General features: G+C 30.2%; 8 protein-coding genes, 1 long non-coding RNA gene and 1 pseudogene across 9 annotated transcripts; 7 read left to right on the top strand and 3 right to left on the bottom strand.

Moving 5' to 3' along the window:
* Window positions 1-3,870: 3,870 nt before the first annotated feature.
* Window positions 3,871-4,981, bottom strand: LOC114399650. The gene has a single exon (XM_028361858.1). The coding sequence runs from the start codon at window positions 4,905-4,907 to the stop codon at window positions 4,335-4,337; it is 573 nt and encodes a 190-aa protein (XP_028217659.1). The 5' UTR covers window positions 4,908-4,981; the 3' UTR covers window positions 3,871-4,334.
* An 18,390-nt stretch (window positions 4,982-23,371) lies between these two features.
* LOC114399397 (3,9-dihydroxypterocarpan 6A-monooxygenase-like) lies at window positions 23,372-25,767 on the top strand. Its single transcript, XM_028361581.1, has 3 exons — window positions 23,372-24,155; window positions 24,286-24,460; window positions 24,833-25,767. The coding sequence occupies exons 1-3, from the start codon at window positions 23,428-23,430 to the stop codon at window positions 25,457-25,459; spliced, it is 1,530 nt and encodes a 509-aa protein (XP_028217382.1). The 5' UTR covers window positions 23,372-23,427; the 3' UTR covers window positions 25,460-25,767.
* LOC114399398 lies at window positions 25,301-27,798 on the bottom strand. Its single transcript, XR_003663714.1, has 3 exons — window positions 27,255-27,798; window positions 26,190-26,781; window positions 25,301-25,424 (listed from the first exon to the last, which is right to left on the bottom strand). It is a non-coding gene; the product is annotated as an uncharacterized LOC114399398 (long non-coding RNA).
* Window positions 27,799-30,155: 2,357 nt separating this feature from the next.
* Window positions 30,156-38,217, bottom strand: LOC114398837 (annotated as a pseudogene).
* On the top strand, window positions 37,027-41,293 carry LOC114398374. The gene is made up of 6 exons (XM_028360561.1): window positions 37,027-38,943; window positions 39,070-39,283; window positions 39,373-39,489; window positions 40,011-40,065; window positions 40,209-40,278; window positions 40,868-41,293. The coding sequence occupies exons 1-6, from the start codon at window positions 38,332-38,334 to the stop codon at window positions 41,003-41,005; spliced, it is 1,206 nt and encodes a 401-aa protein (XP_028216362.1). The 5' UTR covers window positions 37,027-38,331; the 3' UTR covers window positions 41,006-41,293.
* Window positions 41,294-47,603: 6,310 nt separating this feature from the next.
* Window positions 47,604-48,271, top strand: LOC114398836. Its single transcript, XM_028360957.1, has one exon. The coding sequence runs from the start codon at window positions 47,621-47,623 to the stop codon at window positions 48,269-48,271; it is 651 nt and encodes a 216-aa protein (XP_028216758.1). The 5' UTR covers window positions 47,604-47,620.
* An 842-nt stretch (window positions 48,272-49,113) lies between these two features.
* Window positions 49,114-50,580, top strand: LOC114398462 (myb family transcription factor PHL5-like). Its single transcript, XM_028360663.1, has 5 exons — window positions 49,114-49,282; window positions 49,376-49,415; window positions 49,835-49,889; window positions 50,030-50,099; window positions 50,222-50,580. Exons 1-5 carry the CDS (start codon window positions 49,232-49,234, stop codon window positions 50,351-50,353), a joined length of 348 nt encoding a protein of 115 aa, XP_028216464.1. The 5' UTR covers window positions 49,114-49,231; the 3' UTR covers window positions 50,354-50,580.
* Window positions 50,581-51,776: 1,196 nt separating this feature from the next.
* Window positions 51,777-55,887, top strand: LOC114400789 (UBP1-associated protein 2C-like). Its single transcript, XM_028363424.1, has 6 exons — window positions 51,777-51,947; window positions 53,125-53,245; window positions 53,467-53,610; window positions 53,880-54,076; window positions 54,622-54,697; window positions 55,293-55,887. The coding sequence occupies exons 1-6, from the start codon at window positions 51,817-51,819 to the stop codon at window positions 55,632-55,634; spliced, it is 1,011 nt and encodes a 336-aa protein (XP_028219225.1). The 5' UTR covers window positions 51,777-51,816; the 3' UTR covers window positions 55,635-55,887.
* Window positions 55,888-56,749: 862 nt separating this feature from the next.
* On the top strand, window positions 56,750-59,338 carry LOC114398961 (transcription termination factor MTEF18, mitochondrial-like). Its single transcript, XM_028361051.1, has one exon. It carries the CDS (start codon window positions 56,918-56,920, stop codon window positions 58,646-58,648), a length of 1,731 nt encoding a protein of 576 aa, XP_028216852.1. The 5' UTR covers window positions 56,750-56,917; the 3' UTR covers window positions 58,649-59,338.
* Window positions 59,339-62,144: 2,806 nt separating this feature from the next.
* LOC114398314 lies at window positions 62,145-64,397 on the top strand. Its single transcript, XM_028360502.1, has 2 exons — window positions 62,145-62,505; window positions 63,654-64,397. The coding sequence occupies exon 2, from the start codon at window positions 63,704-63,706 to the stop codon at window positions 64,112-64,114; it is 411 nt and encodes a 136-aa protein (XP_028216303.1). The 5' UTR covers window positions 62,145-62,505; window positions 63,654-63,703; the 3' UTR covers window positions 64,115-64,397.
* Window positions 64,398-72,089: the final 7,692 nt, after the last annotated feature.

Raw genomic sequence — 72,089 nt, 5'->3', positions numbered from 1 at the left:
CACATATAAAACCAGAGGCATACTCATTAGTATGTAAGTAATAAATTCTCTGTCAAGTTAAATTTAAGATAAAATCTATTAAGAAGTTTGTCGTATTATTGGTGTGTAAGTGTGAGCTGAGTAAGAAATATCATGTTGAATAGAGATAAGTATGTCAAGCAACACACACACACATTACAAATTTCATAATTCATTTTCTAAATTATTGCCCACACTAATCTCTAAAGTCTAAAATGCACCCTTTCACTTTAAAGAAGCCAAATCTTAAGAGACAACCTATTAGGGACCTTAGAAAAAATAAAAGTAGGTTTTCATCCAACATGATTTTGAAACTTTCACAAAGAAAAAACACATATTAATTATACTCGCTACTGCATTAAATTAGCTAACAAATTATTTTAAAATAATTGGCATTTTAACTTTTCAATGTAATATTAATTACTTGTTTTTTACTTATATTCCTTATGATATTAATGATATGAACTAGTAAAACAAAAAATGAATTAATGATAATAAGATTAATTTTATAAAATTACTATTATTTTTTATTTATTTATTTATTTATTGGTTTTTCTTTATCTATGTAACATAATTTAGGATGACAATGATAATGTGAGAGAGGAAGTAATATAAAAAAAAATTGAGGACCTAACAAATGGCTTGAACTATGCTATCTTTTGGCCAACCCACAACATATATAAGTGACAATGATCTATATACCAAATATGCCTTATGCTTTTGAGTGAGATTTGATATTAAATTCACTTGTGTAGCTTGTTGTTCATTAATAGAGATATCCTTGTGTGTCATTTTTGTTGTATTCCTTAACAAGTGATTTGATGGTTAACTTTTTGGTAAAATCTTAAGATATTCTCATAAGTTTCGATAACTTGAACTGATTATGATACTAATCATTTATATTTATAACCTTTATATATTGATATAGATAATATAAAAATTAGATTATATAAATCAAATGATATGAGAACATTTTAAAAGAATTTAGTCTGACCGAAAATGCGAGTATAATATTTGAGAAAAAAAACTAGATCATCCATAATAACTTTAGCTGACTTTAAATACAATTGTATTTGATAACAATATTTGTGATCTGTATACAAATACACAATTACAATACAGACCCACAATGTTGATTACTAGCTGGGCTATGCCGTACAGTGGTCCAAGTGAGGAATTAGAGGCAGACCGAAGCAGCTCCCCCACCTCACTCATTTGATACTGTCCTTGAGAATAAAATCCCAAGTTGTTCCACCCTTTCACTTTTATGTGTAAAAGCAGTTTCTATGGTAACAAGGAGACCAAAGGCACCAAATTTGTATCTACTAAAGCTTCCAATCCATACATATCCTCAATAAAGCAGCTAAAGAAGTTTCGGAATAAAGCATAACTCAGTAGAATAAAAGGCATCAGTATTGATGCCATTGCTACCTTCTTTTACCGTCCTATTAACCCTGTAATTGCAAAAGGCTATTGACTGGTCTTAATTTCTGTACTTCTGTACTTACGCAGACCAGATTAGTAGCTAGATATAGAGAGAAATATGTGAAAATTAATTCTGTGGAAAAAAATAGTATTACTATTGAGAAATGAGAACGTAATAAATGGCCTGATATATACGACATGAAGATGTGCTAGCTTCCTATTAATTATGTTCCTTTCACCGCAAATAGTTGAGATTCCTCAACCATTACATAAGATAGTCTAATCATGCACAAGGTTGATGTGAGACTTAGCATATTTCGTTATCCAAATTTTTTATTTAATCATATTTGGGATCGTCCTAAGACAGTGGAGCTATATCATGGCAGAACTAGACAAATATTTGTATACTTAAAAATTGATTAAATAAACTTTTAGTCCTCTACCCTTGCAATTAGCTACTATAAATTAGCCTATCTCTGACTTTCAGGAACCCACTTGAGGATAAATAATTCTTTTACCATCTATTTTGATTGCTCGGTTTATTTTTGCTCAATTATTGAGATACTCAAACTATTGAGTAAATGATGCTGGCATATATGTGATTCATGATCAAGGTATCAAAAAAACTTCTAAATACTGTATACTCGTAATTTGTAAGCAAAGGCAGGATATGCCGCCCTTTGGCTGACCTGGTAGAGTAACCAAAGCCAATTGATGTCCTAATTACGGTAAAAGAATGCAACTTTTCTTTGTTTAAGATCAAGTGCATCAGCACATAACATCAATGACCTGTGCTCTTGTCATGAACATGTGCTCTTCCTTTAAGGCTCTACAAGATTTCCATTTTTCTCTTTTTTCTTACATGTTATTCTAGTCAAGTAAGACAGAACACAATCAGTGGGTGGGATAAAAAGGATAACCATCTAAGTTAGTACATTAGAAGATTGCAGAAATAGATGACAAAGTCATTCAATTAGTTTATATTACTTGTGAACATGATTTGGGTTTGAAAAGTACTAGATGTTGGATCTATCACCGTAACTATATATGTTGCCTGTTTCAAACCTGTCTAGCTGTCCGGTAGTGAGTGAGAGTGCGTGCATATTGATCCATGCACTTACCTACCTAATGGGGACCATCATTTTAATATATATTATTACTGTCTAAATCATGTTAAGGTTAATTAAGATTCTCTGCCATGAATCCAAGAACTAGTCTTTTCTGTTAGTGTATCTTCCACCTAGTGTGTTACAGAAAGCATATTTTTTACCTTCCTAATGATTTATCCCTTATCTTAATTTCTGAAATTTCTTCAAATGTTTGCAAATTAAATTTTAAAGAGACTCAATGGGTATTGCTTAGGTAACAACACACGTTGAGTTTATAAGAAAGGATTGAATTCGATTCCTACAAAATACACTCTTGGGAATGTGCGAGTTGTTTTAACTGTGATTAAATTTCAAATGGAGGATTAGCTTCATAACGGACCCAAAGAAATAAAACTTGTAGGGATATCTTGGAGTGGCACTGAGAAACCAAATACCTTAATTTTGGTAGTTATAGAAAAAAAATTCAAAGAGAAAAGAAAAGGATAAAAAGGAAGGGAGGGGTTGGAGTAGGTGAATTGGGTGGAGACTGAGTCTACTCTTTATTGAACTAGCACAAATGACATATTTAAACTTGTTGAATATGCGGGTCTTAATGGCAGGTGTTGTGGACCCATTTGCTACAGGTGGCAGGGCTGCAACATTTCTTGATGCTGGAGGTGCTGCAGGTGTTAGATGATTCAACATATGGGCAACAACATTATAATGCAAGAAGTGGCAGTGCATCACCAAATAGGCAACTAGAAGTGCTTTAAAACTTGGTTAACAAATTGAACTAAATGGAGTTTTGTAAAATCATGATCTACAATTGACATGTGCTCCGTAGCTATGCAATCTGCGTGAGATACGGTAGGATGCTGGAAGCTTCAAGTGGTTAAAAAAATATCATATTGGTACTCCCCAAGAAATAATTAAATAAGGAATAGTATACCAAAAATATCACATTGGCACTCGACTCCAAGAAGCTACTAAACAAATATGTTAACAAATGAATTGGATAGTTTGATACTTCTTTCACGTTATTTTGGCCGCAACCCGAACACGGACTAGCAAACAAGCAAGTAACACCAAAAATCGATTAACAACGGATACGATGCTGATGTCCAATAATTTATAACTATGTTTAGGTCTCTGGAAGACAGGGCACTGTGTAAATTTGTATTGGCTTTCAATGTGAGTAACTTAGCCAAAATATGAGTAACTTCCTCATCAATTCATTTGTACGTACTTGGCTAGCTGTTGTTCAAATTCATATATTATTTTGTGCAGCCTTTCTAGCTATTCCATATGGACGAACAAATATACAATAGTTTCCAAAAAAAGAAAAAACTGCATATTATTATCAAAACTTACATTGATATGAAAATTGAAAACAACTTCTAAGCAGAGAGGTCATGTAGTTTTTCTATAAGGTGAGATCTGCATAATTTCAAACAGCACTTCTCAATTATTGTCATAATAAGGTCTGCAAATTAAAAGTTAAAGCTACCGTGACCGTATCAACAGACAGAAGAATTGCACAATTCCCAATCCCATATTCCCTATATAATGTACAACTCTTCAAAGTTCAAACCCCCCTTAGTCTTTTGAAAAGTTTGGATAAAAAGAAAAAGGCAAATTAATATATATGACCCGTAAACAATAAATAAAACCCTGGACACATTTGATATGATATGCGATGATGATGGACAAGCTTTTCCCAAATAGTCAACAAGAAGTTCGAATTCGAACGTGGGAAACCAACTTTCAAAAGAAAGACCAAAACATGTGTTGAGCTTTTTTGTTTCACATGCTTCTAGCCAGCATTTCATGGAACCTCCTATCAGACTCTTGCTTTTCCAACCTGAACTTCTCGTGGCAATTGGCAATGAACATTTCTGCTAACACATCAATCTCGTTCATTTCAACATGCTCATTACGTGTTGCACTTGCACCCTTATTATTACTATCACCACCACCTTCACCTTCAACCTTCTTCTCCTCAAGCCACCTTAGGTAGGGGCAATCTTCGTCGTCGTCGTCGCGGCACGTGGCATAAATCGGTTCGGGGACCGGCAACACGTGCGAGGATTTGGAGGAGCACCAGTTGTAGTGGAGCCTGAAGGAGCCTAGGATGATCTTCTTGCGTCTATTGCAATGTTTTTTGTGAGGGAAGTGGATGGTGGTTGAGTTTTCTTTAAGAATCTCAACCATTACATCTTTGACTTTGGAGAGTGCACGAATGATTCGGCACAAGTGGGAGACTATGAGGGTGTGCACGATTCTCTTTAGCTTCATGGAGCTTATGGTTGAAGATGGTTTTACTGAGAAGGCTTGTTGAAGAGGGTACAAGGTTTTGAGATGCGAAGGGCTAAACATTTTTTTTGTTGTGTCCTTAAGGGGGCAGGTTTAGATAGAAAATTTTACAAATAGTGTGTGTGAGAGTGATCAGTGTTGTGTTATGTATTTGGGAGCTGTTGTTGTAGTTTATATGGGGTGCCAACCCTGGTGAATTACCACTTTGTCCTTTGGTTTTTTAGTTTATTTAAAGGATGCCCTACACTTTTTTTGTGTGGAAAAATTGTCAAAATAACATTGTCATATTGTTCTTTTTCTTTTGTGGATATGTTGGGGATAAGAGACCCGCTTGTTTGTTTTTAAAAAATATTTGGTTGTTGGCTAAGGCTTCAGCAGCTTCACGAACACTCAATTTCCTTGTGGTGGTGTTATTATTATGTTATTGCAATAGTAAGCAGTTCGAGAACGGTGATTAAGGCTCAAGAATCGCCATAATTACGAACCCAATGATTATAATACGTTATTTATGTAGGAAGAGTCTTGCTAATCGAGTATTTTTATAGTATTAGTTAACAAATTAAAAAAGAGAATGTGTAAATCATACGAGTATAAAAAAGATCATGTATAATATAATTTTTTCTTTTCTAATAAAAAGATTTTTATTTTAAGTTTCTTAATTAATGTTCTTTTGATTAACATTTATCGTATAGGAACTACTAATTAAATGTTTCATTAATTAATAACTCTGCAGTTTCCCAAACAGTGCTAGTGGGTTTTTTTTTTTTTTATGGCTAAGAACTTTCATCCGAATTTGCTGCCAAAGCTGTTTTTTTTTTAATAAACAATAACCCTGCAGTTTCCCTAACACTGCTAGTTTTTTTTTTTTATTGCTAAGAACTTTCATCCGAATTTGCAGCCAAAGCTGTTTTTTTCATAAACAATAGCATCCTAGATTTATACGTACTTTGACACTTCCTTTACTCTTTACGCAGAACTTTGTTTGCATTATATTATTATAGGGGGAAAGAAAGTGTGTCATTGAATGACATAAGAAATTAGATCAGCAAAATAATAGTAGTAATTATAAAAGAGAACGTAAGAAAGTTGGATAATATCGTGGAGTGATTTAATTGAAGGCTAATTGATAATATATACACATAGCTAGCCACTTAACTTTTTCTTTTCACAGCTGTTCAATGCCAATTTAAGGATTGAAATATTTAAGTAAAATCTTCGGTTAGATATGCATGAGTTTTTTATAACGGAATATTAATCAGTTTCATTGATGATTAATTTTCTTGAGAAAATCTATCTTGTCACCTTTAATCAAATACTCCCATTTCAATTATTATTTTTATCTACATAATTTGAACTTAAATCTTATTTAAAAAATTTGAGTTCAGTATTATTTGGAGCAATGACATATTAGATTTTAATACTAAAGTTAAAATTTAATTAAGACTCTCCTAAGTAGAACCTTAAGAAATTTCTTATAAAATATTTTATCTTCATGTTAAATACTATAAAAAATACCATTATCTTCACAATACAAAATATAAAAGGAGAATTATATATTTGATAAATAAATGAGAGAGAAAAATAACATTTTAATAGAGCATATTTAACACCAAAATAAAAATAATCACTTTAATATTAGGGAGATTTATTGGATTAGGATTTTACAAAGTTATTTTAACATAAAAAATTCTTGTGAATTTTATAGATTATGTAAAAATATTATGGCTTATCAAATCTCTTTAGAAGACTTTTATGATAGTTTAAATTTTAATAAATTTATATTTTTAAAATTTAAAGAATTTGAAAAGACTTTATAGATTTATAAGATTTGAAAGAATTTTAAAAACACATTCAAAATTACAAGAGTTAGTGAAAAGAAAATAATAAGAAATGATGAGGTTTGGATTAAAAAATAAAACCAAAATAATTTTTTAAAATCTTTTAATAGTTACAGTGATTTTAGCTTTATGTCATCTTATATTAATCTTTTTTGTAATAACATTTTTTCATTCTTACTTTTGGATTTAAATGATAAATTTAAAATTATATGTTGGTTTTTTTAATTTTTTAATTACTACAATTATTTCATGATAAATCTAATGACATGTTTAAATGAAATGCAATAATAAACATATACTAGAAGAGAGTAGTTGGGGTGAAAAATTATGAAAAATTGGTAGAAGAGTTATTGAGTTATGTAGATTGTGAAATTAAGAGTGACAGTCACGAAAATATTACATTGAACATGTTATGAATATAGTCTGTTGAAAATAAATTTGTATGTTCACAATCCAAGTCATCATGTAATCAATTCTAATTTTAATAATAAATTATTATTTTATTTTCATTGTCCTATTTCACCATTTGATTAAATGGTCCATTTGATAATGTCTTTGATTAAAATTAAAGACTTGTTATTATAATAGAGATTATGATAATGAGAAACAAGTTTGTTCTAATTTTAATCTAAACCGTTCTTGATCATATGATTATTGTAAATAGGATATAAATAATTCGGATAGATTAATATATATGTGATAATATTTATTGGATAAATATTAATAGATCTCATTTATTAATTTGCATATATAGATGAGTCACATATTGATGTGATAATTGAACTGACTCAATTAAAAAATTTTAATGGTTAAAATTTACCATAAACTGTCAATAGAAAATTCTCAAGAAGAGATATAATAGTTTTCTTTGACCTGAGATTGTCATAGTAATTAATAGATTACTTGTTTTATTTTAATTCCAGACACCTAATGCTTTAGAGCACTTGTTGAATGGATATTGGATATGATTAAATATCTGTAGAATTAATGATTAATCAAGAAGGAATCCATCAACTCTTGGTAATGAGTTTGAACTCTATGAATAAAATTATATTCTGATCAGGAAAATTAAATGAAAGAAGAAATGAGTTTCTTAAGTCATTATGAGTTAACTCAAAAGGGTTTGACAGTAATACCATACTCTAGAGTTAATCCAGAGCTGTAAAGATGGAATAAATTATTACACTACTCTTCTAATGGTTCTTGAAAGTAAAATGTTACTTCATGTTATCCGGACGTTAAGGAGTGTTGTTAGACACCTACCTTGATTAGTATATTAATTTGATTAACATATTACTGACTTATTATTGAACATACGGGGTTACACACAAACGAGTGTTCTAATCTATGTTAAAAAAATTATTTTAATATTTGATGATTAATTAAATTAGAGAATTTAATATGATCAAATGATTAATTGATTTCAAAAAGGTGGAATATTATTATATTTTTGCTAGCACAGAAAATATAAATAATATGAAAGATTTGGTGAAAGAAGAGAAACAAACATGCATTATTTTGTATTTGGAATTTGGGTTGAAAATGCGACTAGATACAAGTTTGACTGGTTAATTATTATTTCAATTTTAATTGCTAAATGGTTAGTAATAAAAGCTAATAGGAAATAATATAACTTAAAAAAGGATATTATCAACAATGATTTTGATTTGATCAGAAATTTGGTATCCTTATCATGCTATAAATAGAGTATTGGACTGCACGTTGAAATCATCCCAATATCACTTCTCTATTATTATTTTTTCACTTGTCAAAGTTGTTAACGAAAAGAGGTCAGTCTCGGTAGATACATGTAAAATATCACTTCACACTGTTGAAGAATTTTTATGCTTCAAGAGTTCATCAACAGGTACACTTTTTAATATGTCATCTGTTTATAATATAATTTAAATATAATATAGATCCTTTTATTCCGCAATGTGTATTTATGAATACCTTTTTTCCTACATAATTAAAAAAAACATGATTAGTCATAACACATAAGACAAATATTTAATTTAGAAAACAAAGAAAAAAGTGCATATCGGAGGAGTATATATTTGACATTTTTTGTTCTATAAGAATAACAAAAATATATATAACATATAGATTTTAAAGAATATTAAAGAAAGAAAATGATATGTGTGGTGAGAGAAAAGAAAATTCATAACCAATAAAAAAAGAAAAAAAATTAACAAAATCTAAAGAATTTATATAATTATATATTTTTATACTAAAAAGTATGATAGAAATTTATCGATTTTTTTTTCTTAAATAACAACTCATTAAAATTTATATTTTAATATTGTTTTTATAAATTATAAAAAATTCTAATTAAATATCACCAAATTTTATTTATTGAATGCCGCAACTTCCTTCCTCCGTCCTATGTCCTAACCAACAAAATGGCATCAACTACAGCATAAGACAAACAATCAACAACCACGATTGATGGGGTGAACTTCCTCAAACACGCTCGTACTTTCATCAACACGGCCACACGGGTATATCTGTAACGGTCGACGTGGAAACATTGAACACATGTTTTTCTTTTAATCAGCGAATTGAAACACCCATTGTGATCGACATTGTTTTGCTTCCAAGGCACCTAGTCATCTCAGCCCAAACATCATCATCGTCCCCTTCTGTCCCAAAACCATTGTGAACCGCATCATCATCTTCTAGTATTTGATTCTTGATTCTTCCTCTCCACTGTGCCTCTAGATGAATGATAAATTCTGTATTTTAGTTATAGAATATACATTGAAACTTATATTCATGGACCAACAAAGTAGATGTCCGTGGAGGTATGATATGATTTTCGAGTAAACATGGACCATGTGGACGAGTATTTGCAGATGTGAGAAAGTAAAATTAGAAAATATGGATTCAGTTGTTTTTTATTTTAATTTTCTATTTCACACGTGTCAATATTATTTGCTATGTTTATAAGAGTGACATGATGGGTATGTGCCTACCTAAGACTTTCTCAATAATGATGATACAATCAATTAATTACTCTTTTGATTTGAGAACAATGAAAGAATAAGAATTTTGGGTTTTTGATTTAATTGAAAGAAAGAAGAATTCAAGTAAAAGTATTGAAAGAAACAAGAATTTTAGGTGTCAGGAATCCTTTGATGCTCCTATTAGATAATTTTATTCCTAATCCTTTAGGCAAGCAAAATTAGCAACAAGCAGTAGATGTAGGAAATGCACACATATATGCATACAAGAATTTGTATGGTTATTGAATTGGAACAATCTAAATCCCAATTTCCCAATTGCAAAATTTACATTATGTATCAATTTCATAATCAGTGTCAATCATGGAAAAACATTGGGCATGAATTCAATAACTTAATTCACATAAACCGAGGTTCATCCTAACCAAACCCAAAGAAAATTAAAAAATCATAGAAAGAGAAAAGAAAAAAAAAATCTATGAAAGAGATATGAGGATAGAACCATAAATCTTGGGGGATTATTGTCACTTTCTTTCATGTTCAATGACAAAAGATGATTCTCAAACTCGTCCTCGCTAACAGTCCTCAAAGGAGTCCAAGAATGACCCAAACATGTAATTTCTTCCATTAAATAGCATGCTTAGACTTTTTGGAGCACAAGGATGCACCCATGCCCAAAAGGAATAAAGAAACAAGAATAACAAATCTGCTCAACAGGGTGAAAGTGCGCTGGGCGGGCACTCAGACTCGTCGGATAGCCACGTGTAGGTCTGTGATCACATTGCTCTCAAATTTTTGTCTTTTGGGCATTTTACAACTAGAACTGACTTTTTGTGTCTTTATGAAATTTGTATATAATTTTGTCCCTGAAGAAATTGCATCGTTCTATCATTTTGATGTCTACAACTTAATATATGGTTAAAACATTACACATATATAAGATTGTCAGGACAACACATCTACTTCAACTTTTAATTTGATTAAACTTGCTTCATGAAAAGTGTATATATATGTGTAAGCTTTCCATAGAGACCAAGATCACTTCAATCACATTCCTAGAGTATGAGAAGTGATCCAAACAGGAAGGAAAGGCCGAAGTTCGAGCCTGGAAAATAATGATGTTTTTCGTCATTCTTCTTTTTTCTTACGTTAAAATGACTCAAAATTAAAAATTAAATGAACAAAATAAATATTTTAAAAAATAAAAGACTAAGTGAAATTAATGATATCAACGTTTCACATGTTTTTTTTTTTTTTTTTACTGTAATAAGATGTTGTCATGTTTGGCCTTTGCCAACTCAAGAGCCTGGTGGATAATCTCAAATCTTAATCTGGATATCTCTCTCTTTTTCTTATTTTTATACTGAAATAGTCCTGTGATCCATCAATTAGTTGGATTTGAAGGAGACATGCGCAAAATTACGTATACTCAGTTATTTGTTTTAAAAGGTTAAATTAATATTTTGATTGCTTAATTTATTATTTAGGTTCAATTTAATTTTTTAATTTTTTTTAAATCGATTCAATTTGATCCTTCATTTTAAATAGTAAAAAATAACATTTTGTGACAGTTTAAAACTATCTCTAAATAACTTTAAACTATCATAAAATATATATTTTTCATAAAAATTAATTGATTTTAAAAATTAGAGGATCAAATTGAAAAAAAAACTAAAAGATTAAATTGAATTAATTTTAAAAATTAAAGAATCAAATTGAACTCAAAATTAAAACACCAAATTGAACCTAAATAATAAATTAGAGAAAAAAATATTAATTTAATCATTTTAAAAAAGACAATAGACTTTTTACCCTGGACATGCCCGATGCATTAGACTGTGTTTCACCAGATTTTTTCTCCATAAAAGTTACATCAAATTAAAACTCAAGGTAAAAGTTTTAAAAATAAAATGAAATTTATTAATTTAAACCAAAAATTTCTATTTTTCTCTCTTATATAATATTAGATTAAAAAAATGAAAGAAAGAGAAAAAAGTACGCAACTTAACTTTAAAAGTTAATTTCAGTTATATATTTTTATAGTTTTACACATTTTTAAGAGTTTTTGTTCTACTTGAACTACTACTTTTCAATACACCTCCAATCTAATTCATTTATCCTACTCTAAAGTAACGTGACTACTACATGTTTTGCATCATATATCATTTCAAGTTATTTTAAAAATAATTGTGACTTCTAAATTTATTTAAACCAAAAGTTTCTATTCTTCTCTCGCATAAATTAGATTGAAATGAAAGAAAGGGAAAAAAAAATAAAGTGTGTAACTTAATTTTAAAAGTTAATTTCAGTTATACATTTTTATAGTTTTACAATTTTTAAGAGTTTTCATTCTACTTGAACTTTTGCTCTTCTACAGTACTCCTCCATTCTATTTCTTTTAAAGTAACGTGAGTTACGATGTTTTGGATCAAAATATTATATACATATATTTTTCAAGTTATTTTATTCGTGCTATTTTAAAAATAATCATGTCACTTCTAAATATATGTTGGCATTATTTTTCTTTTTTTTTCTGAACAAAAATTACGTTATCTTTCATTAACTTACACACCTCTTTGTATTATTTTCGCCGGAAATTTTACGTACCACAAGTCAGTGCTCTTCAAATGGTTTTTAACTTATCTTTCATCAACCAAAACACAAGTCTTTAATAGGTATATATGAAAAAGATACATATAATGAGAAAGATATATATTAAATGGATTTAGATTCGGGTCTGCATATTTATTTGTAAAAGTTCATGGAAATAAGTGGGTTTGAAAATTTTATTATATACTTGATTGATCATTTGATAAGTGTGATTTCATGGAAATGATATCCATGTCCTTAAAATTAAAATTGAAATTCTTGTGCGTGAGTTAGTGTCCTGATATTAAAGTATAAGAAATAAATTCAAATATGATTTTTTTGGAAGCAAATATGAGTATTTAAGTAGTCATAGAACACGGTAACCAGTATTAAAGTTATTATTCATACAAAACAAATCCGAAAAGAGGGTCTTTATTATTAGAACTACAAAGATATACTAGTACCTATTATAATTAATACTTACTATTTATTTAATTATCTGAAGATATGATAAGTATTATAATACTTTATTCACATCCATATTGATTGCCATCCTTACAAGTCAAAACTTATTTCATCTCATTGCATACTCTTGCCTTAGTATGAACATTAACCATTTCCAATCCGAACTTTGTTTTTCATTTCCAATTTTGTATTATTTAATGAGATTATGAGGGCTCTCAATTTTATTGACATTTCTTCACTAATTACTTTTACAATTTCAAAAATTAGCCTCTGTTGAATGCGAATAAAGTGTCTAAATAAGCTACCAAGAGGAGTGCACGTACGCTATTTTCTACACATAGCCAGAGGATGCCATTTCTGTTGCTGATGCCTAAACTAATGTGTCCCCATATAATTCTAATATATTATTATTAGTTAAAATTCATTAAAAATTAGAAAATCATAAGTGGAACTCATTAGTTAAATAAGATGCAGGACCCATAAAATTTTATAATTTTTAATAAATTTTAACTAATAAAATAAATTGTATACAAAAGAGTGTGTTAAAAAATATACTATAATCAGTAGCATTTATCAATCTTCAATGAAGTACTATGCAAGAATGTGTTTTTGTGTGGTTATGTTGTCATTAGCCAAGTGTGGAGAAAATTAATCCGTAGAATATCAACTAAAATGAAATCAAACTAAAAAAAAAATACCCTACGCCTAGTCAACTTTAGATTTTGCCGAACTCCAAAAGATACATTTAGTCGCTTCAGAAGATAGGAATAATTCACCTTTCCTTTAATATATTCCCTCAGCATCACTTGTCACCGTCAACGAAACTCCCATGCAATTCTGCATTTCAACTTTTCCTAGTAAGTATGTCATTTTCTCCCCTTTTATTTTTTTCTTTTTTTCTTTTTTAGTGATTTTAATTTTATTTGGTTTCTTCCTTTTGTGTGTTCGGTTTGGAAAACTTACTACCGTCTTTTTATATAGCAGAGTTGCTAATTTTACTATAACCTTCAAGCCAACCAATGCAGGTAATACCAAATTTATATGCAGAGGGTTACTGATTTAATTTACTGCAGACAATTAATCTCATATAGCCAAGCATAATTTTTTGTTTTTTATTTTTATAATGAATGCCCTGTTGGAATTATATAAGGGGTATATAAGATGTGCTTCGTACTAATAACTAAATGAATTAACATCTATGTACCAAAAAAAATGAATTAACGTCTTGTTTGGACTTTCAACAAAAGAAAATAAGAAACTAAAATAAAAAAGGTTTTCTCGTAAATTAAAATTAATTTGTGTACTTAACTTTACATTAAAGTTCTGTCATTTTTTTTTTCGAAAAATTGATATACATAACTATAAGTGAGTGAAAAAAATTGAATTTATTTTTCGTTTTTTTTCTATTACTAGTGTTTCTTTATTATTGAAAAGTCAAACATACTCTTATTAAGACACATTGAGTTACTGATCTTTAAAACGATTCCTATCTTTCTATATTCATCATTGCCTCTCCGCAATTGACTCACTTGAAAGAATAAAGAGGAAGAAAAATAATAATAACTCTACGTGTTAGCTTGTGTGGCAATTTGCTTCAAAAGGTTAAATTTGCTAGTCCTTTAGTTAATGAATTGTACAAAACGCAACAACTACATGCATGATCCAATCCAACTCCAATAATGCAGAACCAACTACCGATAGGTTCATTTTGTCAAAAACCCAAACTCTTGATCTGATAATATTTGAAGAACTTCTCATACATAAAATTAAATAATAATAATTGAACAAGTCAGCAGCAATATTTAGCTGCGTAAGGTTGGCTCTTTATATTTCAATTAAGGCTACATAGCCGCAGCACTTTATTTTCCTTAGCAATGATGAAGTAGACGTAAGTACCTTAACCTAGTATGCTCAAGAGGGGCTCGATCACACTTTAGCTATCAGCCCTTTTGATATCATTTGCAGATATTTGCTGAAGTTTGTAAAGTGATTATTATAATCATTGGTAGCTACAAGGATGATTTGTCCATGCCTATAGGGAGAATAAAAACAAGACCTGACATGATGTAATCAAAATGTCGATCGTGTCATTTTCGATTTTCTTTTTGAGCACATGAAAGTGGCACAAGAGTGATCATGCAGTGTGCATCAGCATATAATGCAATTTGTGTGCCCGCAGGGGTCGCACTTGCACAGTGTTAATTAATTGTTGAAATTACCATTATCATCTGAAACTAGGCAAAGGCAAAGGCTCTGTATAAGGTCAGAATCTGTTATTTCAATAACTCAAATTATTCATCTGACCATTCATTTTTTTATATCTAATAATATATCTATACCAATAATAAAAGAAATACTTCTATTTGGTGTATATATATACATTTCACTAAACTATCACTAAACTATTTTATCCTTTGTTAATTTTTAAATTTTATTATTTCTCTCCTAATAAAACTACCCACTTCACTCTCATGTTTTTAGTTTTTTTTTTATTTCTATTTTTTTATAGTTAAAATAAGTAAAGAGGCACATAGTGCCCCTTCTCTCCACCAGTAATATATAAAGAAAATATAGGATGTACACCTTTTATTCCTATAATTACATTCATAAATTATTATTTTATCACTATAATTATCTTCACAAATGACCCGTTAACTTCTATTATCTTTCTTTTTATTTACAAAAATATGAAAAAAAAAGTTAGATAGAAGTGTCTGTTTTTTCCTAGTATCTAATAATTATAATAATTAACCAATACTTTCTCCGTTCCATTTTAAGTGTCCGAGTTTAACCAAATTTTTGTTTCTATTTACCTATTGTTTTCAAAGTCTAATATAACATTTTTTTTTATCAATTATATCCTTATTATTTCCATTAATTATTTTACATATTTTTTTATAAAAGTAAATCATAAATATGCATTAATTTCAAAGAAAAATAAATAAGTTATTGGTCAAATATGCAGTGAACTATGTACACGTTCCTAGATTCTCATTTTCTCTACAAATTGCTTATTTCCAACAAAAAAGAATTAAGGATAATACATGTTCTGAATCTAAATTTAAAGGAAAACTTTTTTTTTGCTGACAGAGAAACGTTAATTATATATATATATAGAGAGAGAAATGAAACAAACGAAGAGAGAGAAATTAATGAAATGACAACCAACCAATAGGAAAACAAATTATAGTTAGGTACGGAAAAATGATTTTAATAAGAAAAAAGTGGAGTAATTGATGTTGTTGGTTGAAGTGCAAGTTTCTTAAACAACTATTTAAAGGAATAGAGTATTAATTATTGTATTAGATTTCAAGAAAATAAATAAAGAGAATAAATTTCTTAAAATTACTTTGAGAGTATATTATATTACTTCTATTCATTTGGTGCATGTACCTTTTGTCTTAATCAATTATACCATATCTTTTATTTTTTAATAGTTCGAAACTATTTATTTATTAATATTCTATTTTAATAATAATGAAAAATTATTTTTATATTATTCTTTTAAAATACAAAATTTTAATTATTTGATAATAATTATTATTTAATTTAATATATTTTCTTTAAATTATACATGAATTTTACCCTAATTTAAAATTTTGTGTGTGTATACTATAAGTGTTTGTATAATTGTTATATGTATAAAAAAATCCTTGTCATAAAACCTAATTAATTTAAATATTTAAAATATTCCAGTACAATAAAAGATATTAGTAATTAAATATTTATTTGGCTCAATTCTCTCTCTCTCTCTCTCTCTTGTTTAGGAATATATATTTTTAAAATAGTTTTTATTGAAGTTATTAGCTTATTACATCTATCAAGAATTTTGTTTGGTATCCAAAAAACAATGTAATGAAATAAGCTTATCTTTTATGTAATTTTTTCATAAGAGTCAATTTTGTTTGAACACTAAATATAACATTCTCTTAATGAGAATTCAAATTGTGATAATTCATTTTTGTAGGGATCATTCCTTTTTATTAGACCATACCCTCTTAGTTGCATTGAAATAACATTAATTTAAAATAATGACTTAAAAATAATTTTGAGATTATTTACGCTAATTGATTATGCATACCAAAATAATTCGATACCCATCAGAGGTAATTAAGTTACAATATAAATATCTAATGAATAAGTAAATTGTGTTTTTAAGCGAACTTTAGTTATCTAAAAAAACAAAAACAAAAAAAAAAGCGAACTTTAGCGAATATTTTACATTGATTATTTAAGCTGGACATTAGACTTAATTAGATTCAATCTAATAGAAAAAATGCAAATTAATTTTTAAAAAATAAAAAACTAATGAAAATCAAAATTCTTTGAATTTTTTTGGATAATCCATCATATAAGATTTTGGATCATTATTGGAAAATCAAACCGATCCAAATGAAACCGATATTTCTTACCACGTATTATTTTGCATTACACATATATTCAGCATTTTATGTGTTTCAACTTTCATATTTTTACTTCTTTTTTTATCCTTTCCTTGACTAGACATAAATACCTTAATAAATTTTAAAGTATCTTAGAAGTACTCTTTCAGACTCTGAGTACTATTTAGAATTATATGATTGATTTCATGGTTAAGAAAAAAAAGAAGAGAAATAAGTTATAGATTTAAATTTTTTTTACTAACAAAAATTAACCATTAGTATTAATCTAAAAAAGTCTAATTACTAATCATTTCACATTTTATACATTACAACTTTCATATTTTTATGTGTTTCATATGCATATTCTACTTAAATTTTTTTTATCAAATCCAATCAAAATCGCATTTTATCATATTTGATCGGATTAGATATTTTTTAACAATTCAATTCAAATCAAACTATAAATTACTAATCTTTAGATCAACTAATTTTCAATTCAAAATCAATCCAAATCAAACCCTAAATATTCCTAACTAGACCTACTTAGATTCACTAGATTTTAGCTTGTGGTAACTTTTCTACAAAGATGTGGGGGCCTTATAATTTCATTAAAGTTTTAATTATATCCCTATAATTGAAAAAAAGTATTTCTGTCAAAAAAAAAAGGAAAAAGTTTTAATTAAATCTATAGCGTTAAAATCTTTAAACTAAATCCCTAAAAGTTAACACTAATTTTAAATCTCCATTAAATTTCCATATAATTAAGTATTTTTACATGTAATTAGTGTGCATTAAGGCTGCTAAAAACAGTGTGCATTAATTTGAATCATCATGTGATGAAACCTCAACTTTATTTTTTGTCCCCTTTCCCAAATACACGCACGGCATTCTCTATTCTTCCTCCTCTCTCTATAGTCAATACATAGTGCCTTGAATTGATTAACGTTAACCCTCGAATTGTCCTCTGCCAGGTGCATGAATACGGTAAATTAGGTCCTTAAGCTGCAACAAATAATTAGCTTAATTAATGCCTTCCCTTTTGAGATAAGAGACTGATCGACATAAAGACATTAGGGTCAAGATCCATGAAAGTCTTGTTGCCAGGTGACTAACATACAATGATTTTGCCTTAATCTTGAGTGATTCCAATTTAATTATGAAGTTGCTGCTAGGCTTAAGTTGGCAATTGCAATTATAGCTACCATTGACATTTTTCTTTTTAAGGTCAACTACCAATGACAATGTTGGAGCCTTGGAGGCGTGATGTCCCGTCTCTGTATAGGAATTTTGACTTATGTGTTGCATGGTATTCTTATACAGTGATAGCAAGGATTCAAATGTGTAAAATTAAATGATTAGCATTAACTTTACCTTTTTTTTAAAGCTGCAATATTTTGTGCTTAAATGTATGATGACTTACAAGACTTCAATCCATAATTCCTATTTCAATCCATGGGTCTAGTCTTTATCTTAGCACATAAAAATGTCTATTTCATGTAATACTATTAGTGAGCATATACCCTATTAATAATTTAACATATTTACAGACTTATAGATTAATTGAACGTAGTTTATATTACGTAGTCCAATATATAAAAAATAGAGAAGAAAACGTTAATCATTTTTTTTCAAATAAATAATTTTGTGGTTTGTGCTTAATAAAAAGGTTAAATTCCAAGAAATTTTTATGTGAAAGCAACAATTTTAAATTCCAAGAAACCTTCTAAGTTAATCATTTAATTTAAATTTTGTGGTTTGTGCTTAATTATTACTTTTTTGCGTAAAATATTTTAAGGGGGTGATGTTCTAATTTAAGGCAAAGAAAAGTCCTTTTAAACTTAAATAATTCTTATAAAATATCTGATTCTATTGAAGTAATATATTTGAATGGATTTTAGGTTAAATATTATTCTTCTGTTCTCACTTTTTATTTAATCGGTTTGGCTTGATCTTTTTTTTACTAAAAATTTTAATTTGATCTCTTATGGTTAACATTTTCCTTTCCATCTCATTGACAATAATGTCATTAGCAAAGTTAGACAATTTCTATTTCACAACTTTTGTAAATTAATAGCATTATTTTCAATTGAAAAAAAAGGAAAATATTGACTCAATTTTAAAAACCAAGAGATCAATTTATATTTTGTAATAATAATAGATCAAATTTATCAAATTAAATAAAAAAGGACCAAAAAAATAATCATCTTGATTTATGCACTTGCTATTTACACGTTATCTTTTATAAGTACACCTCTCCCTTCTCTTTATATTTTTTTGTCCATTATACCCTTTTATTTGTTAAAACAGTTTCAAAAATTATTTTTCGAGAAACATATATCAATTCTAGAAATTTATTTTTGGAACTATGTAAGCCCCGTTTATTTTCTAGAAACATATTTCAAAAATTTATTTTTTTGTCTATTTTGAACAACTTGTAAGCCCCGTTTGTTACTTTTTAAATCCCATTTTTCATCTTATATTTATTAATATTTAAATCCTAAATTTAATCCCCAAATTAAATATTATTCATTATTCTTTAAATATTTTTTTTTATCTAATACCACATTTCCCACAAAATTTATTCATGACACTATACATTTTCCTCCATGAGACACTACATTTCAAGGAACATCCATTGTTGAATTATACCCTTTTATTTATTAAAATGTAATTATGAAAAATAATTTTCAGAATTGATATGTATTTTAAATAATTTCCAGAACTATGTTTAAAATAATAAAAGGGTAAACTGATAATAAAAATATAGATACGGGATGGGGTGTACTTAACAAAATAGAGGTGCAAATAGCATTGGCTTTGATTTTATTGCTGTTAGGCCCAAGTCTGAAATATCCACTTCCATTTAAGTACTAAGTCCAAACCCATAAAACAGCCCTGATATTATGATGGCCTATCATCAACAACGGTCCCAATCTATTACATAGTCCAGTTTTAACTATATAGTTTACCTTTAAGTCAAAAGTGAAATTAAAAAATAGAAAAAATAATTTCAGATTATAGGTAATTAATTTGAGAAAAAAGTATGTTAGCCTTTATGCCAGACTTTTGTTTAGGGGGGTTGGTAGGTCGGTTTGGATTGATTTTGGTTAAATTCAAGATCCAACCCACTCAAATTTAATCTGTTTGATTATCATAGTTTTTTTTTTTAAAATTCAATCCAATTCATTCATGAACTATTTGATTCAGTTCGGGCCAACTAATTATTCATTTAAGTTTGATCTTTTTTTTCTTCTTAGAATTAGTATTTTATATCATGATTGATCCAGATATCCAATATAATTAACACGATATTATCAAATGTACGGAAGTAGTAAAATTGATTTATTTAATGTCATCAACATAATATTCTAAAATAAATTAATACAAATTAACATAAAATACTTTTCAATGAGATTTACTATAATAGACTAAATCACAACTATTTTTTACAAACTAATTTCCTGCTACAACCAGATTTGCTGAAACAAATCAACAAAATATGATTCATTAATATTATAAACATGACAAAAATAATAAATATGAAAAAAATGTGAAATAAATTATAATGTACCTGAAAGTAATATCTTAAAAGTTCCAACACTAGTAATCTCAACACTTACAGTTCTAAAATTTGGAGTCCCATTACTAACAATATTTAAAACCAAACCAAACAAGACTACAAATTTTGATCGGTTCAATTTGATTTTAATCGGATCTATTAATCTAAATCCATGATCCAACCCGTACTTTAATGATTTTGATTGGTTCGATTCAGTTTTGATCCAAATATATAAATGATTCAATTCAAAGTGTTTGAATCGATTTGAATCAATTCAAATTTACGGGTGACCTGTATATATAAATACCCTACTGTTCGTGGACATTTCGTGAAATTCTGAATGTGTGTATTGGGTTTTATTATTCATTGTGCTCAAATTGAATATATATATATATATATATATATATATATATATATATATATATATATATATATATATATATATATATATATTTGGCGAGAGCTTAAATTGAATATGCCAAAAGCGGAATTTAATTGGTTGTAAGATGTTTCATCGTACATATACTTGAATAAGCAGTAGTGAAATTGAGGGTGGTTTAATTTTGAATTTTTGCCTAATAACTTGACCATTGTTATATAAAAATACAAGCATTGAAGCCAAGCGAGGTTCAGGGTTGCGTCTTGGTTTTATATAGAGTTTTTATGGTGTGTCTAATAATTTTAGGATTTTGATATCGTTAATTTTTTAATCAATCAAATTATATATTATTTTTTTATTAATTATTTTTTTGGTTTTTTAAATTAGTCTTTGATTATTATTTTTTAAAATTTTAAAATTATAATTTTTTAAAATTAGAAAATATGATTAAAGATAATTTTAGAAGTCTGAGTCCTAAAATCTTTTTAATTACTTTCAACACTATTAATAAAAAAATATTTTCAGATTTAGGGTTTAAAAATTATTATTATTGTTTCTTTAGCACAAGTTTTATAAAAAATGTTAAAAGTAACTAAAACTATTTTAAAATTTAGACTTTTAAAGTTATTTTTAATAATATTTTTTAATTTAAAAAAGTTATAATTTAAATTTTTTTAAAAATAATAATTAAAAACTAATTTAAAAAACAAAAAAATAGTTAATAAAAAGATAACAAATAATTTGATTGGTTAAAAAATTAACATATCAAAATCTCGCACATTATTTAATTCACCATAAAAATTCTCTTGTATAATATGATAAATGATAAATGAGAAATGGTGAAATTTTGCCAAAGTTGATTTTGTGATGACAATGCGAACCTTACGCACAAAAGTATTATAAAATATTGGTTTAATTATATATTTAATTTTTATAATTTTTAAACTTATCTCTTTTATATTTCAGTTTATAAAAATTATCGTTAAAATTCGTTAACTCTGCTCAGAACTCCCCTTTAGTTTCATTGCTTGTATTGTATTTTTTTAACGGAGTTAAAGAATTTTAACGACATACACCTTCTGCAAATTAAAATATAAATTTTAAGTACTAAAAAATTCATTTATTAAATTTAAAAGACTAAAAAATCTAGTTATTAATTATAGAAACTAAAAGAGATAAATTTAAAAACTATAAACCCTAAATGTAATTAAATTTAAAAAATATTTGAATTGAAAACATGCATACATGTTGGATCTCGTTGAGCTAGGACACACAACACACACACATATATATATATATATATATATATATATATATATATATATATATATATATATATATATATATATTAATTGATTTTTTGCGGTGTTAGTGTCGTTATAGCATAATTCCAAAAAATTATTATGTTGAAATTTGTAAATATTATAGTTTCATCTTTATGCATATGTGTGTGCTTGTGTTCTATATATGAATATTGTTATGAATGTTCAAATGCAAATACAGTCTTGAGTACAAATACAAATCCAAATGAAAAAATGAAAATGCAATCTTTTTTTCAAAAATATTTTAATAGGTACACGGAATAAATCGAAAAATTCTGAAACTTTTTGTACAATTTAACTTCTAACTATTTATGTCCAATTCTCATTACACCAAAATTCTAGCTATTTAATGACTTATATCTGCATTCTTACGGTATTAATGCTTAGTATGTTGATTTTTCTCTTATCAGACCTGTTACTAGAACAGTCGAAAAGATAATATATATTTTGACACTTAGTCAAAACTATATACTAAAAAAAAATTGTTCCATTCGCAGTGGGACCATTTTTTGACAATGGAAGCATGGTGATGTTTACACACTCAAATAAAAACAATATCCAGCAATAACTCAAACCAAAGTAGATCTTTTGTTGCAACAAACAATTCCTCTTAGCCCCCATCACTGACGAGAATGGCGGCTATCGAGCGAGTTCATCTTTGAACGGTGCTCTCTGTCTCTGCCTGTCATGATCATGAATGATACATATTTTTAATAATGATACATAGATATTCTTTTAATTTTTTTTAAACATTTTATCAATATTTTTTTATGTTATATCATAAATTCTATTATATATATATATATATATATATATATATATATTATTTTTTGTTATTTATATTTCTTTTTCTAAATATTAGGTAGGTTAATGGATCGATGTCCATCGATCGATGAAACATTTTTCATATAATTATATTTTCCACTCTTAGTTTCAAAGCTACTCAACTGGTCAAAAAAATCAACTAGCATAGATGAATGGCAGACTAGGATTTCTATTTAGTGTCACTCTTTCCTTAGTAATTTCTTTCTATGCTATCACATCATCAACAAAAAAAGCACCTGATAATTGATAGTATTATATATTATGGCTTATCAAGTGTTGGTGATTTGTGTGGTCTCCAGCATAGTGTTTGCATACATAGTATGGAGAAAAGAAAGGAAGAAAAAGCTTCCACCGAGTCCAAAGGGCCTTCCCATCATTGGGCACCTCCACCTTGTGTCCCCAATACCCCACCAAGATTTTTACAAGCTCTCACTCCGCCATGGACCCATCATGCAACTTTTCCTCGGCTCAGTCCCTTGTGTGGTGGCTTCCACCGCGGAAGCCGCCAAAGAGTTCCTCAAAACCCACGAAATCAACTTCTCCAACCGCCCCGGCCAAAACGTCGCCGTTAAAGGCCTTGCCTACGATTCCCAGGACTTCCTTTTCGCATTTGCACCCTTCGGACCCTACTGGAAGTTCATGAAGAAACTCTGCATGTCCGAGCTTCTCAGCGGCCGAATGATGGACCAGTTCCTTCCCGTGAGGCAGCAAGAGACCAAGAGATTCATCAGCCGCGTGTTCCGAAAAGGCGTTGCCGGCGAGCCCGTGGATTTCGGAGACGAGCTAATGACACTCTCCAACAACGTTGTGTCTAGAATGACGCTGAGTCAGAAAACTTCTGACAACGACAACCAGGCTGAAGAGATGAAGAAGCTGGTGTCGGATATCGCGGAGCTCATGGGGAAGTTCAACGTTTCGGACTTCATTTGGTACTTGAAGCCTTTTGATTTGCAGGGGTTCAACAAGAAAATCAAGGAGACTCGAGACAGGTTCGAGTCATTTTTTTTTTATCATCAACAAATGTTAATTATTAGAATGTTAAAGGAAAATATTGAACCTTTATTATCTTTTTTCTGTTTTATTCTCCCCTAACTATCTAATCTACTTTATATATATCAGGTTCGACGTTGTGGTGGACGGAATCATAAAGCAGCGTGAAGAAGAAAGAATGAAAAACAAAGAAACGGGCACAGCACGTCAGTTTAAGGACATGCTTGATGTTTTATTGGACATGCACGAAGATAAGAATGCTGAAATCAAATTAGACAAAAAAAACATTAAGGCCTTCATCATGGTAAGTCAACATATGCAGTTTTTTTTTCCCTAATAACTTCAGACTAATTATCTGTCTTGTTGTTGTTCCTCTGTTTTTATCGCTCAAGGTATCTATTTATTACAAGAAATTTTTACGTGCTCCCATGCAAATCATTATGCAGCCGTAATTTTGATTAATCTTCACGTAATATACAAGCTTTTTAATTAAGGAAAAAATAATTCATAAGATAAAGAGTTAATAAAACTTGGTTGTGTGTTACATAAAAATTGTCTGAGTCAAGTATCATATAATAATTTCTAGTCTACTAGAGTATAGATGTCTATCCTTCATTTTCCTTTCATGCAAACAAATCTAATATGTACATGTGCTGTTTCTAATGATAATATACAGGACATATTTGTTGCTGGGACTGACACGTCAGCTGTAAGCATAGAATGGGCTATGGCAGAGTTAATCAACAATCCACACGTGTTGGAGAAGGCAAGACAAGAGATAGATGCAGTAGTTGGAAAAAGTAGAATGGTAGAGGAATCAGATATTGCCAACCTTCCTTACCTTCAAGCCATTGTTAGAGAAACACTTAGGCTTCACCCTGGTGGTCCATTGATTGTTAGAGAGTCATCAAAAAGTGCTGTGGTTTGTGGGTATGATATTCCAGCAAAGACACGATTATTTGTCAATGTTTGGGCTATTGGTAGGGATCCCAATCACTGGGAGAACCCTTTTGAGTTTAGGCCAGAGAGGTTTATCAGAGATGGGCAGAATCAATTGGATGTTAGGGGACAACATTATCATTTTATTCCATTTGGGAGTGGAAGAAGAACGTGTCCTGGTGCTTCTCTAGCTTGGCAGGTTGTTCCTGTGAATCTGGCTATAATTATTCAATGTTTCCAATGGAAGCTTGTTGGTGGCAATGGCAAGGTGGACATGGAAGAAAAGTCTGGCATCACTCTTCCGAGGGCTAACCCCATAATTTGTGTCCCTGTTCCAAGAATTAACCCATTCCTTACTATGTGATTAAATGCTATTCATCAATACCCAGTGAAAGAGAGAAAAGTAAGAAGAATAAATTAATGATAAGTAATATGACGTGATAAGAAGAAAAATAATTAGTGTTAATAAAGAGTTTTTTTTTTCTAAAAAAAACCTTTGCTTTTGAAACTCTTGTCCTTCCACTATTAGTTCCATCTATTTAAGCAATCCTATGGGCATCATAGAGTTTAGTAGATACTTGTGCTTGCTTTTTGTTGCTCTCTCCATGTATGATATCATGTCAAAGTTTTGTGCACTTTTTAAATAAAAGTCTAGAATTGAGATTGTTGAGATTTTTAAAGGTATAATAATAAAATTTACATTAATACAATATATTAAAATTCTAAGTATTTTAACAAATATCTTTAAGGACAAACTTTGGATGCTCATAGTTAAAATAGAATAAACACATGTACATGATAAAGAGTTTTTATATTGTTATTAATTATAAATACATGATAAATTTATTTACTTTTATTTAGATATACTGCATGCAGATCATATGTAACAGAAACACCAATTCATTGTGAAAAATACAAGCACTTGATGCTATGTACATTCAGGCACAAAGTATGAGATAATATTGTCAAAATGGTCAAAATGTAATTAACACCACAAAACCTGTAACAGAATTAGTAAACTATAGGGAATAAACAACTGAAGCAAGCATACAACCAAGTAAGTAGGCTGAAGAAAGTTAATAACAACTCCTCACCACACTCTGTTTTCCAAGAAAGAACCTACCCTCCTTGCAAACCTAACCTGGAAATGGAAAGGTGTGTGTTACAATATAGTTAAGCCAGGCATACCAATTAAACTGTTGATCTTAACTAAACAATAAAAAAAAAAATTTCCCAAAATTAAATAAGCATTTGGAAGAATTTATAACCACTTAAAGTGTTAGGAAGGTGACTGATAGCTTTTTATGTTTTTTTTTATTATCATGAACAAGGAAGCTTTCCCAAAAACACCTTCGAGCTTCCTGCAAGCATCAATTGAAGCATTAAAAGTGAAAAAGAAAGTACAGGTCATCAAAAGGCAATAATTATTTTGTTGAATATAAGAAAATCAACTCTCTGGTGCAAACAAACTTGCCTCTTTTGGTGCACAAAATTTTGGATTTACTTAATGGGACTCCCCACCCTCCTTTATATCATAGGAGCTTCTTAGGTACAGAATGGGGTTCCCTTCTTACAGGTTTCCTTAATTGTTTGCCTTGAGTTTGGTGTTGTTCCCCAAGTGTTTTGTACTCTTTCTTTTGGAATATTGATGGTGGTAAACCTCTGATTTCGAGGACAGAGGACCTTCTAATAAAGAACAATAGAGAGAGGAAAATAGACTTAATTCTCATTGATACACCCTTCAACATGAATACACCAGAATATAAAGACAAACATCCAAAATATCTTTATTACTTAATAACAATCTCTTAATACTTCTTTTGGGCCTAACATTATAACTGGACCATATCAAATATATGATCGGTTGTGTTACTTTCAGCTTCATTATTGGAGGTTAGATCATCTCTAGTGTTGATCTGGAGTAATTCAATGTTTTTTGCTTTAAAAAAATAATAAATGTTGTTGGAACAAAAAGTTGTCAAAAACTGAATTCCATCAATCGTAGTTTTCAATTTATTGTCCACAGTTTTATCTGATGCTGATAGTCTTATAGTGAAGTTATTTCATCACAGTCATGATTTTATTACATCAAAATAGACTTATCCGCACTATTAATTCTATTTAAAACATTCAAGAAAACTCTGCTACTCACGGTGTACCTTGACATGAAGGATATTGACGTTTAGCTTGCATGTTTAGTAACCAGCCATTCAGCATGTGCACTGCCTAAGTCAGCTTAGCAATATCTGTTATAACAACATGAATCGCAGGATGAAATTTTCGCACAAGCCTCGAGAGAACGTCCAAACTACATCAATTGCAAGATGAAATTCAATTCTGCTATCAAGAACTTAAATTGGGAAATCACTAAAAATCAGATCAATTTGTTGCGCATTATTAATATATAAAATATGTACCTTTTTAGATTGAGTTATATCTACTTCTGCAAGGCATTTTTTTCCAATGACATGAGGTAAATAAAAATTGATAAATCCAGTCTCAGTTCTTATTTTAGAGGAAGCCAATTTAACTCAATGCGGTTGAAATGTCTATATAGGTAACCCAATTTATAATTTATGAAATGTGTTTTAATTGTGATTGTGGTATGGGGGTGGAACTTGCCTGATTTGTTAATCCACCACAGCATTTGAAACCTGAGCACTTTGCTTGTGCTCCAGGTGCCTTCCTTGACTTCAGAGCTTAATTGCCTTAAGATTATCCAAACAAGGTATAAAATCATTTTAATATGACTTTTAATATATTATGATTAGTTTATTTAAAAAAAAATCCATTATTCATAAATAAATTATGTTTTAAAGAATGTTGACATTTAGATACTGAACTAATATAAAGAAGACATTAAGAAATATGGTTCAAAGGATAACTTATTAGTATTTCTGAAGGAGATGAAAAACAAATTTAAATTAAAAGATAGAAATCAAAAATGAAAATTTGGAATTGTTTTCCTTTTTATAATCAAAGACTTTGCGTGCATGCAAGACTGCTTAAATTATCAAAGTATTCATTTTGTTGTTGACTAAAATGCAGGACTTTCAACACAAGATATCATTGAAAGACACAAGCTAAGAACCATTGGCTTACCTTAAAAGATTGACTCTTTCGAATCTTCCTAGTGGGAGTCCTCATGGTAACAAATTCCTTAGCCACAGTTGGGTGAATGCCTATACAGTGGCATCACAATCAATCTTGGTCAAGTCAACTTTAATAGCAATTGCAGACACCTGGGCATCAAGCAAATGTATATAAAGTGAATTGAAAACTCATGTATCATTATCAAAGCAATACAGCAACAGCCACTACTACAGAAAAAGACTGTTAAAAGTGACTTTTAACAACGGTTATAAGGACGTTGTAAAAAAAATCACGTAATAAAAAGTTATGACCTTTTAGAATGATTATTGTTATAAAATGTTGTCATTTTAGATTTTTTATTTAGATAATTATTCTAAAAAATAACTTTTTAAAACGACTCTTTGTCATAACTGTTCTAAAAAGTATAATTTTTTCTTTCCAATGAACCTGCTAATCTTGAATGGCATCAATTATATACAAATACCATATCCAAAACAAATTATACCATTAATTGCAGTAATATGATTGATTACATAAGACGAGTAACCAAACCAAATAGGGAATCCTCTTTAGTTATAAAAAAGAGTTAGTAACACACTTCTTTTATCACACTATTTATCATGGAATAAAATTTATTAAAAATTACAAAAATCATAAGAGAAAGTCATTAAGTAACATGAAACCTACAAACTTTTGTTATTTTTTAAAAAAATAACCAATAAGAGAGAATGTCTTAAAAATGTGTTAAAATAGTATGTTATTGACATTTTTCTTTGCAAAATTTGTGAATTAGGTTTTCTATCTTTTAATCTAGTGTTGTTAATCATGGTTCTTGTCCTTATTTTGGGGTTGGAGATTAATTTTATTGTGATTAATAAATAGCTAAGAAGCACGGTCCCAATCGCACATAGGTGTATCCTGCGTCAGAATTGCACCAGATACGGATTCAAACACTACTCATGTGCGACGGGGTGTCGAGTGTTTGAATCAACGATACGGATTCAAACATCACCTATTATTTATTTTTTATTTTTTATAAATAGAAAAACGTTTACGAAATGCGAACTGCCTTAGTTATAATTCTCATGCACTTTCTCCTTTGTAACACCCTTTTTTTCATAAAGTAGATAAAAAGAGTTTTATATAAAAATTAATAGTAGCACAAGGTCAATTTGAAGTCTTGAAACAAATTAATATATATCTCTGATGTTTTCTGTTTTTCTCCAGAACAGCCATTTCAAAAGAGCTATTTTTCAATGCATCCTAAAAAGAAATTAAATAGACATCAGCATTGCTAAACGCCGAAACATAACATTCTATAAAAAATTTCTTGGACATATAGTCATTTTAAAGTGATTTCAGAGACAAAAAAATAAAACATAATGCCCAAATTTTTTGTTTTAGATTCCACATACATCCATATCGGGAGGGGAAAAAATTGTGTAAAAATAGAAAGGAAAAAAATCCCAGTGAAATTATTGGAAATACAATTATAAACTGGTGGTGCCTTTTTTTTGCCCTCCTTTTGCTAAATTTAATCTCATAAACTCCATACCATATGAAAACTAAATGGAGTTTATATTATTATTATTATTGATATCCATTATGGAATACACTACATTCAGCATCCTAAGACGAGTAAATCTCAACCCGCCCCCCAACAAAAAAAAAAAACACCAGGGACACTCTTCAAGAAATTTACAAAATTCATTGACAGAAACCATCTCATGCAGTAGTCCATTTATTATGACTGGCAATAAAATAAAAACGGATTTTTCAAAGAACAAAGAAAATGTGTAGTCTTCAATTGGTTACTACTATAATAGAAATCAATTGGATTATATTCCTAATATTCATGGACTTGGTTCTCCACAAAGTCAACTGATCATTTTCCAATCATTATGTGATCATCAAACTTGATAAGTAAAAATGGAAAATTTATTAACTTTGGCAACCAAATCCTCCATTAAAATCAGTAAAATATAATATTATCATCTAAATTAATCATCCTTAAACAATATTTTGTCCTTCAACTTCCCTTTCACAGGAATTTCAATCACGGCATGATATAACTAGAAGAGATGCAACAATTAATAAGAAAAACACTACACCTCCATAATCTCTTCAACTTTTTTTCTTTCACTTTCGTTACGTGCCTCACGTTTTTCCAATTCAATTCTCCGCAACTCAAGCTCTCTTTTCTAAGATTCTAGTTGCAACTTAAGCCTTTCATGACCATAAAAAATATTCTGAAAAGTGTTCCGTTGCACTTGATTGTATTTTCTTCATCTCTGAATACAAGCAAATGAGCAATCATGGCATAATACAATATCATTAAAATAGTTTAGCATCGTTTATAAACAAGGAAATGTGTTGTACAAGATCTAGCAGAACAGTTTCAAAGCATAGATAAATCTACAGTGTACGTAACCACTATGATGATGTAACCAATAGTTGCAGTTTCTGGACTTTGATTCTATCAATATATAATGTTAAAATCATATTTGATCCAGTGAAATATAAACTAGCTAGCACACCAATGTAAACAAATCAGTAATTTCAACATAGACTTGGGCCTTTTACTACTGAAAAATAAATCAGAAACAATATCCAAATTAGAGAAGAAAGCAACTTAGATTCAACAATAAAAGATATATACCTTGATTGTGAGCTTATCTAATTCCCCCATTACAAAGTCCATGTGACATGAAGTCTCAAGTATTTTCATCGCTTCTTCTTGACCTGAAGAGTATTATTCTGCATTCGAGCTTCTTCTTCCATAAGTTGAGATATTGATTTGATATCCCCCATTTTTTGCAGTTGTTCCCGAATGATATTGTTCATCTTGTAGTCATAGCTTGAGCAACCCATGCATAAATACCAAACTGCTCAGTATTAGCAAACCAGTCTTTTTTCCCATGATGATCTAATTCATATGCTAGAGCATTATTTAAGCCTGTCCAATGTTTCTTTATTGAATTCCACAACTACAGTTCCAGACATGGAAGAATCATTAAAAAGAGTGCTTTTGGTGTGGGCATGAGGCCCAAGTATAATTACCGGAAAGGAAAAGGTAAAATACGCAAGAGGTGCAAAACTCTATGAAAGGGAGATTGAGTTATTTAACTTGGGAAATAACTGTGCAAGACAGGTTATTGAAGCTGCTTTTGAAGCTAACGTAGTGGGGATTTCCAACATGGAGAAAGATGTAGATATGCAAGGCAATCAAACTTGACTGCTTGGGAGATAGCAGGAAGAAAGAAGCAAAAGTCAGGATGCAAAATCCACAAGGATTGCCACGGGTTAGAATAGTGTTGTGCATGTATGATGGTTGATTTTTCCTCAATATTGGGTGAGAGTGCAAGGGCAGGGTGTTTTATTTTCATAATTATTGGGTGGGATATGATTCATGGGCTGTTTTTGTTGAGAATAGAATGCTCTTATACCATTGTTGGGTAATCAACGCTCTCACAAATAAAATTATCCATGTTTATAAAGGATCGTGAGAATACAACAAAGATTATACAGTAGGAAAAATAATAACAAACACAAGAATTTAACGTGGTTCGACACCTCTTGCCTACGTCTACAGAACAGTCTCAAAACGTATTTCACTGTCAAAAAAATGATTATAAGATTGTAACCCACCCCAAATAGTGTATCACTCTACAAATCCGAGTATCTCACTTAATGATTACAAGAAATGATAACACTTCCACACAAAGACATATTTATCTCAATAAAGTGACTTTGATTCACAATTTCTCTTCTCACACACTTTCTCTTCATGTGTTGTTTCTCCACTAATTCTCTTCTCTATTTATAATAAAAATTATCACCAACTATAATAAATAAGTTCTTTTGAAAATTAAAACAAAAATAACTTCTGATGCATCCATTCAATTAAGGTTTATATAGTAAAATGTAATATTTCACTTTGCATTTAAACTATATAAACCTTAATGATAAAAAAAATTTAATTTCCAATGTGCATACACCTTCTCTTTTGTCTTGAAACTCTACAGTTTTTGCTTTATATGCAGTTATGCTAGTGCTGATTTTGATTTTGCTGGTTGGAATTTTAACGTGAAGGGTGTGGAAATTTTCCTTTTTTTAGGAAGCTTTGCAGCAGCCACATGCATTTTTGTACATGGACCTAATGGTCCTGCTTGTACCTTTTTAATGATTATTAATTTAATTTGCTGATCCAGAAAAAGAAAACTATAGTTTTAGAGGGGCAAATTTGACAAAATATGAACTCCACGTGAATTGCTAACTAGATTATTCTTGGTTCATAAGATTCACGTGACAAGTTATCAGATACTTTGAGATATACATTAGTCCTTTAGGTCAGTTTTGATACATGATCACAAAACGTCATGTTCTTAGTAGTTGGACTCTTAAATCCATGTGTTATCTCTAACATCTTATTATTTGAATATATTGTAACAATCTCCTTGTCATATGATCGGTATATAATTATATTTAAGCTACACATTATCTAATATTATCTATAAACTATTATTATCTATAAGCTACCATTATCTATTGGTTATTATCTACAAGCTCAGTAATTATCTGCAGGGGCTATTACATCCTTATAACACTCCTACAAACAAAGATTCGCAGTTTCCTCTCCACTCTACAAGGTTTCGTCTCACTCTTTTCATACTCACTAATACTCTACTTACTTAAGTGTCGAAATCCTTTGTTTTATAAGTTTCTTCTATTGTTCTCTTAACAAAAGAAACTCTACCCAATCCGACATGCGAGATCTAGGAATTTATCTTGTCCACGTCCAACCTGTAATGGAACAACTTCAAATTTTGATAAGTATACTAACCATGATCCCAATCCATGACCACACAAACAGCTTCTCAGAATTGAAAGGAGGCCTGCCTTCATCTTTGGTAATAAGATCTTTTTCCAAATATTTCATTATAGCCAAATGATTAGCCCTTTCAATGGCAATTCTCTTGTGTGAGCTACTTTGACCCACCCCAGAAGCATGCTCAATGAGATTTTCACATTGTGCCTTCCCTTTTTTAGTTCTTCAATTCATAAAAAATTTCTACATATTGCCCAATTTGAGATGAACTTATATCACATATAATAAAAGAAACCAATTAAATTTAGTTTTGATCTATCTTATGTAAAAATAAAGAAAAAAATGTTCCAATTTCATCAACTTATACAAAGTCCTAGAAATATCATATGATCATGTAAAACTGTTTTACTTTATTAATATATAAGTATTAAATTCTTTTTTCATGAGAAGAAAATTAAAAAAATTTGGATAGTTATCCAATCCCATTTTTTTATATATGAAAAATTATTTTAATGACAGATATTAAACATTTTCTTTATTACTATCTATCACTTTTTAATTAGTTCTAGCTGGCTTTGAATGTTATGATCTATCTTCCTTCCTCATGCGCCCCTTTGCTGGATCTGAATAAAAAGCAAAGACAATGGGGAAGTGGGAACTCTAAAAGCGACTCTTGGAGGTTGTAGGGGCCAATGTGCATGTGTTGCGCGGATCACAAGTCACAACTATATGTAATTGATTAGATGCACCTACCTATCCAGAAGTAATATAATTTTATTAATTTATGAATTCAAGTTTATCTTTATCGTGTCAATCACCATTTCTTATCTTCTCCGGTCTTCATTCTCTGTCCTTAACTTTTGTTTACTTGTGTTTTTGGCCGTTCATGTCAATGCTTTGGCACCGGATTCAAATAAAAAATAATTGGCATTAGATCAACGTGTATAGTAATACAATAATATATACTAATTAAAGTAATTTCATAGTTAGCCAGCTATTTTTAGTATATTGCTGTATCATTGCTTACCATATTTAATTTGGAAAATGAGAACTGTTTCTCCTAATATTCCTTTGATTAGAATTAGAATAAAGTAAAGATTTGATAGAACTCTATCGAACCTCCACATCTCAAATCATTCTTATTGTTTCCTTTTAATTGAAAAATAAAATAAAATATTATTAAATAAAAAAGAAATATAATTAATCATGATCATCGCACCTTTAATTATTTTTGCTCTCTCTCTTCTGTGGTTTCCGGGGGCTTTGATTAGAAATATAATTTCAAATGAAGACATTCATTAGAAATATAATAAATCGAAAAGAAAACGATATATATATATATATATATATATATATATATATATATATATATATTGAATTAATCAAAGTTTCTTTTCTATTAAGGGTTTAGATCAAATATGTATGTAATTATCACTGTGCATTAATTATATATATAATATATACCCAGATTCGGTAAACACACTGCGTAGTTTTAAAACTTGGTATCCAAACCAAGGTGTTATTTTATGTTCTTATTAAAAAAAAAAAAAGTTATGTTGGATTTTCTTTAAAAAAAATGAGTAAAGCTAAAAATGGAGCACGGAAAAGTATCATGTATATGTATTAGAACATTTTCTTTTTAGCATTTCACATTTCACAATTTTCATGCTAGCTCTCTCATTTATACACGTATTGTTATGTTTAAAACTTTAAATGGACCCGCTATACATTGATTTGGAGGTTAGAACTTTGCGGAAGTAATTAAAGAGAAATGAATTATTGATAAAAAAAATTGAAAATACTAAAAAAATTATTTACATAATAAATTATGAATTTTAATAAATATTTTTATTTTTAAATTAATACATGGTTGGGATTAATTATTTTTTTTTCTATAATGAATGTATCATTGTAAAATACGTGAATCTATCAATAAGGTTGACATATAATTATGTTCTTTAAGCATGTAGTTAAGAGTTAGATCTCTAAATATATGTATATGAAAAAACATATATAAACATATATTAAGAGATAGTTTAGTTTTTAAAATGAATTTCCGTGTTTTAAAAAAATAATCTCTCACTCTCGATCAAAAGTTGTCCTGAAAAAAAAAAAGACAAACCTGTAGCCATCACTGTATATATTATAAAATAGTTTAATAGAATTGTTTCAAATCAACAGAATGATTGTTAGTAAAAAAAAAAACAAAATTAATTAGCATGATATTTCTCTTCTTAAATAAATTTAGTCAACTGGGTTCAGCTAGTTTGATGCTGCAATATTTGCAGCATATACTTCTTTATGGTAAAGTATTTTCACTTTCCTATGTTTTATATATCATTGGATTATAACATGGAACAAGGTTCTCTTTACATCCAGAGTAAATCAAGCTAGTTTTTTTTTATTCCTAATGAAGTCAAGGATATATACTCTAATCCATTTACAAATGTTTGTCAATCTACAACGTTAGCAAAATTGAGAAATACAAAGCACCAGGTAGGAAGAGTAACATGCAAACCTCAACAAATTTATAACTAAAAATTAAATTTAAAGTAAAATCATTTATGTTAAAAAAATCTCATCTCAAAATTTTATAACGAAAACTGTGTGTGTGTGTGTGTGTGTTATAATCAATTCAAACGTTCTATAGAAACAAATTGATTGCAAACCAAAACAATATTGATTATTCAAAGATATTGCCAATCATAATTTTTTTATTATAAGTAAAAATCATTGAGAAAAAAAAATCATACAAAAAATCACTAAAAAAAATATAAGCAATATCCCAACCCGCTTATGTTAAAAAAATAATTATATTAAGACTTAAAGCATTGTCTCAAGCATTCTATAGGAAATTATATACCAATCAGAAATAAGCAACCGTAAACTAAGTTTAGAAGCAAATATTTTAATCAATTCCCTTATAATAATAAAATCTAGATAAAATATATTTTTATCCTTCTAAAGCATTTGAAAGTCAGTTTCAGTCCTTTTTTAGTCTATTTAATCTTTTAATAATTCACTTTTAGTTCTCTAATTAAGCGTTAATCAAATCACTTTTTCCCCTTTATAAAGTCGTATCTAAATCATTTTATGAGTTAAAGGTGACATATTTCAAAATTAAAGGAACCAAAAATAAATAAAAATATTTAAAAAGACTAAAATTAAACTTTAAAAATTTTAAAAAAATAAAAATATATTCTATCTTAAAATTAAATTAAGCATGCATAAACAGAATGCTGTTACCATGCATCTATGAATGCCAAATCACGTACAGAATCTTAGAGCAGTAATTTAATTATGAAGCAACCATAAACACTACTCCCCCAACATGTTATGAGATTGTCCTCATGAACATGTAAGCCAAAGGTTAATTTCAAGGAAGAAGACAGAGTTCGTGCACTTTAGTGAATCAATTTAGGGTTCTAAATCCACGTAGATTATTCCTTTCTCGGGCTTAAAAGGCTGAACTTTAACTAAGGAATTTTTCTGTCCACCCTTTAACTTCAACTCTAAGCCCATTAATTTGATTCCCACCACTTCTGATAATGACATTTGGGTTGCTGCTAGAAAATAAATCATTAATAATATCTTGGTATGATGACAGATAATACAATAGTTTATATACATCAAATGAATTTCATTATCCACATCCACTACGGCCGCGGGAATCCTCCATTCCAGATTTTTCGAAGTAAAACCAATTACTAGATATTGGGGGTTTGTAATGTTTTGTGTTATTTTATTTGACCCAGGAATCGAATGCAGATAATATCAAAGATTTACAGTACCTGTATAATTAACTGAGTTATATTTCTTGTATGCTTTTGTGTTATTGAACATTACACAAAATATTATATCGTGGTTATATATGTTTGGATAAAAATTTCTATATATATTTGTAGAAAAACAAATTCACAAGAAACAACAAGAAAATAGTTACCTACTATTTACCTCAAAAGGCAAGAAACAAGGATAAAAGCAAGCAAATGTTTCGGTAAAGCAACATACGTACTCTTGTCAAAAAAATAAGAAAAACTCTACCTATTGCACATCGCGAATAGTCGAGTACTGTGAAGAAACAGAATGCTTTCTAATTCTACTTTAAATGTGTTCATTCTTTTATTTTCTTTATTGCTCATTATTTCTAGCATGCTCCTTTTCTCTTTTTGTCTGTAACCAATCTGAGAGTGAGAAAGAAAGTGAAGCCTGCCTCGTTCACCAAGAAAATCTAGGAAATGATAAGAAAATAATTGTTAATGTTGTGATTCAATATTTTGATGAAGAACTTAAAAACAATGTTGTCTTTTAGGCTATAAAATTGAAAAAAATTAAAAAAGGAGGTAAGAAACAGGTCTAAGTAAAAATCAACGGCAATACGGAAGTGAGACTGCATATGAATGCATTGAATTTATGTGTCCGATATTGTCCATCTTTTTTTACCTTTATGTAATGGAGAGCCCATTAGGTTACTGAATTCTACTGGGATTCTTGTAGTTAAAGTTCCATTGTGCTTTTATGATGAATATAAAAAATAGATGCACTTTTCTGGTAATTTCTGATACCCACTTCGCAATATATATATCATCCCGCGTGTGGTTAAAGTTATTTCATCCGAATCCATGCATGATAAGAATAATAGCAGATGTATTATATGTGAATTTATGCCAGTATCTTTATCTAACATTTAATTATTACACTACAGATGCCCATAAGGCCATCTCAATATTCTCCAATTTTAAGATAATCAATTAGTATTTAATAGTAGTCTGGGACCGTTTTTTATAACCTCTTATGTGTGACACATCTAGCTTTGTTGTTGAAGTTGTCCTCAAGCTAGGGGACTTCTTTTAACCTCTTATTCGCGACCCATCTAAGTTTGGTTGCTTAGTTTTCCTTTTCCTATTGATTCTTTTTGCATTTGGTTTAAATTCACGTGAAGACAACATTTAAACAAAACTTTTTGTTTGTTTCCATGTACTCTACTTCGTTAATGTCAATTCTTTATTGTTCATTCTTATCCTTTTTTTTCTTCAAGAATAATTAATAGCTAATGACCTTGCACGGTAGCATTTAGACAATTAGATTCAAATCTTATACCTCAAGACTTTTGGGAATATAAAAGAGAATTTTATGCCATAGACTCGAATTGGCATTAGTATTGTTACTTTTCCAATCTTCTTCTCCCTTCCCCCTTCCATTTGGTTGAGCTTTCAAAGAGTTATTATTATGTATGATGCTACCTCACAATTTGTAACGCATATCTATTAGTCTACTTACCATCTAACTTCAAATTTTGTGTCAATATTGTGTCAATGAACGAGAACAAAATTGATTGGGGAGGATTGATTCAACAAAGTCATGGACTAAGTGGGGATTTTAATTCTGAGTTTGGCAATCGTTACTGTCAATATTTTGATATCAGACAAGCTTGGAATATGGGACCACTTTCAATGTTTGGAGGAGAAGCCACAGATCATGAGTTACCAAACATTGGCCATGTCAAATCATCTGGCACCATTATGAGCCGTTTTGAGTCACCAGCTTCTGCCTTTTATGCTACAGAAAACTGCATGGGATTTGCAGAATATGATTGCCAAGTTGGTGTTCACTCTTTGAGCTCTCAGTTATGTAAGATTAATGATTTGGAATTCCCTTTGTATCAATCTTTTTCCAGGGAAAATCTTTTCTTGGATTCAGCAAACCAATCTGAAACCAACTTTGATTTATCAAACACTTTGCAATCCATAGTTAAATCTCAACTGAATAGTGGCAATCAATGCCGTAGATCCCCTGAAAAGTCTAATCAAATTTCAAGTGGGAATTTTCCCAGTTCCAAGTTCCTTCCAATAGAACAACAGAAGTTGTTCGTTGATGGTCTTATCAGGGGCTCATCATTTCTGAAAAAAGGAAATCAAGACCATATGGTACGGTTTTTTTATTCATTTTATGTTTGTTTTTTTTTTCGCTAACCCCATATGTGATATGTAGATTTTGTCACTTGTTCGTTCTTTGGAGATTCAATTGGCTTATCATATTGCATTTGTATGCAGGTTGGTCATGGATCTTTCAATTTATCTGTTCCACAACTGAGATTCTCTTCTCAGATTGAGAAGTTGTATCCAACACTTTCAGCAGGAAGTGTGTCTACTATTGGAAACTCTGCTTCTAATGGGGCAATAGTGTCAAGTAAAACACGTATAAGATGGACTAAGGATCTTCATGAAAAGTTTGTCGAGTGTGTGAATCGCCTTGGAGGCGCTGAGCGTAAGTAACTTATACTAAATTCATCAATTGGCAATAATTTATACATCTATTTAACATCTGATAGTCCTATATTGGCTGCTTGACTATAGAGGCAACACCAAAAGCTATATTAAAGATGATGAACACAGATGGTTTGACTATCTTCCATGTCAAAAGTCATTTGCAGAAATATAGAATTGCGAAATTCATTCCAGAGCCCAGTCACGGTAATTTCTATTCATTTTTATTTTACCAAATTTGTAGTGTAGTTTTCTTTTCATGTCATGGACATTTCTTGGTGCTTGGATTTACTGGCATTCATGTCACAATGATGAGCAGATGTTTTTTTTATAGTGCTTGTCAAAAAGGCTCGGGATATAAGCTTCTTCTCTTTTTGCTTTGGTTTTGATTCATTAATTGTTGAGACTTAAATAAACTAATGCAGATTGTTCACAGGTTTAATGTCTTTTGTAGTTTATTGACTTCAAGTGTAGGATATTCCAATGAAGAATAAATGCATTTCCATCCATTAACATGGTAGAAGGATTGAGCTATTAAATGAGAAATATCTACTTTCTCTTCCTCCTGATGATAACAACCTTAGTCAAACTACCAATGCTTGTTATGGTGAAATTATGTTTTAGATTATGACTGACTGTTCTCTATTGTTTTATTCTTCTCTCCACTTATTCGTAATCTTCAATGCCTTCACGCTCCAAACTGAACCTAAAAATTTGTCCTGTTTCAGGGAAATCTGACAAAAGAACCCACACAAAGGATGTGCATCATCTTGATGTCAAAACGTAATGCTACTTCTTTTGCCAATATATACCAGTGTTATATTCCTATAATGCTAGTACTTCCATTAAGTTGCCTAGTTCATTTCATATTAACTTCGGATGTTATTTTATAAATATACTAAATTGACACTGCTCTTGATTTGCAGTGGCTTACAAATTAGAGAGGCGCTTAAGCTGCAATTAGATGCTCAAAGGCGTCTTCATGAACAATTAGAGGTATATCCTTGCTATCATTTTCTCTTACTACTTTTATTTATGCTATATTATATTTCCATGTTCTCCAAACTTTTAAGGTTTTTACATTGTACTTAATTTTGCGAAGCCTTCCCCTCCTCTTGTAAAAAGCTTCAGTATTGACCAAATCAGCTGAAAGGACCATGACCCTTGAACATTGAATTTGACTTTTTTTTTACCTATAACCAGTTTTGCATGGAAGAAATGATGCAGAGATTTTCATAAGAACAATGAAATCCAATAGTCTCACATGATCGAACTCTAAACCGCTACTTTTAAAATAATGCACCACTTTTACAAGCAAAATATGATGTATTTAAAGCCTTTAAGATATACTCAACATTTAGTTTGTAATCTTATTTAGTCTAGGTTTCTTTTGGAATAGGTGATGATGTGAAATTTCACTATCATGTGCTAAAATTTGAATAAGAGTTCGGCAGTTATTGGTTGAAAAAATATAGAGGAAATTGAATGCTAAAATTAATGAGTGAGTTGGGATAGTTGGATTCTTATAAGTTATAACACTCTTTCCTAACTTCAGGTTTTCATTTAACTTAATTTCTTGGTCCAGATTCAGAGAAAATTACAGTTGCGAATTGAGGAACAAGGAAGGGAACTAAAAAAAATGTTTGACCAGCAGCAAAAGACTAATAATAACCTCCCGAATACTCAGAATTCAGCCACTGATGAGACAACAATTAATCATTAAGATAGTGAGGTTTCTGTTTCTGAAGGGGCTAACAATTCCTTCTTCTCTTCCAAGACCTCTCCGAGCCAATAATTTGATAGTTATGTATAAAGTTACAGTTTTCCAAAATCTTACTCCTTGTAAGAAACAGATAGATCATGTGATTTTGTAATGGGAAGAATAAAATTGTTCTTTATCCTACAAACGCTAACTCTATGAATCAGTACATAATTTAGAGTGCTTACATTATATATCCTATAGAATCAGTACATAATTTATCCTACAAATGTTATGTTAATATGCTGTAAATGTTGGTGACAGATTTTTTGGGAATCACTTTTGTTCCTTTGTAAATGGTTCCGGGCACCCATAGTGCCCAATGCAATATAGTATTTTCCTTCTGCTGAGTAAAAAAAAAAACTAGGGACAAGACAACGGATAACCTATGACGTTGGAATGGTCCATTATCTTATACCAAGTAGGAGAAAAAAATGAGTAACTCAAAATTTCATGTTTTCATCCATTAATTTTTTTAATAAATGTTATTCTTATTAAAATATTTATATAATACAGTTCTCCAAAAAAAAATTGTATAATAACAATGAGAAAAATGAGAAGAAAAGATAACAAACACGGAATAAAGTGAGTAATGTGATAGAAAGAGATTAAAAATATTATGAACAGAGTCATGGAGATTCTATGTAAAAATAACATTATTGCATTGGTACTTTTTTTTTTTTTGCAGAACATTATTGGTACTTTTTATTCTATAACTCCTTAACCGGACCAATTGTTTGGTTCATTATACAAAAAGATATTTGTTTTGTAAAATGATTCACACCTTGGTATATTAAATCAGCTTCTATTGTTGTTTTGATTAGTATTGTTAATATGATTTGGTTTGATTGGTTCTATGTTTGGCTATTAAATTTAAGAAGCAGAAAAGGACTATTGTTTTAAGCATGAGATCTCCAACAAAGACTCTAATGAAATGTATTATGCAACTTTTGTTTATGTTTTTTTTTTTTTTGGTGGCAAACAAGGCACAGTATGAATATAGTACTATCAAATTATTTGCAATTACTTATGCTAAAAAATTATTGTTAATTAGACATTGACGGTAATTATATTTAGCCTAGAAAACATAAAAAGGTAAGTATTGTTAATTGATTGGGCGAGGCTTAAAAACTGAACCTCCTTGAAAAGACCGGAATCTTTCAGCCTTGTTTTCATTCAATCGTGGCAATGACGGCCGTCCTTCCTTTGGCATTTCATTTTTGGAGCTACGTACGTCCACGTGTATCAGCCTCAAGGGATCTATATTCTATAATCTATACCTATCGGTAACCATTAAATTTGACATTAAAAATTTAAGGTTTAATTATCTATGAAGAATGTCGGCGAGATAAAATTCTATCAATAAATTTAAACTAATCATAAAAAAAACTCTTAAAAAGATGGTAGAGGGTTGTTAGCATTTCTCATTATTTATTTATTCTTTAGTTACAACAATTTTTTATTTTAGCCCATATAATTTTAAATATTCTACTTTTCTAGTCCTCACGATGTAAAATCATCATCTAGTATTTGCATCTTTAAATTCTTTAAAATCGTTACAAAACTGAATTAGCGGTAAAAAAAATTACCAAGAAAAAATTTGACACTTTAAATTTTATAATAATTTTAAAGGATTTGGATGCAATAGTTTTAGGCGATTTTACACCATGAAAAATGAGATGTTTTAAGCTATAAGGAGTTAAGTAGGACTACAATGGAAAGTGTCTCCCTGTTCTACTAGTTTTTATTGTTAAAAAAATTGTTAAGTTCTTAGATTATTGATGCTTAAATTATAGTTTGGAAACGGAGAACTAATTAATCTTAAATGATTGAAATTTGGAACGATAGAATCTCAGAAAGTTTGGCGGAATTTGGAGCTGATTCTATTGCTTAGAGGGAATTTAGTGTCTGCGTACGTTAACAAAGCCAGAGGATATAGGTTGTGAGATTCAATGATATGAGAATGACCTGCATGCCAAAGTCATAACCGTGACAGCTTAGCATATATATAATTGTAAAAAGTGGGAAATTGACCTTACTCCTGGTCTTCAAAAGAGAGAGCAATGTACTAATGCCCATATAGAATCAAGTTCTTTAAGAAATTCAAATAAAGTGATATAGTTTTGATCTTTTCATTTTTAATTGTATAATTTTGGTCTCAACATGTGTAGAAATTGACTTTCTAAATCAATTCTTTGCATAAAAGTTGAAAAAAAAAACACCAATATTATATGTTGATCGTGCATTGTGCGAAAAATCGATCTAGAAAATATTTTTTATATAATCAATCTAGAAGGTTTTTTTAATTTTTTTAATAATTATAAAGATATGCTCATTTTAGATCAGTATATCATTACTAAATCGTTCTAGAAACTATTTTTTAAAAAAAATTGACAAACTATTCTTTTAAATTTAAGACTATTGATGTACGTAAAATATCAATTTTAATATTAGAAAAATATTACCTTTCACATTGCTATATATATTTGTTGTAAAGTTTTTATGTTAATTTTATTTTTACTAGCCACCCTATAAATTATTTCATTGGAATTGACAATGAATGCCAGAGATTTTCAGCAGAATTATATATCCAGAGATGTTTCTGTTCAGCTTGCGTCATTTTTATGATAAAGTTTGGGTCATATATGTATATATGCACTTGGTTATGTTCGTTATCTTTCTTCACTGTTCTTTATCTTTTTTGTTTTCATGTCTTATGCGATTATGCAGTACATGATTGAGACCAAGAATCGTTGAAGTGCATGTCGACATATTTTTGTCATTGTCATGCTGCATACTTATACCCATTAATCATTCTTTTGCAATTATTTGAACATATGAATTTGTCCGTGTTCTCTAATAACATGCAAAGACGGATTTGGTATGGTGTCTATCGGGAATCATCTGAGTCAATTAATTTCAAACTACCAAGTGATCTGAATATTACTTTAGGGAAAGGATTCCCTATATGACATTACTAATTTTAAATAAACCTAGAAATTAAAATAGCATTATTGTATGAGGGAGTTAATTTAAGCTAATTTAGCGAGGTGGTTTGCAAGTTTTAATTATAATGAAAATTTAAGAAATTATGGAATTTTTGTTTGCTAGTCTATGTTACTAACTTATTAATGATTTGTGGTACAAAACGTTAATTATTTTTATTCTTATTTAATCTTTATATATAAATTTGACTCTTCTAGAGTGAGAGAGTATACTTCAGAGAGAAGAGTGCACTTATAATGGTTGATTAAAAAATCAATAGTTAAAAGTTGTTATAATATCAAATACATATTTCTCACACACATAATTAATATATATGTGTGTGTGAGAGACAAAATCAATCTAAATTTCTATTTTTTTTGTTACAAATTTTTAAATATTAATATAAGTAAATGGAAAGCAAAGAGGTGCATTTCAATAAGTGGTAAAGTGTACCTTAACTCTTGAAGAATTTTACTACCTACCATAATGAGGGACCAAGATTTCTTCAAGTTTAAAAACAACTTATTAGGGTCCTTCAGTCAACATCTAATGGCCCAAAACTTTGACTCATATTTTTTATTATTATTTGTTTTTTTAACGGTCAGAATTTCATGTAGTTACCAAAGTGACATCCATTTCCCATAATGAGAGAGGTAGGTGGAAAGATGAGACAATTGGCCTACCAAGTTTCATTCATCAATGGTGCCATAGACCTTTGCTACACAAAGGGGTCATGCGAAGAAGAAAAAAAATATCATCCTAATCAAGAGGGTCAGATCAACACCACAAGAGTAAAAGTGGTTGCAACTTAAGTAAGAGAAGGTTGTATAATGGAGAAGGTTTCTCAATTTTGTCCACAAAATTGTAATCTTATTTGATATGATAAATATTTTTTGAGATATTGATGAGGATGCAGGTAAAAGATATTTTCGAACATATATATATATTAATGTGTGTCTTTTGCTATTTTTATTATTTATGATGTTATTCATGTGTGTCTCATACTTTTGATCTATTGTGTATAAAGGAGATTCTTCCCCAGTAGATGAAACCAAAAAGAATTTGTTTGAGTAAAATAAATTAATGTTTCAAAGGATCGAGTCCCAACTAATGAATCCATTATAATTAAAATATCATATATTGATTTAGATATCCATTCTTATATTACCAATATGAATCTTTGTTTTGAATAATAATAATTTTAAGAGTTATTTTTAAATGATAATGTTTTTAGGAATTATTTTCACAGTCACATGACTTATCTTATCCAATGTATTTAATATTTTATTTTATTTTCCTTTTAAATATATTTATTAATTTTAAATTTAATTATAACTTAGAAATCTTAATATATTGACATCAAGAGCTTTTGATCCACTAACACAAGTTTGTTTCGGTTAGTTAATTAGTAATTTTGAGTTTAATCCTAAATATGTATGCAACAACATTAGATAGCTAGAGGGAAAACTTTATCATGCATATCCATTGATTCCACCCAACTCCCACCGGATTGTTGGAGGATACTTTTGAGCTTTTTGCCATGTCCCAAAAAAAAACTTTGTACATTGTAACAAATTGAAGATATTTTCTTGCAATAAAAAATACAATAACATGAAAATAATATTGAAAATATTATTCAAACAATATCATTAAAGTAAAAAAAAAAACTCATATTAATAAAATAATATAAGCGCATTGAAACGTGAAATTAAAGAAATCAAATCATGAATTGTGAAAATATTAAAAAAAAATATTGTTGATAAATATAATATTTACTCTTATTTTATAAATTAGAATACACATATTAGAAAGTGATACACTCTTCCCACTCTTTCAATTAAACATCCTCAATATTTCATTTAGATGCGTATTTCATATATTATTCTTGCAATTATTGAAAAAAAAATTGTCTCAATCTTCTCTTACTATTTTCTTGTATCTTTATTTATAGGGTTATTTATGTTTTTGATTTTTTTTTAAAAAAAAATACTTTTAATCTCTAAACAATTTTTTTAGTATCAAATGTTTATATTTTTTCTTTGTTAACAATTTTAGTTTTTATGGTTAAGTAATAACATTAATTGATTATGCAACAGACATCTTGAATTAATGATTTGTTATATATCATTATCAAATGATATAAATAAATGAGAGATTAAAAATATAATTTATAAAAAAGAATTACACGTGATTATTTCTGTTAGACTCTTTAGTTAAATTCCTTAGTGACAAGATAAGTCTGTTGATTATTAATGTAATTACTTAATAATAGAAACTAAAAGTGTTAATAATAAAAAATTTAAAAATGTACAAAAATACTAAAAGTTATCTTTAAAGACTAAAAGTCAAATTTACAAAATTCTAGGAAAAAAACATAATTAATCCTGATTTATATACTTGATCTTCTTACCTCATCTCTTTCAATCTACCCTCTTTTAAAATAAGTTTTTTAAATTTAATCTTGATAATTGTGTTTTTATTTTATAAGAATTTGATAATTATAATTTTAAGCGAAATAAATTACTTAAGCTAAATGGATCCCGCTGCTCATCTATCTCTACATATTCCTCTAAATAAAGAAATAATTTACATATTCATTAATCATTCCCCAATTTTAGTCTTCTACAATGAATGCATATTCGTTTATTATAAAAAAGAAATAGTACTGGTGTTTCTCTAATAACTAAATGACACTTTCCAGTCATCCAACTAAACAAACCAATGACTAGCTCGGATTCTTGTATCCTTATCGTCGCATTATATTCTCAGTTCTCTTTAACTAAAAGACATCTACCATATTAGCTATTTAGATCTTCAAACCTATTATGCTATGCCCAATAGTACTAAACTATCTCTTTACTAATATTCTTTTTTTTAAAAAATTTTAACTTTGGTCTTTTCAAATGATTGAAAGAAAGAAATTAATTACTAAGTAGTTATGAACCATATGGTATCTATTAATCTTTACATGATCATATGTAATAAAGTTTAATTATATTTTTCATAAAATATAAAAATTTAAATACATGTAATATAAAAATTGATTAAAATTATGAAAGATGATTTTGAACTATCTAACAAGAGATTAGGGTGACAGCACAGGACTTGGGACTTAGGAGGGATCCGGCCGATCCAAAGTAATGCACGTAGTTGTGCTTGCTGCTGTACGTTGAGTAATAGATTAAAAAAATTAGGGCTGTCTTGCATCTATGAATTAAGAATTATGAGTACTGAATATTAGTTTCTATGTGATGCTACAATGCATGATATTTTTCATAGGTCAGAATGTATTTAGACAAACATCTTGTCCTAATACATTGAGAAATTCGTTTTGTAGGAGGACACCACTATGTCTGTATACATTTGTTAACTTTTCCTCTCACTGTTCACTACTCACATTTTTTTATTCTCCCACACACCCTTTTGTTTTATTTTAAATAAAAAATATATATATTTGAAGTCTTTTATAGGTAGGGACTGTTAATGCCTTTTTTGTTTTCTTAACTGGGTTTAGCATATAAATGAGCATCACAGAAGTGTAGTAACTAAAACTGCATAAGAGTTTGAGACTTTAGGTTATAGGTTGAGAGAAGCATGTATCAGTACAGTTCCCAAATGTACGGAACTGATTGGGAGTCCTACATGGAGATTAGCAACCTAGCCAAGGTTGTCGGATCAGAACAACTGAGTTTTGAGCCCACAAAATCACCCTTCAACATTGTGACAACTCCTCTTCAAACTCCACCAGGTTTTTGTGCAAGTGCAACCAAAAGCCTTGTGAGTTTTCAAGCTCAACAACAACATACTCATCAACATCAGAGTGAAGTTCCCGCTTGGTGCTTTGAGTTTCCAAAGACGACGACGATGACCACAACAACAGCAGACTCGCACATGCTGAATATTCGCCAAGCTTCTGGAGATAACTTCACCACCACAATCACCATCAAACAAGATCCACCGTCCTCTCAATTCACAAGCTCCTTGTGCCGGCCAGTTGCTGAATCTTTCTTTTCTAGCAGTGGTGCAGATTGTCGTTCTTCTTCTGAAAAATATTTTAAAATTGCTTCTTATTCCGAAAAACATAGTTGCATTCAGCCTGACAGTATTCAATATTACGATCTCTATTCACAAGAAGATGATACATTACTTAGGGATGATGCTGCCACAGATGAAGGGCCCCTTGAAATTTCCTTTCAGAGAAACCAGGTACTTACTTCCTTAGTACGTGGCTGTAATAGTTTCTGATTCCATTTAAAGTATACATGATTTGGCATGAAATCATCCTTATTTTTCTTGGATAAAGATCTTTGGACTCTCCTATGCTATTAAACACCTTGAGTGAGAAAGAAGGAATAGAGAGAGAAGGATAAGTATGCTAGTTGATATGGGAGTCGGTATATCATTACTCTTTTTTCTTTAACAAAAAATTGTTGTAGTTTATTTTACTTTTTTATCTGGGATTTCTTTAGAGCGAAATTTATTAGGAAAGTAATAAGCGGACACCTAAGTGCTATATATAACTCCTAGAGAGATAAAGAGAAAGGAGAGAGAAGTACATATACGATAGTAGTAGGTGATAGTATGGTTTAATAGGAAGAGAGATAATGAGAAATGTTAGGTGTTAATGAAGTGTTCACTTATCATTACTCAAATGGTTACTCTTCCCTTACTACAAAAATTCTTATTTAGGCATGATTTATCATACACAGTCAAATTAATTGTTGATATATGAAGTGTATGGACCACATTAAAATACACGAACATATCTCTAATGAACATATAAACTATAAACTATTTATTTGAGCATCTCAAGTAGATTGTGTGTAACCTAAGAATTTCTCCTCATTCATTTATCAACTAGTTAATTTGTAATATACTTATTTCTTGGCTGATGAGATCTAATATGTGTCTTACTATAATTGGACTCGTGTACAAAGCGAGAAAAGCAAGCTCCTCATCGACTTTGTGGGGTTGCATGTGTAGCTTCTAGCAACTCTGCTTCTAGGAGAGGCAAAAGAAGAATAAAATGGACCAAAGATCTGCATGAGCCATTTATGATGATTGTTAATAGCCTTGGTGGTCCCGAAAGTAAGTTAACGAAGTATTAGTTACACTTAAAACATAACTACAAAGAAATCTCTTGTTACCCCATACTTGATTTATTCATTGTTAATCGCAGAGGCAAAGCCTAAAGCTATACTAGATATGATGAAATCAGATTTGCTGTCCATTTCTCACGTTAAAAGTCATTTGCAGGTAAAACTATTACCAGTAAACAAGTACTATGTTAGCAACCACTTTCACACCTAATTGGCTCTCTAATATTTTTGTAATATAAATGCCTTGCAGAAATGTAGGTCTACTATACACATGCACAAAGCTTTGCAGGGTAAACACTACTTCTGTCATTGTTGATGAGTTATATTGCTGCAATCAATGCATACCTCATGAAATTCCTTGAAAATATTTCTTTTGAACTAGTATATGCTATTGGTATGCTCGATAGGAGTGAAAATAGAGAACTGAAATTTTATAAGATATTTGGACACACCATAAGTCCAGATACATCTCATTAACATTCTTCAAATGTTCACCATATGATATTTAAATACTTCTACCAAACACTGCCTTCTATCTGTTTTACAACGTGCACGGTGTACCCAAACCAGCATATTTTCGTTTACATTTTTAACATATCATGTTTGCTGGTGATTATTAATTAATGTACACTTTCATGCATTGAACTATAATGTCATTCTCTGGTATTAGGGGTGCATTATATGATACAGTTACCACTTTGTTTTTCAGAAAGATCTAAGGAAGGACAGAGAACAAATGGGGAGTCTGAGCTTCAAGTCAAAATGTAACATCAATTAAACTACGGCAATCTACACTTGTTATGATACTTTATTATTTGCAATTGCAAGAGTTTTTTCTCACTAAAATGCCAAGCAGTTAAGTGCAGCCATATTTGTTTTCTTAAATTATACTTTTAATTTGCAGCCATATGCAAATTGAGGAATCACGGCAACTACAACTAGAGGTCCGGAGGAATATATGCCAACAACTAGAGGTATTAATACACAGAATTGCTTTGAAGGAAATATCTATAGAACTAACTTAAAAGTGTTTATGAAACTCAAGCATTTGGACTAACTTACCCTTTAATATTTATTTTTCCTTCGGGCCTACTAGATGCAACGAAATTTGCACACGCTAATTCAACAGCAGAACCAGCAGCTCAAAGTAATGTTAGATTACCAAAAGGAAAGAACCAAACTGGAGAAGACCCTTTATACAGAAATAGAAGCGACTGTCCCCAAATGATGGGTCAATTGTTTTGTTTAAGTTACTCTATTTTCCTAGCTGTGCCATGTGTCATGGCTAGGGCATATGCAAACACCATTTTGCTGCCTTTGTTTTGCATAGGTAATCAAGCATGTAAGGTAAGAAACGATTTTTGGGCAGCTACTTCAAAATGTAAGCATGTCTTGTATGCTCTTATTGAGCACTCCCACACAAATCTCACACAGCATTCATATACACAAGGAGAGTTGTCACAAAATTAAGAGAACAACTGAAAACACTATTCACTAAGTGAGAGTCGTATACAAACAATATAATACTTGTATTTATTATACCCTTCACATAGTGACTTAACAAAACAAGTCGTTTTGACAATTACGATTTATAATTTCTTTTCTAATGTAAATTATACTCAACATAACCCCCATAGTTCATATTTTCAAATGACACTACAATTTATTTCTCTATAAGCAACACAAATCACATATCACCCTTTAATGGTTTGGTTAGGATCAGGTTTGGCGCCGAACCTAATTTATATAACCCATGGCCCAAAAGAAGTCCATACAACTTTAATGTGAGGATAAGAAAAAGTTTTCATTTTCTTTTGTCCATAATCATGACGCTTCAACTTCATCTTCTTGTTTCTCCAAAACATCGTTTATTCCCAAATTCCAACTCAACTAATAATATCATTAAGGATAATAAAAAAATTCAATCCACCAAAAAAAGTAAACGCCCAATCACATTCAACCTCCATCCTTCTCATAAAATGGTCTCCTATTATATACAAAGGAAAATAGACACATTATATATATAAAAAAAATTCTTTGAACATTTAAAGATGTAATAACATCAATATCAATGTTTTCCAACAAATCTTTCTCATTAGATAAATTTTGGTAAATTAGTATTTTTTTCATTTAATTTATTATTTAGGTTCAATTTATTATTCTAATTTTTAAAATTAATTATTTTTTTAAAGTGTATTTTATAGCGATTTAAAATTATTTAGTAACAATTTTAAACTGTTACAAAGTGTGATTTCTCACAAGTTAAACTGAAGGATCAAAATGAATGAATTTTAAAAATTAAAGAATCAAATTGAATAAAATAAATAAATTTAAAGACTAAAAAACTAATTTAATCAATTTTTTTAAACTAAATAATTTTTTTTGTGACATTGATGAACTTAAGTAGATGTTTACTTTATGAAAAACTGGCTGGCTCTGGCTACCTTGCGGAGCAAACAAAATCTCCCCCAATCACACTGCCTGCTTACTTTAAAACATAAATAATAGTCTCAAACTCTAAATTAAAAAGTAGATATATAAATTTATTTATGGTGTGAGTCATGGCGGAACACGGGCCTTTTGAGTTTCTTCGAAGAGAAGCCCAGTGTGCATGTATAAGAAAGGCCCAATTATAAACCTAATGCATTTTTGCATTGTTTGGGTTCGGAAGGTGAAGAGGAGAAAAAGACTATGGAGGGTTTGAAGAAGAGAAAGCTGGAGCTGGACGAAGCAGGCAACGGTGAATTGGCTTCCAAGGAAGAGCTTCGCTTCCTCATTGAACCTCTCGCTAAACCCCAGCTCGTCGATCTTCTTGCTAAACTGTGCGTTTCATATTCTCCTTCTTCTTTTCTTCCTCATCTGCAATCAGTTTCAGTATCCTCTTTTGCTATCTTATTTTTGGTTTCGGTTTCATCCATTAGGGTTGTTGCAGTTATGTTCCTCCTTTTGTTGAATTGTCAATAGAGAAATAGGGGAACCAAGGAGGAGAGAAAGAAAGCAAAACGATGCTTTTTTTGTTTTTGTATTATAATTTTGTATATATAGTTCGTTATGGGTTTATTGGTTGAAGAAGTGCAAATTGGAAAGCAGTAGTGCCTGCTCGGGACTTTGATATCTAGTTTTTTTAACCTAGTTGGATTTGGAACTATTTAATGGAGTTTGGACTTGTAGGATTTTTTTGCCTTAATATTGTTGAAGTATGGGTCGTTATGAATTAGGGTGAGGAGTCTTATGCCTAGGAATTGGCATTTTCACTGTATAACCATTGTCATGACCCTCTGGGAATATTTTCAAACTATAATATGGACAACATTACAACTTTCCCCTTCATACATTTCCATTAAGCTGTCCCTCCCTGGTCGCCGGCAATTTCAAGTTGTAGGAATGAAAGAGGCTGTTTTGCATAGGCTCTAGCTGATGACACGTTTTTGACCCAGACCCAGTGCACTTAGTCATCAAAGTTCTAAAAGGGTGAGCCAATGCAAGGTATTTTCTCATAGTGGGATTTCAGGAGGATAGATGTAAACAGCCTTATCCTTGCTAGTGGAGTGGGTTTTGAGGATTTGAACCTTAGACGCATAGGACGCAAGGCAGTCATCTGAGGTTTGCCAGCTAAGGCTTGTCTTCTTTTGTCATCAGGGCTCTAAACTGATAAGTTTAGCTTTATTATAATTATAACAAGATGAGACGAGACAGTTGACTAATTGTACATAAAATATAAAAATCAAAACATAAATGCTAGATGAAAATGATTTTTTTCACTGAGTCTGGTATTGCTTTTGCATTAATTGGTCTTAATGCAATCCTTTTTTGGTTGCTTGCATTGCTTTATAAATGTGTATACACCATGTGCATCTGTCATTTTTGAATATTTAGTACCTTCTGCTTGCTCAGTGTGCTTGCATTCTCTGAAAAAGGGCCATAAAAGTATTGCTCCCACTTGTATGCTGTGTGATTGACCGTGTGCATGTGTGTTTGTTTTCATGTTGAGGCATAAAGAGGGTCCCAATATCCTTCAATTGCAGAAGAAATAAAAAGTATTGCAAGTGCAGATCCTGCCCATCGAAAGCTTTTTGTTCGTGGCTTGGCCTGGAATACCACTTCAGAAACATTGCGTGCTGTGAGTGCATTGATGACTGTGTTTAGTGTGTCGTGCATGTGATTGTTTCCATGGCACATGGAATGTGCCCAAAAAGATTTATTTATCCAATGCCAATTTCCATATCCCTTTATTTCCAACCCAGTACCTTGTCTCTGAACTCAAGAAACAAGACTCAAAAATAAAATTCTCCCTTCTTTGTAGATTGCTTCTTATAATTGTATGTTACTTTCTTTTTCCAGGCATTTCAAGAGCACGGAGAAATTGAGGAAGGAGCTGTGATCTTTGATAAAGTGACAGGAAAATCCCGTGGCTATGGATTTATAACTTTCAAAAATATGGAATCAACTCAGCAAGCATTGAGAGCCCCTAGCAAGTTAATTGATGTAAGCTTTAACCCATTTTGTTGCGTTGGATTTAGAACTCTCATGAATCTGCAGTTTTGCTTTAGGAACATCATTTTAACTGACTTTGCCTCCTTGAGGTCCTTAACTCCCTCCTGCCCCATAACTGACCTGTGTTAGAGTTTGTCCATTTTGCCTGCTTGTGTTTCCTGGCCAACACAATAAATAAAAATAAACCAGTAATTTCTGCCACTGTCTGCAGCCATCTTTACTACATTCCCCTGGTTGATTTTGGTGATTCTTGCTTTCAGGGGAGATTGGCTGTCTGTAATCTAGCTTGTGAGAGTCTAAGCGGAACAAGTAGTGCTCCTGATCTTTCCCTGAGGAAGCTTTATATTGGAAGCTTATCACCAGAAGTCACAAGTGAAATTCTCCTTAACTATTTTGCGAGGCATGGTGAAATAGAGGAAGGTTCAGTTGCATATGACAGGGATACAAATGAATCACGGTAAAAGTAGCAACATACTTTATTTGTATACAATGTTTAATAGTCTTTTTAATTTCTGTAAGAGCAGTTCCAATGCCTGACAGCCTGAGAAAGATAGTTGCCAATTTTTTAGAGCAACCCACTTTAGCATATATATTCACTGATGGAGAGATACCAGTGCTTGTTTCTGAACAAAACTGTATATTCACTGTAGCAACCCAAAAAGGTGCAGCTTTTCATTTTTTTTAAAGAAACTGGTTGATGTAGTCTATAGAGCAGTGGTTATATATAGAGCTACATCTATATATTTGCAACAGTCATATAGAGAAAAATCTGTATTTTGACAGTCCAAAAAAATTTTCTTTCAATATTATCAATTTCAAATATCTCTTTTTGTGCCAATTTGTTCTCTCAAATTCTCAACTTTGTAGTTCCAAAATTTTGTTTTCTCAAACTATCAACTTCTAAAATTTGTGTTTAGCAACTCACTTATTGGAGATGCTCTAAGTAGCTTTTGTTACCTGGTTTTCACTTTAATGTTATAATTGTTTTATTTCCAACTATAGTGGTTTTGGCTTTGTCACATACAAGACAGCGGAGGCTGCAAAGAAGGCCATAGATGACGTAGAAAAGATGCTCGGGGTAAGAAAACACTTTAATTTTTATATCAAGTCTGAGGTTAGCTGTGAGGGTAGGACATAATTATTTCTATGCTCAAAAAATGTGTTGGAATTGTGACAAGAAAAATGAAAGATTATTTTGAGTGAAAAAGGCATCATAGTTATATGGTGAAAGTAAAAGTTCTGTTGAAAGAACGGTTGTTTACACACTTTCAGGTAAATTTGCTTTTTTAGCTGCATATTGGATTTTACTTCGCTGCACGCATCTGAATTTTTGTTTAAATTTTTATCCCTATTTTGACAAAAATATAAAGTTCCTCTGTTGTATTTCATTTGGAGGACGTTCGTCCTTTATTGGTAATTATCTAACAGTCTGATCAATAATCTCACCCTAAATCCCTGTTCTTAGAATTAGAGTAAACACTGAAAGGGGCTTTGGTCTCTAGCATTATGCACTTGTGGTGAAAACCAAAATATCTACTTTCACACGTGTTTTGATTGAAGTTGTGTGAATCAACTGCTTTGAAGCTTATGATCATGTTAGCTGAAATTCTTATTATAGCCTGCAATAGCTTAAGGATTCATGCCGTATAAATATTGTTCTTGTTTCATTGCAGGGAAGGAATATAGTTGTAAAATATGCTGATTCCCACAAAGGTAAAACTGGCCAGCCGCCATTTCCTTCTGGAGTGGTTCCAATGGCACCCTTACCTATGAACCCAGGATACATGCAACCTGGAAAAGGTCATGTTGGTTCAGGGCCCCCAATCAATTACAGTTACCCCCAAACAGTAGCACCATATTCTGCATCTCCTTATCCAAACCCTCCTCCCACTGCACCCTCACTTTATCCAATACAATGGCAGATTCCTTATCCTCAAGTTTCTGCAAAGAAAGACCAACATGGGGATCCGCCTGCTGCTGTAGGAATGAACCCTTATTACTATCCCAAGCAATGAATGTATTTAAAACTAAAGATGATGATTTTGGTACTCGTTTCTTTTCTTTGCCTTCCTTTTCAAATCGTTTTAGACCCTAGTTACCTCTCCTATCCCCATCACTTATTAATGCAGTTCTGCGACCTTTCTTTGCAGCTATTGATCTCTTGTAGAGTTTTGACATTCTTTTTTATTACTTGTAATATTGACTATAATTTTTTTTATTAGATTTTTTTCATAATATTTTAAACGGGAGTAACATTTCTTTTCTGCATTTAAGCTCTAAGACTTTGAAGTTTCAAATCATTTGCAACTGTTTGAGTGGTTATTTAGTCTCAGTATATGGCGTAAATTATAAATTTCTAAAATTTTAAGTCTTTCCTTTTTGTTGTGATATCGTTCACGAACCACATGGCCAACTATAGTCTTAATAATAAATAGTTTATCATAAATAAATAAATATAGAACTCCAAATTTCATAATGACAAATTTTTAGAAGTTAATTTGAATTTCAAATAAATTACTGAGAACAAAATTGAGAAAACAAAAAACGTAAATAGGTTGGTTATCTTTACAAGTTAACTTATCTTTATATGTCAATTGAAGTAACTTATGGAAATAAATTATAAACTACTGAAATAAGTTTATATTTGATTAAAGTGGTTTATAAGCATGTTAAAGGAGATTATACGCACTCCAAAAACTTTAACAAACAAGTATGTAATCTTTAGCTTATAAGCTATTAAAGTGTTTTACCAAATACACGGTATCAAATATAATAATATAATTGCATAACAATTTTAAAAAAATACACTGTATTTTAATTAAATGTTTTACATTTGTAATCTAATAACATTTCTAAAGGGATAATAAGTAAATAAAAAAACAACTTATTTTTAATATATTGAGAACATAATTTTTAAATTAACCACTCTTCCCTCTCGTATATATAAATGTAGAAGACTATATGCTTATGTAGGTTTTCACCCCCTCACTGATTCACTTTAATATATATCTAATTCTTGAATTTTAATATTTTAAGAATATCTATCAATAATTAAAAATAATAATATATTATTATATAGTTTATTTATCAAATTTAAAATATAATTTATATGTTGAAATATTCATCTCTGCCGGTAACATGACATGAGAGTTTCCACATGGATGTTTGTGTGCTTCGGCTCACCCTAAACTGAAGTGCTTAAAATGGAGGACAAAGCCAGAGCTCTCCACTGCGGCGTTGACGGAGGAGATGTGTCTTCTCTCCCCTAACCATCCAAAACGACACCGTACTGCCTACAATGTTCCTCTTTCGAAAATTCAACGTTCATAGCCTCATCCTTAAACCCTGGCAAAACCCTAGGTTCCTGAGCACGAAGAAGAAACCCCCGAAATCCGGTACCAAATTCATCGGAAAAGCCGCCCTCAAAGAAGCCCAAGCCGCACTTCTCGAGTACCTCCACTCCACACGAAGCCTCAACATCGTCGACGCCGAAAACATGTGCAGAAACTCACCCTCCTTCCTCCACGACCTCCTCGCCAAATCCCAATCCCAAACCCTAACGCGGCACGTCGACAACAACAACAACAACAACAGCAGCAGCAGCAGCAGCACCACCACCACCACCAAACGCTCCATCTCGCGCTACCTCCGCTACCACCCCATCAACGAGTTCGAGCCCTTCTTCGAGAGCGCCGGCCTCACCCCTCCCGAGTACGCGCCCTTTCTCCCGCGCGACATGATTTACCTAAACGACGACGCTTTGCTCATGGAGAATTACCATGCCCTCTGCAATTACGGCGTTCCCCGCACCAAGATGGGGAGGCTTTTCAAATTGACGCCTCAGTTGTTTCGTTACAAACCCGGCGTTTTGATCTCGAAGCTTCGGGATTACGAAAAGCTCGGTGTTGCGCGGAGGACTTTGGCGTGTGTGGTTGCTTCTAGCCCCTGCATTTTGGTTGGGGGTGTTGATGTTGGTTTTGTTAAGGTTGTGGAGAAGTTGAAGGGTGTTGTTGGAAAGGATGTTGATTGGATTGGGGAGAATTTGTTGGATATGTTGAGCGATCAGGGTTGTTGTGATTGGAGGATAGTGCTTCATGTTTTGTGTTTGCTTGATAGGGTTTATAGTGAGGAACAGTTGGGCGATTTTTTCATTCGTCACCCTAGTGTTGTTTTTGAGGACTCTGGAGGAAGTGTGTTGTCTCTGATTAACTTTTTGTTTAAATTTGGGTTGTCTCTGGACCAGGTTTCTCTCATGCTTCTCGAGTTTCCAAAGATTCGGGTCACGAAGTTTTTGTCCAACTTGAGGCAGTGTTTTCTGTTCTTGACCGAGATTGAGATGGAGGCATTGGAGATTGGGGAGATTTTGCAGTCTCAGTGCTTGGTGTTGGGTTCCTTCACTTTGAAGAAAACGATTACTTTGCTTACTAACTTGAATGCTGGCAAGAAGCGGTTGTGTAGAGTTGTGAGGGATGATCCTCTGGTAATGAAGAGTTGGGCTCTGGGAAGGAGGATTCAGCCTTTCGTGAACTCATATTTGGAGTATGAATCAAAGGAGCAGAAGAAGAAGTTCATGCTCAAGTTGGGGTATGTGGAGAACTCAAAGAAGATGAATGAGACGATTAGGTTGTTCAGAGGTAAGGGAGCTGAGCTTGAGGAGAGACTTGATTTTATTGTTAAGGCTGGGTTGGATTATGAGGTTGTCTGTAAGATGATTCGAGATTCCCCGCGGATTCTTAATCAGACAACCGATAGGATCAACATGAAAATTGAGAATCTTGTGAGTTTAGGATATTCTATATCGGATTTAGCTAGTTTTCCTTCATTTCTTTCCTATTCACCTCGAAGGGTTAAGCTTCGGTTTTTGATGTATGATTGGCTCAAAGAGCATGGAGCTGTAGAAGCGGGGCTTGCTTTGAGCACTATAATTGCATGCTCTGATAAAGCGTTTGAGAAGCTGTATGTGAAGCGCCATCCATCTGGCCTTCAAGTTTGGCAGGATTTGAAGGCACAGATTTCTTCTAAGTTTTAGTTGTTTGAAGAAATCCTCCACTTCAATTGGTATTTTTTGTCTAAAGCAAACATGAGATAATAAATCCAGTCTTTCACTGAGATTTAATCACTTCTGATGTGAATAATATTGGGTGAATGTGGCATCTGTTTGTGGTTCAGATAATTGTGCATCCCCTACTTTTACTGCAAGTTGACTTGTAGATATGGTGTGCACATTGCAGATAGCCAATTGAAGATCAGATATGTTAGCAGGCATCGCATTGACATGAAACCATCATGGACAACTAGAATACGGGTTTTCATGATCTAACACCATGGGTTATTGCTGATTGCAGATATTTATGACATGGCTTGTAGGTGGAAGAATGTTGACTAGAATAGATAGATCATTTGTTATCAAAATCACCTTCTTACCCGCTTACCCCAGTTACATTGTAGATCACTTCCTAGGATATGATTTTCTAGTATAACTAGATGTCTAGGTATGTTCTTCAAGTATGAACCACACAGCGAATGGAACTGGTGAGAGTGAGAAACTCTATTTATTTTTCAATTGAAAATTAGATGACCTGGTTTGTTGGGTTGAAAGCTATCAATTTGTTAACTTGATTTTTTTTTCTAACCTAAGTTGTTAAGAGGAACAGACATTCTCTTTGCAGTTCGGCATTATGTAATAATTCGCCTTTGAAATCACACATTTTTTTATTAGTAAATGTTACTTGTTAATTTTTGTTAAAATGTTAGTGGGAAGAATTCAAACCCATGACTTCTCCTCCCCCCTCCCTTCTCTCTTCAACCTTCTTCTCAACCATCAAGTCAATCTTATATTTTTGTAATTTCTGAAATCACACATCTTGTGCATGTATTGATATAAGTTGCATGTAAACGTAATATCAGTGTTGCAGAAAACCCACATTGCATCTGATAGAATGATGTCCCTCTCAAGTCTCATCACTTTTGAATTCAGTATCTATATCAGAGCCAGCTAAAATTATTCAGAACCTTCAAACTCAAAAGATAGCAACTTGGCAAAAATAATGAAATCATAGATATTTGCCACGGGACGCAAGATGGATAATTTATCATAGCTACTATATAGTCTGGTGGCAATGTTTTTACTAAACACTTGTCTAATATCAATTTGAAAAACAGAAATTGAGAAAACAAGTGACATTGAACTATTGGTGGGTTGTTATTCCTCCACACTGATGGGTTGGAATTTCTGCCTTTCTTGCTGAGGCAAAAGTCCAGTATTTAAATGCAAACTTTAAAGCAACGGGACTTACTTTTAACTTACCACCGTTCAACATCCTAAATAGTTGTTTATTATAATAAATAAATAAGTTTTATCTACATTTTTTTGGTCAATTATATAAATGAGTCAAATTTATGTTTTGTAAGCTTAATGCTAAAAGTTTGTAAATAATTTGCGGGTTGTTGTTAATAATAATTGTTGAGGAAAAAATAATTCAACTTTATGGTTTTAATTGATAATAAACAAAGTTATATAGTTTTAATAAATAATATAAATAATAAAGTTACTTAAGGAATAATAAATAGTTATTAGATACTTTTAGTGTGTAGAAATCAAAAAGTGACATTTTGTATGTTTAAAAGATTTAGTCTTATGGAGATCATCTTAAGAGTGTATAAGGCAAAACTTAATCTTCCTAGAAGTGTTTGACAACTTATGAGCAAGATTGAAGACTATTTTATCTTAAGATCATTGAACATTTCTCTATTGTGTGACCAAATAAGATAAAACATCAAGGTCAAATTCTGAAAGCATAGCAATCTTAAATATCATGTTTGACACAAAGTTGAATATAAAATATAATCCTTCAAAGAAAGTAAATATTTACATACAAAAATAGAAAATTCTATTTTTTTTTCTTATCTTCTGCAACTTCAGAGGAACAAAGACAACATTCACAATTTGAAGATATGATTTTTTTTAAAAAAAAAAGTTTGAAGATATGATAACAATGCTCAAAATCTTTAAATGTAGAGTAAATGCACGCACTATTCATATTTTCAAAAGAAGTACTTCCAAGATTGAAGGTTCTTATCTTTATAAAAACAAATATAAATAGAAAGATTGAAACATTCGATGTTGCTAGTTGCATTAACTCAAATCTCAATGACCTATTACATATTTTTGCTTTAAGCGTATTATTTGTATATTTTTTTAGTGGGAGACTTTCGTTTTTAGTGTATATCAAAAATCCTTAAATATATCCTCCGTCTTTTTCAAAAAGGTGTATGAAGATATATGGGGAAAAATACTTGAAAAGTGACAATTAAAACTATCCTTATAACTTTTAAAAGTCTTGGTAAAAATGTTGATGATATGTCAAGAATTGAAGGTAATCTTAAACTGTAGGATAAACTAGTATAGGTAATATGTATTGATTTTTTTACTTGCATTCTTTATATATTTTTCTAATAGAAGAAGGAATTGAATTGTAAAGTGTTTCCTAATGAAAAAAAAAATAGAATTTTTTTAATTTTATCAAAGTTCTTTTTATTATATTATCTTTTTCTTATAGATTTTTATTATATTATCTTAATCTTTAAACTAGCTTTTCTTTGCACAATCTTTCAAAGGTTTTATGAACAATTTTTAAAAAAATTTATCAAATTACTTTTATAGATAACAAAACATAATTCAACCCCATTATCATATTTGTACTTATTCAACAACAACAACCATAACTATTAATTTTTATATAAGAACAATATATACTTACAATTTTTATTAAATCATCATCATATAGTTATGTTCAAATAATTTCCCCCTTTTTTTCTTACTTTTATATCATCTTTCAATATGAGTGAGTCAAGTAAATAACAAATTAATAATCTTAAAAATAGTTTAAAAATATAATTGACAGTAAAAAATTTAAGTTATAGAAATAATTCAAACCAACTCGGATTAAGTTTTATATCATATATTTTAAACTACCTTGAAAATTTTGTAAAATTACATAAATTATTTATGCCTTTTTTTATATACTACAAATTATCCCTAATTTTATCTACCTTTATACTAAAAGATATACACTACACTAACATCTCTTATTCATTATACTAATCATTTTAATGGTTTAAAAAACACTATGTCGAGCTCCTCCATAAGGAGGATTACTATGAATGTTAAAAAAAAATCATATAATTTTACTAAATCTTATTTAACCAAATAGATTCAATTTGAGAATTTTTGTTAACAAATGAAATTTTAACTTTAACTATTTTCCTTGACGTACTTAATTCAACATGTTTTCATTCCGATAACAAATAAATAATTATAGGAAAATAAAACAAGAGATTTTAACTTTAAACCTTTTTGTGACAGTATTAGGTTGGTCTTGCTATAACTTACGTAGGAAATAGGAATACTTGATCAAAGGACAAAATAAATTATCAATATTTTTATGACAAATAGTCATTAATGTTATCCTACAGTAATTAAAGAAAAAGGAAAAAGAAAGAAAATTTCAACACTAGGCTAGCTATCTTCCGTTTTTCTATTTTTCCATCCTACTTCGGCTCTTTTTCAGTTCTCTCTCTCTGCCTTGTTTCAGTTCTTTCTTTGGTCACTGCTCTCTAACCTAGTTCCACATTTTCACTCACCAAGTCTCATCTTTAAGCTCATATTTCTCTTCATTCACATCACTTCTCTGATCTGTCTCTTCACACTCTTTGACCCCGATCAAAATTTTGACCCTTTTTTCTCTCTCTGTTAATGCTTTGCATCAAGCCATTCACAGAAAAACCCCTGTTTCCATCTGGGTCTACCCTCTTTCTGGATTTTTGTTATCTGATTTTGTAAAATGGGTTGTTTTTTATATACAGAAATTTGATTCAAGATAGGAGGTCAGCTTCATTTCTCTTCTGTGTCTCTTGCTTCCTCAATCTCAATTCTCTGTGTAAATCTATAATGTTATTGCTTACTTTTTCTTTTTTCTATTTCTATTTCTGATGTTTATCTTCTTCTGTTTTGATCCTTATGATGAACTTGGAAAGTGGTTTAAACTCTTATTTGGTATTAGATTTCTTTTTGTTTTGAAGCTGAGGAGTTCGTGAAGTCTGCTTACATTGAGCTTGAATTAGATCGAACTTAGGCTTTAAAAAATCTTAATATTATATGCTTTTTGCATTGAAATTGAGTTTTTATTGTATTTTGGGTTTCTCTTGGCTGTTGCCAGAAAAATGAAGCTGGCTTCATTTTTTCAGCTCCGGACTCGGTGATCCGCGATGTGGTGCAATTTATTGCTAAAGAAAATGATTTGTAAATTGAAATGAAATGTAATGTTTTAACTGTTTGATGTCTTTGTATTTTTCCTTGGTGAAAGTGAAGGTAACTTAATCCTTTGATTGAATGTTCTGAAATAAGTTGTTCAGAATTTCAGAAATAGTTGGATGCAAGTCTAGTGTTTGTGCATGTTTTATTTTTCTGATTATTGACCAAAGAAACCATTTTCTGCTATGATTTTTCTAAACGGTGTTTAGGTCTTTTTATGTTGTCCATTCGAAAGAGTGAGCATATGTAAACAATATCCCGAAGTCCTAGCTCTTGGCTCGCATCAGAATTTCAACTGATGCATTCTTTATTCGATCCTTAAATAGTAATAAACTGAAGATAAGTTATAAATTATAATTGCATACTTGAGTTCTGTTACTTTTGATTTAGTATAAACGAATAATTGATGCAAGTGATGCTTAAAAACAAAAAATTGCATCTGATCAAGAATTGGTTTCGAGTAGCATCACTCAAAATTGATGGGTAGTTTTTTTTGTATTTTTATCAATCAATGCTAGTTGTTAGTTTTTTATTAGAATGTTAGAGGATGGATTTGAACCCATGACCTCTACCCACCCCCCACCCTATCTCTCCCTTCAACCTTAGAACCCCCTTGAACCCTTGAATGTGGACTTTTAACTATCATCTTTTAAACTCATGTTTTGTTTCAGTTATTTGATCTTTGTTTGGCTTTTGAAGTGTAATTGTTTTTTCTGTGCAGATTTCTTATAGAGAAATTTTAGTACATTTTGTCAACAAGGGCTTTTGGCAATGGGCAGAGGCAGAGGAAAAGGGAAGAAACAATCTGTAATTGCTGAGGATCCTGGAAGTGGTGAAGAGGATAAAGTTCCAGCTTATAGAAGAAGAGGAAGACCGGTGAAGCTACTAACAGATGAAATTGAAGAAGTGGAAGTAACTGAAATAATTGAGAAAGATGAGGAGAATGTGAAAGGCAATGGTTCTACCAATGATTTGAAAACTCAGGCTATCACAGTAAATAAAAGAAAAAGGAAGAGATCTACACAGGTTAAAGAGAAGATAGATCCCTTGAAAGAGGACAATGGCATCCTAGCAAAGCCAGGCCCTGATGATTCAATAAAGTCTACTGGATTCCGACAGAACAGGAGCCGGCGTAAGAACAAGCCTCGTCGTGCTGCTGAAGCCGGGGTAGATTGCAAGTGAGCAAGGTTGTCTTGGTGGTTCTGTTTTAAGCCCTTGGAATTAATGGAGTTTTGTTATCACGAGGCAGGGCTTGTTTGATTGTGTAAGGCTTGTTATGGTTGCTTGTTATTACTCATTTTGCTTTTGTAACTTTCATGTGCTATTTCTGATTTTGATTTTGAGGATTCATAGCAGACTGTGCTCCTTTAGTCTTCTATAAAACTATTGCCAAAAGAAAGCCTGAAATTTTGTAGATATTCTTTTTTCATTACGAGTAGGTACAAGAGGATTTCTCATTTCTCTTGATTAACAAAGTTCTTGATACATTTGTTTACTTACTCAACAAGCATGAGTGATGTCTAGTAATCTAACTCTTGTTGAATGGTCCAATGCCGATTGAAATTCCAAGTCTTCTACAACGTGTGTCAACAATGAGCCTCAATGTCCTCCAATCTTGCATTGAAGTTTTCAACATAAAGCGTCGAACGTCCATCTAATCAACTTAGCAATAGGTGTTATAACATTTTGGCCTTTTGAGTGTTATTTTAGTCTCAAAGGGAAAAGAAATATGCTTAGGTATCTCTAGCAACATGCATTTATAGTAGAAAATGAGAGGAAATAGGAAGACAAAAACATAAGAAAGGAAGGAAAGGGGGTGGATAAAATGTGTTCCTATTAAAGAATGAGAACATGTGATGATTGTGAACGATCAGGAGTAAAGCCGAAAAAAGCCTGATGATGTTGATATTGAGATCCTTCTTTTGTAGAGAGTGAGTTCCCAAAGAAGGCCTAAGCTAGTGTTAGATCTAGTTGACTTGCTTGGAAGCTTGTGCTGCAATCTCTTTTGGTGAACTTTGGTTTGGTGTTGTCTTTTTTTCTTTTTTCTATTTTTTGGTACAAAGCTTCGAGCTTTGTTAATTGTCACACATACTCATAGAGATCTAGAAAGGGCAGAGAGCCTGCAGGACTATAGTCTAGCCTATGCCTATTCACAAAAAAAAGGTAAATATTTTTAAAATCTTATTTAGTTTTAAAAATAAACTTTAAGTATTTATTTAAAAAATGATAAGTTAATTTATTTAAGTAAATATAAATAACATAATATTATCAGTATTAGTATTATTGAATTTTTTTATCATATTATCTTGAAATTACATATTTATTAATTTTTTTAAAGACTTAATTCATTAGCATATAATAATACTATGTTTGTTGGTATATTTAAAAACTTTTAAACAAGTCTGAGTTAGGTTAGGGTTTTAAAAAGTTTAAGTGATGCCTGAAAATCACTTATCATAAATACATAAGTCAAATTTTGAAAAATGTGCAAGACTTATATTTTAACATAAATTTCTAGTTTGGTATGACCTATTTCTACCCTCCATAACTCACCCGTTTTCTTTGATTAATTGAGTATTGGAGCTAGAGGGTTTTGTGCTTTGATTTGCTAGGAATACGAGTGAGTTTTTTTAAAACAAAAATATTAATATCTAAAATTAACTACACAATAAAAATGTGTTCTTGTCGCATAATATATACAATGATTAATATATTGTGTACACGGTATGTTGTGAACAACAGAAGCCCATTTCCATTAGGTTAGGGGGTGCATTTTACATACACAATAAAAACATGCTCTTGTCGTATAATATATACAATGATAATGTGTTTTCATTGTGTATGGAAGGCGCACTCCTAACTTATAGAAATGCATTTACATTATGAACATTATGTAATAGAAATACATTTTCGTCAAGGGTCTTTTTGAAAATGTGAAATAACAAACAAAGTTTGGGGTGGGAAAAGCAAAAACTTGGGTGGGAATAACAGAGTCCTTTGACATGATATCAAGCCCGAATGACATACAAAACTGTATCAATCATGAAAGATGAAAAATATTGGGTCTGAGACTGAAGATTGAAGAAGCACAAGTCAGGCACGCGCGTGAAAAAAAAATATGAGATTCTTTTTCACTAACTTGAGTACAAGGAAGACGTTGTAACAACCGAGGCAATAAAAAAAATGAAGATAAATATTTATTTTAATTCTTAAAAGTGTGAGCTGATAAAAAAATTTAAATTTTATATCCAAATATGTAAAAAATGTGACAGATTAATCCTATGGACAATTTAATGATAAATAAGTCCATAAACTTTATGATTTAATATCAAACTATTCCTCAAAAATATAATTTCTTGTCAAAAACATTAATAAGAAAATGATTTTACAAATTTAATTACAGAATTAATTTGTCGCGTTTTACAACTTTGGAAATTAAATTTAAATTTTTCATATAAACCAATTCATCACCCTACCACTTCCAGGAAATAAAATGAGTATTTATCCAAACAATGAAAGAAAGGACTTTGGCCTATTAGATGACAGTACGATCTTCTTCTTTCTTCCATCGAATATGGTTTCCGTTGCTGTCATTTTTCGTTGCTGTTGATTCTGGAAAAAGGGGTATGTTTGATCAAGTTTTTTAAGGGATGTTAGATATTAAAGCAATCATGCACGATATCATGTAAAATGGGGAAACACCAAAAAAAAATAAAAAAATCGTTTGCTTAGTTTTGAAGTAACACGATAAAATGGCTCATACTTGATACGGAGACCACAAAACACCACCAAAGATGAAGACTAACTTTAAGCAAACACGATAATATGAATTCAATAACCACTCGTTTGCAGCTTAACAATATTTTTGCAACGGAAGATAAAGAATTGCGGCAGCAGAGATCAAGAACAGTGGTTGTTGCGTCTAGGTGTTCTATCTGAGAAATTTAGGGTTCACGATATGTCTATTTGGGCTAAAAATATTTTAATTTTATTTATTATATATTTTATATTAAATAACCAAGGACTAAATAGCAAAATTTAAAACTTCACAACAAATAGATGATGGGGGCATATATTAGTAAATGACGTGTTCGTCTGATATATGGACACGTAGTCAAGGTACCAAAACCCTCTAAATTAAAAGGGTGCGAAAAAATCTGCCAATAAAGAAACACAAACCTAAGGACTCTTAGGCTAACTTGAGTAGAAGTTTAAAAAAGAAGTATCAACAGTCAAAACAAAAAAAAGAAAAGAAACAAGTTGAACTAATTCAGGGAGAGTTGAGAGTTCCACATTGCCGACATTGGATAAATAAAAACAAGTTAAGACAAGTTAAAGTGTATATAACAAATTAAATAATTAAGTACAATAGATTTAAATATTTTAGATGATACGCCCCAATTCACACTCTCTTATTGAGCTCACCGTATCATTTCATTAGTTATTAACGTTGTTAACCCTTATAAACTAAGGGTAAAGATTGACAGACATCTAGTGTTATTTTACACATTGAGAAAGAAAAAGAAAAAAGAAAAAATGTGTAATATAATTTGATAGGAAAAAAATAAAAAAATAAAAAGAATGTCAAATAAGTGTTAATGATATATGAATATCTAAGTATCATTACTCGTCATGCCTCATGGTGGTAAGGTAAGTGGTAAAGCTAGTTAGTTCTCGTTGGGTCGTTATTAATGAGATCCTGTGCAGGCTCAGATCTTGTCTATATATTGGGAAAGTAAGTGCAGTATTTGGTGGTAGATAGAAATTGCAGAAAATGTGGGTGGTTCCAAAATCTGCTACGATTCATAATACTTAACTACTTTGTCATCTTATATTGATTGCTGCATAGTATTCAAAAGTGGCGGATATATAGTCATCGGTCCATATACTCATATAGGACCCTACTTCACAAACAGTAGTAGGCACGATCCTTGCTGCCTTTATGTGTCACTTTTACCATCTGCTTATAAGGGTAATCATACTCATACAAATTTATGTATTTTTACTTACGTACGTACCTGCATGCAATTCATTGAATAGCATATTACTTTTTATATATCCACCTTTTAAAATATAATAATATAAGTTGTGTACATATATATATACATTGTACTTGTATAGTCAGATAAACTAATAAGGTATAGTATAGTTAATAGATAACTAATTTTCTTAAATATAGGGATAGGAGTTTAATTTTTTGACAACATATGCATATGGAGAAGACTTCAGTAATCTATTAGGAGATTAGTCTCGTGATTTCTAATTATGAAAATATATTTCTTTAGCAAGAAAATTGTATATATAGTCTGTGCACGCACGTAATAAACTTTTTTTTTTCTCGTGTAACTATTTTTGTGTTGAGTATTGCTTTTCAAGTTTAATAAACAGATGTACTATGGAATTTCTAGAAAGTTGTATTGCAATTGGTGTTGGTGGACTGCAATTTGGAGAAACTGTTTTAAGTTTCATCTAACACTGATTTTTAGGTTGCTCAAATTATTACATTCCAATCAAAGAAGCTGTGAGTTGAAGTACTGTATCCGAGCTGTCTAACAGTGAGAGATGAACTTTTTAATCCACGAGGAAGCAGGTTTCTTGGAGCTGTATGTTTCAATGACCTGCCACCAAGGCTAGATTCTTAACAGTGTTATAAATATTAAAATTAATATACATATCATATTATAAAATTTTTTAAAAATATAATTTCTCTTATAAGGATGACATATCATATTAAGAAAAAGTATACAATCTAGATAGGTACAAAAGTTTTGTTTAATCCTATATTCTTTAATTATTTAAAACAAAAAAAGTTTTGTTGATTTTTTTCATAAAAATTTATGCACAACAGTATTTAAAACAATTATTGCTTGATATTTGTTAATTTTTTTATTATATTAAATTGTTTCTTCACATTTTTAGTGGTGAATAATAAAATAAACCACTATTATGTAAAAAAAATGTTTTTTATAAAAATAAAATAAAATTCAAACTATCCCACTAATCTGTTCTTGGCTTCTTCTTTTTTTCAAATAAACCACTAATATTTAAAAACTCACATTTTTTTAATTTTAAAATTATGAACTATTATTTATTAGCTTTTGTTTTTTATTTTAAAATTTCAAACTACTATTTAAAAGCATTCATATTTTTTAATTTTAAAACACCAAACTACTAAATATATTTTGAATTTTTATATTTCAAACTACCTCACTACTCTCCTAACTTCTTAAATGAACCACTATTGTTAAAACAATCACTTGATATTTGTTAATTGTTTGATTGAATTAAGTTGTTTCTTCACATTTTTTAATGATGAATAATAAAATAAATCACTATTATGTAAAAACTACATTTTTTTATATTAAAAAAATTAAAATTACCCCACTAATATGTTTTTCGCTTTTTTTAAAAAAATTAAACCACTATTATTTAAAAACTGACATTTTTTTAATTTTAAAATTCTGAACTACTATTATTTAAAAAAATATCTTTTATTTTAAAATTTCAAATTAGTTTTATCCATTTTCTTTAATTTTAAAACACCAAACTATTAAATATGTTTTTTTTGAATTTTTATATTTCAAACTACCCCATTATACTCTCCTGACTTCTTTATTTGCCAATTTTTGTGAAGAAACTGGAAAATTAATTTACCGTGACTTGTGAGAGAAATAAGAGACAACACATAGATCAAACTCAACCACAAAAGAAAAGTTAAAAAAAAAGAAAGAAAGAGGCCCAGAAGTTTGAAGGAAGTGAGATTAGTTCGATGATTATATCATAGTGTCATTCCACACCAAGATATATCAAATTACAATAAGTCAATAATCTAAATTCTATTACAATCCCATATTAATTTACCTTAAAGCTAGGACAAGAGGTTGAACCCTTGCCGCTTAAGCATCACCTCCACTTGTAGAGAAATTTGAATTTATGATAAGATGAGGGGTTATTTTACTTGGTATGCTATTTGAAATGGAAACTATAAATAGAAAATAATTGGAGATAATAATAAATGGCCAAAGTCACCACCTCCAAATAACTTCACCCTTGTGTCTTCATTGGACATCAATTTCATAGATGATGTTGATCCTAAGAAACTTCTATTGTTGACTGACAAATTGCAAGAATGGGATTCGATTTCACACGTACAATTCAAAATACAAGTTTTCCGAAATAAAATAAAATAAAAATATAAAAACACCACCATAATCCCTGCTTGTATTTCCCACAATTTTCACTCCATTCCCTATGCTAAATCTCACCCTGCAGTATCTAGTAAACAGGTTGTGTGATAAAAGAACATATTTAATTTAATTTAAGATATAAGGGTGATTACTTTTAAAGATAAGGATGATTAGATAAGAATAATCTAGAGATAAGTATGTAACAAACTAACACTTGGTAACAAAATCAGAAAAATTCAAAGGTTAAAATTTGGGAAAATAAAACATGAAAAAAAATGAGGGAATAGATAAAACGCTAATAAATGCAGAAAGAGAATCTAAGAAGATTTATTGTTCTGTTGCAACATCTGTGTATCTAAGTTATTAATTTTGAGCGGAAACGACAAGAGGTAGAATCTTGGAAGCCATGGTAGGAGAAGAAATTCTACTTTTTTTTTTTCTTTTGGGTTTTTGTGTTTCTAATGTGGGGATTGATTGGTGAAATGGGGTTGCATAGAAACTGTGAATGGAGATGGGAAATCGTGGCTGCTTTCACTTGTGTTTCAAAAAATAGGAGGATGCATTTACAAAATAACAAAAGATGAGACTATGCAGTTACCAAACACCAGGAGATGAGGAGTGTATAATTATTCACTTTTCATTTCAACAAATTACAAATTATAGATTTAGACATCACTTAGAAACAATAATATATAAGTTTCTTATGACATGTGAGAATTCATGTGGATGGATTGAGGTTTCTACAAAAGGGTTTTTATAACTTTTTCAGGTGACGTTATAATTGTTTATTAAAAAAATTATTAAAATTTATTATATACCAAATATTTTAGCATGTATGATGTATATGATAAATATTTGTTTTTATATAATTATTAAAATTTCAATTAAATAGATATTTTTAATATATAAATTATAAAAAAAATATTATATATTAATAATTTAAAATAATTTTACAGTGTCATATAATAATAAATTATTATATACAATAAGTTTATTATTTTTATAATAATTATTTTAAAATTCATACTAACAATAATTTTTTATGTTAACATTACATGACCATAAAACTCTAAATTATATTATGATAAATAAATATCTTTAAATATAAAAATTATATTTTATATTTATAATAATCTAAATTTTGACATAAATTTAATTTTAATTATTAATAATTTCTTAAAAAAAATAAAAAATGATGTAGTGCCAGAGATTAAAAAATAGTAAATTGGAAGATATAGATGGTTAAGAAAATCATATATATATATATATATTGAACATATTTTGCCAAATGAATACTTTGAAATAGTTGAGAGATGAATTATTTTGCCAATTATAAACGAAAATAACTTGAGAAATACCTATAAATGAAAAAGATAGAATATTGAACATATTTTATTGAAAGAGTGATGAGAGCGAAAATTTTATATTCTAAGTTTTGTATTCTAATTTATAAAATAAAAACAAATGTTTTTAAAGAGACATGATATTAATGGATGTATAATAAAATTTATAAAATCATTAATATTTTAATAATAATAATAATAAATTATTATAATTATATTTTCTGTATCTTATATTTCATTTTAGTAGAATCAAAATGATTAAGTTGCATAGTTGGATATAAGAGTCTTGAGAGACATTTTTAGAAGTTGTATGTTCTATTTTTGTTCCCTCTTTGCTCATCGTTATTGATTTCCGTTATCTAAAGAAAATAAGAGAAACATAAATTTTTGTAAGAGTGTTGATATTTAGACATTCATCATTTACTAATACTTTAACAATATTTTTTTTCTACTTTTCTTTTTTTTTATCATGTCATATTTTTATCAATTACTTATTTCTACTATTTTTCTATTTCTCTCAGAGTGTATACATCTTTTGGACATTTAAGAACAATTTCCAAAATTTAATGAGAAAAAAAGAAAGAAAAAAAGGTAAAATATATTTTTAATATTTAATTTAGTTGAAGA

This window comes from Glycine soja, chromosome 19 (assembly GCF_004193775.1).
Source record: "Glycine soja cultivar W05 chromosome 19, ASM419377v2, whole genome shotgun sequence".
NCBI classification, from domain to species: Eukaryota; Viridiplantae; Streptophyta; class Magnoliopsida; order Fabales; family Fabaceae; genus Glycine; species Glycine soja.
The sequence above is the reverse complement of the archived record's forward strand: the minus strand, read 5'-3'. Positions and strand labels throughout refer to the sequence as shown.

Bases quoted from the DNA above. Each gene is read 5' to 3' on its own strand.
- LOC114399650 (XM_028361858.1), bottom strand. From the start codon at position 4,907: ATGTTTAGCCCTTCGCATCTCAAAACCTTGTACCCTCTTCAACAAGCC.
- LOC114399397 (XM_028361581.1), top strand. From the start codon at position 23,428: ATGGCTTATCAAGTGTTGGTGATTTGTGTGGTCTCCAGCATAGTGTTT. The intron at 24,156-24,285 runs GTTCGAGTCATT...TATATATATCAG, and splicing joins ATCAAGGAGACTCGAGACAG to GTTCGACGTTGTGGTGGACG. The intron at 24,461-24,832 runs GTAAGTCAACAT...GATAATATACAG, and splicing joins ACATTAAGGCCTTCATCATG to GACATATTTGTTGCTGGGAC.
- LOC114398374 (XM_028360561.1), top strand. From the start codon at position 38,332: ATGAACGAGAACAAAATTGATTGGGGAGGATTGATTCAACAAAGTCAT. The intron at 38,944-39,069 runs GTACGGTTTTTT...ATTTGTATGCAG, and splicing joins AAGGAAATCAAGACCATATG to GTTGGTCATGGATCTTTCAA. The intron at 39,284-39,372 runs GTAAGTAACTTA...GCTTGACTATAG, and splicing joins TCGCCTTGGAGGCGCTGAGC to AGGCAACACCAAAAGCTATA.
- LOC114398836 (XM_028360957.1), top strand. From the start codon at position 47,621: ATGTATCAGTACAGTTCCCAAATGTACGGAACTGATTGGGAGTCCTAC.
- LOC114398462 (XM_028360663.1), top strand. From the start codon at position 49,232: ATGATGAAATCAGATTTGCTGTCCATTTCTCACGTTAAAAGTCATTTG. The intron at 49,283-49,375 runs GTAAAACTATTA...AATGCCTTGCAG, and splicing joins ACGTTAAAAGTCATTTGCAG to AAATGTAGGTCTACTATACA. The intron at 49,416-49,834 runs GTAAACACTACT...TTTGTTTTTCAG, and splicing joins CATGCACAAAGCTTTGCAGG to AAAGATCTAAGGAAGGACAG.
- LOC114400789 (XM_028363424.1), top strand. From the start codon at position 51,817: ATGGAGGGTTTGAAGAAGAGAAAGCTGGAGCTGGACGAAGCAGGCAAC. The intron at 53,246-53,466 runs GTGAGTGCATTG...TTCTTTTTCCAG, and splicing joins CTTCAGAAACATTGCGTGCT to GCATTTCAAGAGCACGGAGA. The intron at 54,698-55,292 runs GTAAGAAAACAC...GTTTCATTGCAG, and splicing joins ACGTAGAAAAGATGCTCGGG to GGAAGGAATATAGTTGTAAA.
- LOC114398961 (XM_028361051.1), top strand. From the start codon at position 56,918: ATGTTCCTCTTTCGAAAATTCAACGTTCATAGCCTCATCCTTAAACCC.
- LOC114398314 (XM_028360502.1), top strand. From the start codon at position 63,704: ATGGGCAGAGGCAGAGGAAAAGGGAAGAAACAATCTGTAATTGCTGAG.